Here is a 72,089-nt window from a genome sequence, read left to right as displayed (position 1 = left end):
TTATATTTCATGGGCACGACTGTCAGCTAAGCTTAAGAGCCTTCTTTCAGAAATAGGAAATGTGTGTGTGAATTCCTAAGGGACCAAACTGTTGATGTCATCGCTTCCTAGACCTACCCACTACTTAAACTAACTTCAACTAACTTATGCTAATAACAACACACACACCCACGCCTGAGGGAGGACTCGAACCTCCGGCGGGAGAGGCCGCGCAATCCGTGACACGGCGCCTCAAATCGCGCGGCCACTCCGCGCGGCAGTTGGATATGGCCGGCATGGAAGAAGTCCTCTCCATAAATGAGGGACTGTGGCCATGTTCAGGTAGACTTTCTTTTCTTGCCTAAAATATGGCTATGCTTACCTTGAGAACGAGGCGTCCTTAGTCCAAAATCTCCTTTTTTAAGACAAGAGAGATTTTGAGTCGCTCATTCTTCCTCTCGAGATATGCAAAGAAGAGGCTTGCTCCCCCCCAGCATGGGAAACCTGATGCTGTGTTGGATTGGTTACTAGGCCAACAGAACAGCCAAGAGGGGATATTCAATGAGCAGAGAACAGTTCGACTGGCTTGTAGAAAGTGGGGGCAGTTTCGTTTTTCCTAATTCGGCTCCTGTAGCGAGGCTTGGTGGAAAGTGGTTATGATTCTTTGCTTTCTTCGTCTTCTGGTTCTCCCCTGGTAGAGAACTTTATGTCTTTCCCTAGTGGGTGAGACTTGTGATCTGTATCTTGTGGTGGGGTAAGTGCTAGTGACAGTTTCCAGCTGTACTGACAATGGAAATGCATATAATCTCGGACATATCGTGTGTCACGAGGGTGAACTTATTCGTCCTCAGTTGGTCGTCTGATGTTTGACAATTCCAGTATGCACCGTCATGCCTGAAGTCAAATTAGTTTGGGCAGCCGAGGGGTCTAAGGCGCTGCAGTCATAGACTGTGCGGCTGGTCCCGGGGGAGGTTCGAGTCCTCCCTCGGGCATGGGTGTGTGTGTGTGTTTGTCCTTAGGGTAATTTAGCTTAAGTAGCGTGTAAGCTTAGGGACTGATGACTTTAGCAGTTAAGTCCCATAAGATTTCACACACATACAGTTTGGGCAGACCACCAAACGGGTGTACCTCATACTCAAATCTACCGGAATTTCAGGGCTTTAATAGGGAAGTTTCCCGCGTTCTGACAATCTGAAAGCCGGTCCTAGTAGTTTGCAAATTTTCGTGAAAGCGTCAGAGCATTACAGCATTACAGCTGCCGCAGGGCACCCCGCAGAGCACCGCTCCTCGCCCACAGCGCACCGTTTTCTACTGCCGCCGGAATCAACGGGAAAGAGTAAAATACTGCTACACCGGCTTAAGGTCGTTAAATGATATTCGAGGCTCACTGTTCTCCGGTGCGCCGTAGTCTTTGGTATACGTGGCCGTGGTTCCTTCCTTTTGAACAGATTTGGACCTCACAGTGGATTCACGTAAACAAGCCAGATTGCGTTGTAAAAGGGATTTATTCAGGGGAGAATTTATATAGCTTTCACCCAAATGAATGCTTTGCGAATCAAGCTCCATCCCTTTTCTGATTTGTGTTTGTCATTTTTTGTGTAAGCTCTATCACTTCGTTGTCGTTACAAAAGGATTAATAAAACTTGTCATTTTTTTGTAAACTTAAATACGCCACTGTTCTCATTCGTACTGCCTCAGCTATTCACTGTTTTCATTTTATTGTGGTGGTACATGGGTATATCAGAACTTCAACGTTCAGTCTTATTAAATGAATTAATTTGATTATTAATTTGAGTTCTGAAAGTGGCTGCAGGCATGGGCAACAAAAGTGCCATGAGTAAATTCACTAATTTCATATGTAAAAATTTAGGGTGTAACTCACGGATTTTAAGGTTATTGAGAAAATAATACTTTTCTTTATATAAAGGTAGTAACATTTAGCATCACTCAAACATATATTTATGATTGAAGCAAGCGATTCGTCTAGAGTAAACTAGCCTCTTAATATCTTACAGTTTTTCCCATCAGATGCAGCCTGATCACACAGACTGTTAGAACGGCAGGTAAAGCACACGAGATGATGACCTCAACTGGCCGATGATTAGAGACACATGGCATCAAAATAATAACGAGATGGAACGTCTACGTATGCGAGACAGTCCAGCGAAAGGTGGAACATGTGCCATGGTTACCAAAATCTTATATCCGATTACCAACTAGTCCCTCACATCGCATTCGTATCCCCTCCGCAGCGTGCTCACTGACTTGCCCAGGGCTCGTACATGTGCCGGAGTCGGCCGATCCTTTCATCTTGCCACTACGGTAACCGTTCCATTTAACCTCTACTTTTGTGGAATTTTTAACGCCACTAAAGAAAATAAGTCGTGATGACTTCTGACACCAAGAAAGAATTTAGTCCCACAATCAACAAAGGAGAGCCAACAGACAATTAAAAGTGCAGGTCATTAAACTTTCATAATATGTCCAAAATCAGCATTCTATGATGCCACTACGAGCTGCATACATCGCCACGTCAAATCATGCAGCTGATGACAATCGTGGTCTGTGTAAAGGGCAATCAAGGCAGAAGTGGTGTGTATCCTGTAGAGGAGCCTTATGCATTTCTTGCACCATGTACACAAATATTTTCATATTAAAACTTAAATATACAATGTTAATGTTCCACAGTAGTATTTATTTTATATTTGTTGTCAACCAGCTTTTATCTTTCTAGGCAATCGGCAGACAACTTAACACTGAACAGGCAGTCCACACAACATCAGAGATACTGTCTAGTTGTACAGAGACTGTTATTTCCGTAGATATTTGTCATTAAAGGATCAGGTATTTATGTGAAAATCACAAAATTGGAATGGTTCAATACGACATCGGTGCAAAGGAACAAATTCACTATCTGATCAAAAGTATCCGGACACCTATTAGTGGACTTTAGTATGACGGCTTGAACTACGCTGGGGACACTTTCACTGAGGTATCTGAATGTATGTGAAAGAATGGCAGTCCATTCTTTCTCTTCAGCCGGAAACAGAGAAGGTAGTGATGTTGGACGCTGGGGTCTGAAACGAAGTCTAACTCAACCTAATGGTGTTCAGTTCGCTTCAGGCCGGGATTCAGGGCAGGCCAGATCATTTCAGGAATGTTATTGCCCACAAACCATGTTTCACAGACGCTGCTTTATGACAGGGTGCATTGTCATTATCTCCGAACGGTTCCTCTACCGTTCGCAGTACACAATGTTGCAAAATGTGTACACATCCTTTCACATTTAGCGTTTCTTTAAGCGCAGTGAAGGAGACCATACCCTTGAAACGTCCACATGCACCGCTGAGGTCAGTGCGGCTGGCTGCCAAGCGTAGGACCCTGGTTCGATTCCGGGTGCTGCAAGGGATTCTTCCTTTAACTGCCCTGGGGTGCCCTCAGCCCTTTGGGGCCAATTGGGGAGCCCTTCGATCGATTAGTAGCGGCTCCTAGGACAAGAAACCCGACGTCTGGGAAAGCGGTGTGCTGACCACGTACCCCTTCATACTGCATCCCGTGATGCCATTGGAAGAGGCGGCGGTAGGTCGGGATCGATTGACCCGTCTAACACCAGGATGCGGAACTTTACCTTTTTACTTTACCCTAACCAAGAAAAACTCCAAACTACTCGTTTCCTATCATTCACTAACTAGCGGTGTCGTTCTTTTTACCATCTCAATCGTCGCTTAGCAATGGCTATAGAAATGTGTGGCTTATGAGGAGCTGCTTGACCATTCTACCCCATGCTTCATAACTCCCAATGCACAGCCATTACGGCAGTTGGACTGCTGGTACCACTCTGGAACTCACGAGTGATTCCATCCGCTAAATCACACAACTTTTTACAACCACCTTACGCAACGCTGAAATGTCCTCGTCTGTTACTGCATGAAGTCTAGCTGGTCTGCCGCGCGGGATTAGACGAGCGGTCTTAGGTGCTGCAGTCCTGGACTATGCGGCTGGTCCCGGCGGAGGTTCGAGTCCTACCTCGGGCATTGGTGTGTGTGTTTGTCATTAGGATAATTTAGGTTAAGTAGTGTGTAAGATTAGGCACTGATGACCTTAGCAGTTAAGTCCCATAAGATTTCACACTTATTTGAACATCTTTTTTCCTAGCTGGTCTAGGTTTAGCTGTGGCTGTTTCTCAACATTTCCACTTCTCGGCCAGAGCACCAGCTGTCGATCTGGGCAGCTTTGTAACGGTTGAAAGGTCTTGGTGGATTCGTTTTTCAGTTGGCATCCAATAACTAGTCCCAGTTCGACATCACTGGGCTCCCCTCACAGAGCCTACCCGCAGTTAATGCTTTTCTGCTGGCAATGAGTGCTTGCTACTCTCTCGATCTTCAATCAAAATCGTATAGAGTATTCCTAGAGCAAGTTATTTGCTGTTTCTTTTTGATCAAATTGATCAGCTTAGAAATCGGTAAATGGATTCTATGTCGAGTAGGCGAACAAGCTGCCATATACCATGGACTTCAGTAATTGCCCCGCCCCAATAATGAGAGGAAATAAGTAGTTTAAGTAGGTTATGTTTCACTCTCGCCACCGTGTGTGCAATACTGGACAACTGGGACGATTTTTAAGAATCTTGAATAGCCCAACTGTACAGTCCCTGTGATGTGGCCCAATTACATGGAGACATGGTGCATATCACGTAAGCAATAAACTACATTGATTATCAAACTTAATCTAATAAGCTTTCCCTTGATCTTTTGACTGGAGCAATTATTGGAAAGGGGTTTGTGCGAAATGAGATGGAATTTTCATTAAGCATTTGTCACTGATACTGGTAAATTACACCACTTGTAGAATATGAACTAGCTTTGAATCAGAAGTGAAATTACAGTCCCTTACTAATACAGTGATTGTGTTTGGAACAAAGATTAAAAGACAAACCACCATAATGAATTCAAAGATGGTGAGAAGGATAACAGGAAGCTTCATAAAAGAAGGATAATCCTGCATTGATATTTAAATAAAACTTCATGTAACTTAACAAGTAAAAGAAACAGTTCATTCCACCAACACTGAAACTGCACATGTGATCCAGAAAGGTCACAAAGTAAAAATCAAAGTCATCTTACTACAATGATAAATTCGATAACCGTCACTCCATTCGAAAAAATTACTCGAGTTGTGAGGCATTCTGCACAGAACTACGTTCTATATACAGTGAGGTAGCCTATGGTTTCAAGTGCTACAGAAGAATGCCGAAGATTAGATGGGTAGATCACATAACTAATGAGGAGGTATTGAATAGAATTGGGGAGAAGAGGAGTTTGTGGCACAACTGGACTAGAAGAAGGGATCGGTTGGTAGGACATGTTATGAGGCATCAAGGGATCACCAATTTAGTATTGGACTGCAGCATGGAGTGTAAAAATCGTAGAGGGAGCCCAAGAGATGAATACACTAAGCAGATTCAGAAGGATGTAGGCTGCAGCACGCACTGGGAGATGAAGCGGCTTGCACAGGATAGAGTAGCATGGAGAGCTGTATCAAACCAGTCTCGGGACTGAAGACCACAACAACAACAACAACAACAACAGCCTATGGTTGCAATATCATTAGGTTCTTTGTTCACACGTGGCGGAGAAGCCGCACAAACAGTCGTATTCAAGAAATCGAAAAACAAATGCCAAATTCGGTGATTTGATTTGCCTAGCTACATGACAAGAACACGACAACTGCCACAGGCAATAACTTAGATAAAAATGTGGAAGCTAAATACTATACTCTACATGAGGGTCAGCACATGGAAACCTTTATCTGGTTAGGATACAGGAAATGATTTAATGCAGTATCGTTATTCTTATAAATTTAAAGGTATTCAGTCAAATAGATACTAATGGCCGGTGGTCAACTTCGGTATGAACAATAACAGAGTACAGCTTCAAGCATTATTCACGCAGATTAACTGAAAAACTCAATAAAACAAAACAAAAAGCACTTCTGACCATGCTGTGAGATAAATTAAAATGATTTCTTTATCACTGACAAAAACTTATCCGCTCGAACCGGGACAAATATCAAAGCTGGGGGAAGCTATCGATATCAGTGCTGCATAGCCCAGAGCGTACAAAAATAAAAAAGAACGTCTCTGTATCCCTCACCGGCAGATTTACAGACACCTATCCACTTTGCAGAGATTATCTGGGGAAATGCACAGGACGTGGAGAGTATGCTGGCTGACAGACAAAATAAATATAATCGCCCCTCCGTATTCTCTTTCCAAGGGAGTACAACAAAGAGAAAATTCGTCTGTGCAACCTATACGGGATAATTAAGCGGTATCAAACAGTAAAAATGAAAGTTGGCTTATACAGCCACCTTTCACGATACGGCTGCAACGAAAATAATTTCGCAGGTGCTTTTATCTTTCAACATATAGCGAAAAAGTGACAAGAATTTTGGTTTATTACACACAAGAGGTAGCTCAAACTCTTAATAAAGTTACTAAAAACACGTGAATGCAATTGATAAAGTAACCTTACCTCCACAGGGAGACCAATTCAGAAAATACAGATGAAACTAACTCTTCAATTATTTTTTTTATTAATCATTAACCTACCGAATCTTCCCTAACAAATACAACTCAAACTTAACCTATTCATTTACTATCCACAGTATACAAGCCCGAGGCAATCTGACTGATATACATTGACAACGTGACTTCCAATAATTAACACAAAAGAATGACCCTGAATTGCAAGACATACCAACGATAATACAAATCCAAATAACATGAAATTAAAGAAATATGAAACTATCTTCAACTCTGTTAATTGCCTAAACACATTTCAATCACGAATACCGATAGCGGAAACTCCATTCTTTTTCACAAGTCACTTACCTCACAGAAAATCTTCGTAACACGAAATCCTGCAATTACAATAAGTAGCAACAATAGCCAGCTAAATAAAAGTTCTAACTACTATAGACTCTAACTACTAGGAGGCATACGGTTAGCAAAAGAAAGATTTTGTTGAAGAACAAACAATGTATTTAAAAAAATTTACCTTATTCATGTGACGTTCAGTTCCAAAAATTATATAGTTGTCATTAATTCCACTGCCCAAACATGATCAAACATACATCTATCCTCATACATTTCCTTGCGTATTTCTTATAAACACATCATTTCATCTCACTTTACAATGCATGTCCTGCCCACTAAGAATATCATGTCAATACACTTCTCTATCGACTCCCTAGCTGCTAGTTCGTCCGACCACAGAATCTCTTGTCGAGGGTACAGAGCACTGTCAGCGATATTAACGCAGTTTATAGCGCTGCCAACATACAAACAGGCTACTTACACAGAATATGACACATGCAACATACAAGGCATATTCCAACAACACAATTAAAATTTTCCTTCGAATCAGTGTCCATCCGAATAAGTAACATTAATTAAAGGTACAACTACTATTGAACACGAGTGTCCGTGTATGTATGTCTATAGTAAATTAACTTTGTGTATCCGGAAATAGATCATCAAACAGTTCTGTACACACTAAATCTACACACATTTATAATATATACACAGAACTCTTTAGTGCAGAAATAGCAAGGAAATGGAAGAAAATATTGTGATGATAGCGAGGCAAAGTAGCGTAAAACAATTAAAGAATGACATTCGTCCATGATCACAGTCGAGCAAAAAGTATTTAGTGGACATGTAATAAGATCAGCTTAAAATATGAGGGCTACACATGCACGTAAAAGGAAAGAGGAAAGATGTGGAAGGCCATAAATGTTTACACAGGTGCAGTTAGTACTAGTGACCAAGGCCAAGGACACACCCACACTCAGTAATAAAATTACAAGAATATGGGATACGCAACACACTACAAAGATTTACAAAACAAATATCCTATTGACATTCATAATTTAAAAACGAGACCAGAATGCAAAGAAATATAAAAACAAATACAGGGTAGGTGGGACTAAAAATACGCTGGGGGCAAGAGAACACATCAAGTTTTCAGGTTCGTAAAGCAGAAGTTCACTACTCTCCCAGCAGGCGGCACATACGTAATCATTTACACACTTCTGTTCTGGAATCCCGTGGCAATCGGAGGCTTATAGCTGAAGAAAATGTGGTAAGTAACTTTTGTACGTTTTCGATGTAAGATTTGTATAATTCTGATTGAGTGTTAGGTGGACCTAAATCTATTTAACACGGGTAAACTCGGTACTGGAACTGGCGACTGTAAACTTTCAGTACCCTCCTTGATCTCCATGGCATTACTTATGTATATTATCAGTAGATTTCCGTAGTGGAAATTCTAGAGTACTCCAGCATTTCTGTTCGTATTAATTTACCTTAGTTGTCTTATTATTCGCCTTAGTGAACTTAAATTCATTTTACTTTTCTGTAGTTTTCCTTTCGTTGGGTAGTGGTTGTTTGAAATATACCTACCTCTCACACACTCTCGAATATAATCACGTCTTGCATAGTGGCAATTTTTCTTCAGAAACCGACCGAGAACATCAACTCGACTGCCATTTACAGAGTCTCTATACCATCAATCTCTTGGCCTTATTGAAAATGGGAGCTCAATACGGCAAGTACACAAAGCTGCTTTTCAGAGGCTGTCTTAAGAAAATGTGTTAAAACCGGCAAAGGCACTGAGGACCTCGGCCGATTTATAAAAAGTTTTACACTGGACGGAGAACAAGCAATAATGCAGCGTTGCATTTCCCTCGGTAAACGTTTCTTTGGCCTTCTTCTCAGATTATTACGTTTGCTTTTTGCATTCGCTGTCAAATAAAGAGTTACTAATTTGTTTCTTTATGCATTTATTTGTAATTATCTTTATTTTTTTATTTTTTTCAGGCCCGTGAGCCCCAACACACTCTTGCTCCAGGCCTGCGTACTCTTACCCCACAGCGTTGGGTAAGAGCATGCAAAATTATTTTTAAAAAAATACTTTTATAAGTCCTCTATAAATATTTGGACGACTATGAAACTTTTACACAATATTATCAAGATGTCAGACTAGGTGTTGCATGCATAACTGATACAACTTTGCTACAATTTTTTTAAATTCCTTATTAAAACCAAAAATTTGTATCTTTACTCCCACCTACCCCACAACAAGCAATGGTTCTAGGATGATGATCGTTACTCTCGCTTTAGTCGTTGCTCTGCACTCATACGCTTGACAGTAAAATAGTAGACACTATTGTGGGCCACTGGGGTGAATTTCATTCCTCCTAAAAGCAATTGGATGACGGCGTGGGTGATAGAGGTAAGTCTACCAAACGATACTGGTTTGTAGTCCATCAAAATCATCTCCAAAAAATGGTTCAAATGGCTCTGAGCACTATGGGACTTAACATCTATGGTCATCAGTCCCCTAGAACTTAGGACTACTTAAACTTAACTAACCTAAGGACATCACACAACACCCAGTCATCACGAGGCAGAGAAAATCCCTGACCCAGACGGGAATCGAACCCGGGAACCCGGGCGCGGGAAGCGAGAACGCTACCGCACGACCACGAGCTGCGGACAAATCATCTCCTAACACGTCATAATCAGCTATCCAAACAACTTTCTTTCCTCTGTTAACCATCGCGCTATTAACTAATTTCTCCCAAACCTTCACCTCTCTCTCAACTGAGTTGCAACGTCCAAGACAAACCTCTACAATCAGGCCGTTCCATATAACCAAAACTTTCTGCGTGGTAACCGTGAATACATATTTGGAAGCAGCGTCACCGTAACTGTGTTCAATGGCTCCAAAGAATGTATACAGGGTGTTACTGTGAGAACGTACAAAAATTTTACAGAACATAGAGAATGCTTCACCAAACAATTTAAGGTAGGGAACCTGGGGTCGGAGAAGCCAGATTAAGGGCATATGGAAATAAACTTGTCTCTCGCTTTGTCCAGCATTACCGTTTTCCAGCTTATTTACAACTAACATGCATAAAAAAGTGTACACGTACTCTGCTGTTTACTTATATGTACATTCTTTATTTCCTGCAAGGAAACAGGGAGTACGAGCCATATCTTATACCTGGCCTTCTGAATGGCCACCTGTACCCGAGGTTTGCTCAAAGAACTTTGACTTGTCTGTTCGTGAGAGGATGTGGATACAACATAAGGGTACACCGCCTCACTTTAGAGTGGATGTCAGCAACAATCTCAGTGCTGTATTTCCTGGCCGTTGGAGTGGAAGGGAGGTCCTGATCCATGGCCTGCGAGACACCTGACCTGAATCCTCTTGATTATTTCCTATGGGGTTATCTAAAGTCACTTGTGTATGAGACCCCAGTGGATACGGAGATGGAATTAGTTGCCAGAATTGTAGCTGCCCGTGATGTGATTCGAAACACACCAGGTATATTTGTCAGTCTTGTTCGCAAATGCCATGCTTGCATTGCGGTTGATGGCCGTCAGTTTCAGCACATTTTGTAAGATACATTACAAACGGTATGTTCATTGTGTCAATGATGGTATCTGCAGTTAACTGTAACTAATGCACATAAAAATGTACACATAATGTAATTTTATTCTTATTATCCCCCTAAGTCGGCTTCTCCGACCCCAGGTTCCCTACCTCAGATGGTCTGTGGAGCTTCCTCTATGTCCCGTTAAATTTTTGCATGCTCTTACGGAAACACCCTGTAGAGTACGTTAATGGTTCCTGCCACTTCAAATTTAGATATTGTCCTCTCATTTGCTTAAGCAGAACATCATTACTAAAATGTTTCATAGTGAGATGCCTGTATCATGGTTTAAAAAGTGTCTCTCATTTGATATATAAGTATTTCAAAGAGACGTTAATTTCAGCTCATCCTGAGCACGTGAAAGAAAACTTAAGTGTCTGGAAGCAAGTGCCTTAACAAATCGTCACCAAAGTTACGTCTGAAAAATCCATTGTTCAGAACGGTGTGTTTCATAAACGTCTGTCATCCGCGTGCTGCGCTTTTCGCTAGTTTACCCTAGAGATAGGGAGAACAGCAGTTCCCAGCTTGGGCACGACACAGCAGGTGGTAAGGATCCGGTTCGAAAAAACTCTCAGGTGTTAACGTGTCATTCATTCATGTGTTGTAAGACAGAAGAGGCTCGCTCGTGGGAGTGCCGTTTAGGCTCCGGATATCATTGTCAGCTGGGCCATCGCTGCCATAGTTGCGGCGTGCGATGATGCCACCAGCTGGTCAATATACAACATGTTCATAGCCAAAGACAGGCGGTGAGCTAGGCTGCTCCGAGAAAGTGAAAGGCCTCTCCGTCCCACAGCTTTATTAGTCAACTTTTCGTTCAACTGGACCACTTGGAACAGCAGGGTAGTGGCGTCAGGTGAGCGCCTGGTGGGTCTCCAGTTCTCAAGCGCTTCCCGTCCCTAGACTCGTGGTCTCCCCTCAAGCCACTTGAACAACCAAGTAGTCCGCAGCTCGTGGTCGTGCGGTAGCGTTCTCGATTCCCGCGCACGGGTTCCCGGGTTCGATTCCCGGCGGGGTCAGGGATTTTATCTGCCTCGTGATGACTGGGTGTTGTGTGCTGTCCTTAGGTTAGTTAGGTTTACGTAGTTCCAAGTTCTAGGAGACTGATGACCATAGATGTTAAGTCCCATAATGCTCAGAGCCATTTGAACCATTTTTTGAACAACCAAGTTATAGTCTTATGCACCGTTTACACGACCGACTTTCTATTCTCAAATGACTACTCGAGACAATTGTGGCTCCTGCAGCGTCACTGGCGTTTTATTGCCGCACCGAGTCTCGTCTGTTTAGAGTGGTCATTTTCGTTTTCACGTCAGCGCCAAAATTGGCGGTGTTGTAAAACCTGTTTGCTGTGGAGTTTGGCATCAGAACGGTGAAAGTGAGTTTATGAGGGATTTTCTTTTTACAGAAAAACGGAAATATGGTAACAAAATGTAGGAAAATCAATGACAATCGAGTTTATTAACGACCGGAGCAGAATTCATAATGGAAGTTCTTGTCAAAAGTCGTTGTGGTAAATTCTTCACACCTAAGAAGTGGAAGAATAGGAAGCGTCGTCCAAACATTTCAGAACACATACATTTATTTGCGCGAGAAAATATATGCTTGCAAACACTCTAGAGAGTATGTAGAACGCAGTAAACTGCTCCTTTATCCTTTGTATCTTGTTTTCTTGCTAGGCGCCAAATAACAACGAAACTTATTTTTCTCGTCCAATAATTCTGACTTTTTAACTGTTGAAATAATTTTCATTAAAATACGTTTATGTTCATGTTTACACACAGTGCAGGTTATTTCTCTGTAAAACATAAATACTTTTTGCTTTCAGATATTTCGTCTCTCTTGTAGGAAAACACTAGTAGGAAATAATTCAGTGTGCCAAGAAAACAAAGTAAACAACACAATAAACACTAAATAGATACGAAAGCACAAATTCCATTTCTATAATAGGACTGAACTCGGTCAGAATAGGTTATAATTACCAGTGATAGCAGACGTCGCCGAAGTCCCTTGTCTCTGTGCAGCATATTTGCAAATTTAGAAACCCACACTCGGCACAATCTACAGATCACTGACGTTATAGAAATGGCTCTTAGCACTAGAGGACTTAACAGCTTAGGTCATCAGTCCCCTAGATCTTAGAACTACTTAAACCTAACTAACCTAAGGACATCACACACATCCGTGCCCGAGGCAGGATTCGAACCTGCGACCGTAGCGGTCACGCGGTTCCAGACTGAAGCGCCCAGAACCGCACGGCCACACCGGCCGGCACTGACGTTATAGAAACACTCGCGTCGTGGTTGGTTACTGATTTACACGCAGACACGAAAACCGCATGCACTTCGAGTAGTCTATTTTGACCAACAAGTCGCTCTTGTAAATCAGGCTTCATAAGTGTAATATTTTACACGAAAATGACTTATTCTAATTCGGCTCTCCATGGAGCTTTTACATAATTATGACAGTCGGGCACTAATACAACAACAACAACAATATTGCTACTCAGAACCTCATTTACACACCTAACTCAAGATTATTTTCTTTCCAGTTCCTGACGCAATAACTGAGTTAGGATGGTTCAAATGGCTCTGGTCACTATGGGACGTAACATCTGAGGTCATCAGTCAACTAGAACTTAGAACTACTTAAACCTAACTAACCTAACGACATCACACACATCCATGCCCGAGGCAGAATTCGAACCTGTGACCGTAGTAGCAGCGCGGTTCCGGACTGAAGCGCCTAGAACCGCTCGGCCACACCGGCCGGCTGAGGTAGGATGACCCTAATATATAAGCTGTTAGGAGTATAAGTGTCGATATTTCTAGTGACGAGTGAGGAAAATGTACTGAGCAACACTACAACCCTATTTCCATAATTTGAAGTCTAACAATTATAGTTATTAGGAGCAGTATGTTTTGAGGTTGGTCAGTACCGCAAAATATGGGTGACACAACTAAGCCGTTAATGTTTATTTTTCAGTGGGCAACAGGTCATGCATTGAAATGTGAAGCGTGGACGCAAAAACCATGGACCTAGATAAATTGAATCCACTTATCATTAATTCCAATATTAAATACTGGGTAGTTAACAGTGCGTATCTCATCCGCCTCTTCTAGTGGAATATTTTGAAGTTCCTCCATAAAAGGTATAAAACTAAGCATACGGGTATTGTGACTTTATCACTGTTGAAATAATTTTCATTAAAACACGCTTATCTTTTAACGTTCTTATTTATACACAGTGTAGGGTCTTTCTCTATAAAACGTAAATACTTTTTTGCTTTCAGATATGTCGTCTCTCTTGCAGGAGAACATTAGTAGGAAATAACAGCGGAAATGAAACACGTTTGTCAGTCAAGAGTGAAATGTGTGATGCCTGCTACGATGGTCACTGAACATTTTAAATACGGACAGGCAGGAATCTTGATCAAGAAAAGTACATTTAAGATATAAGTTGTGGCCACTCTTCCCAGTGCAGACAACGAGAGTACATGGAGTACCGAAGGGGAAGAGTGTTGCAGTGTAGGGGCGGGAAAGAATCGAATTTGAATGCCAGTCGTATTTATTATGCTCTAACTGTCCTGGAATTTCTTAGCCAATAGAAGGTATAATCAGTGCGTTAGCCCTTATGGTCACCAAATATTAAAATGCATATACATGGAATCACAAGTGCGGTTGTGGAGAAATAGGTAGGGATATTGAGAAGAAATTAGGACATACGGAGTCACTCAGCGTAAAGGATGAACTGAGGAGAATTTTAAAGGCTCACACCATCGCTGTCTGGTCTCCTTAAACACTTACTCAGCATGAGCAAACAGGCGAAAGGAAAATAAAAAAGGTGGGCTCGGTTACTTTGTAGGTTGACGGTGACCTGGTAACAAGCGGTGAACATAATCCAGTGAATGGAACGAAGTCGCCGAGCGATCTGAACTACTGGAACACAGCGTCCGAACTCACGTAGGTACGTGCACGACATTATTTCCAGCACGCGGCTGCCGCCGGCAAACAACTGAGCACACAGTTCTCGGCACGGGCGCAAGGCTACATCCGCGGCGGTTTTAATCCGCAGGAACGCTGGTCTGCCCCGCTTTCTGACGCTCGCAAGTAAACACTTCCTTCAGCGGCTCTGTCCACATGACGCGACGCGTGCACCGCCCATGGCAGGTTTCTGAACTACTCCGCTGTTCTACCCATGCCAACACATCTGCCTCCGTCAGGACGCCCCATAGCGGGGATTGTAAACCGAACGACAATTTAAATCCAGTCATTCCCAAATATGAATTTTTCTTCAGACCATCGTAGGGAGCAGAACTGCGCCAGTAAAGTTACTGAACAACTGTCGGCTATTTGTTTCCGTTTCTTTCACTTATTTTCAGTTAGAATATACTAATGACTTTTCCAGCAGTTCTTTATACTGAGGTGACAAAAGTCAACGGATCCCTCCGAATAACGTGTGGGACCTCCTTTTGTGCGACGTAGTGCATTAACTCGACGTGGCATGGACTCAACAAGTCGTTGGAAATCCCCTGAAGAAATATTGAGCCAGGCTGTCTCTAAAGCTGTCCATAATTGTGAGTGTTGCCGGTGCACGATGTTGTGCACGAACTGACTTCTCGATTATGTCCCATAAATGTTCTATGGGATTCATATCGGGCCACCTGAGTGGCTAAATCATTCGCTCAAATTGTACAGAATGTTCTTCAAACAGTGACGTAACATCGTTGTTTGAGAACGTGAAGTCCATGAATGACTGCAAACGATCTCCAAGTAGCCGAACATAACCACTTCCAGTCAATGATCGGTGCAGTTGGACCAAAGGACCCTGTCCATCCCATATAAGCACAGCACACAACATTGTGGAGCCATCACCAGCTTCCACAGTGTCTCGTTGACAACTTGCGTCCATGGCTTCGTAGGTTCTGCGCCACACTCGAACCCTACTTCCTGGTTTTACCAACTGAAATCTGGACTCATTTGACCAGGCCAAGGTTTTCCTGTCGTCTATGGTCTAACCGAGAGGGTGACGAGCCCACTGTCATAACGGATACGTTCGTCGTACGACTCACGTTGATTTCTGCGGTTATTTCACGCATTGTTGCTTGTCTGTTAGCACTAACAACTCTCTGCAAACGCAGCTGCTCTCGATTGTTTAGTGAAGGACATCAGGCACTGCGCTGTCAGTGATGAGAGGTATGTGGTATGTGTGGTATCACCGCCAGACACCACACTTCCTAGGTGGTAGCCTTTAAATCGGCCCCGGTCCGTTAGTATACGTCGGACCCGCGTGTCGCCACTATCAGTGATTGCAGACCAAGTGCCGCCACACGGCAGGTCTAGTCTAGAGAGACTCACTAACACTCGCCCCAGTTGTACAGCCGACTTTGCTAGCGATGGTTCACTGTCTACATACGCTCTCATTTGCAGAGACGACAGTTTAGCATAGACTTCAGCTACGTCATTTGCTACGACCTAGCAAGGCGCCATATTCAGTTACTATAATTACTATCTTCAAGAATGTATTCTGAACAGATAATATTGCGAATCATGTACCGTCAAGAGCGATGTTCATCATTAATGGATTAAAGTTAAGTATCAAACTAATTACGTCCGCTTTCTGAATTCTCATATCTTGTCATGTTCCAGACCTTACGTCAGTATAGTTCTTCCCTCCTCACACCAGCCTGCATGAGCTAAAATGCGTGCATTTTGGCCTCCACTCGTAACACGATGTTGGCTCTTCTGCTAACACAAAATTGGCGACGAGGAGTAAAAACAGTGTTCTTAACTATACTGACCTATATCGTTGAGACTGCCCTGATTTTATTGTGTAATGGCTTCGCCACAATCTCCCGATGTACTGTGCGAATTTTATCGCTTACAGAATCAGCAGACGCAGGCATTACTGGATGGCCTTGGACAGCTCATCCAGGGTCAACGTGCAATGCAAAACGATGCGGCAGCCGCCGCTCCACCGCTAACGCAGCCACAACACACAGTTGCACTGACCAGACCTTTGATGCTGCACTGGAAAGCCGTACAGTGTGGTCACGCCAATTTGGATTCCATCTCGCCACCTACAGAATTCAAGGTAACTTTTCTTTTGTCGTCCGTCGGTGTGCAAACCTACTGTGTGATAGTCAAATTATTTCCCCGACGCGACGTAACAGCTCTGTCCTATGAAGGAACTTTGTCTGCATTACATGTATATTTCAAACAATCAGTCAATGTAGTTGTGAAACGGTATACCTTCTTTCGTACAAAACGTGCGGCAGGTCAGACTAATCGGGAGTGGGTTGCAACCTTGCAAGGCCTTACTAGGGATTGTGCTTTTGAGTGGACTCCCATATTCAGATACTATGGTATGTGATGCAATTGCACAGAACGTTTCTGATGTTCGTATAACAGAACAGATTTTGAAACTAGTCAATCCCTCCCTTCAACAAGTGATGGACATATTGGATCGGCAGGACACACTTGACTTTGCTCAGGAATCATTTCAAACTTCGCCAGCCGTGTGTCAGGTTAACCAGCCCGCCGGGCGAGCTGCACGGAGCAGTAAACAGCCCTCGCGCCCGGCTGCGCCGCTGCCGCTAGGCTCTCAGCCACGTGTGCCGCGCCAGCAAGCAAATGCAGTGCTCAAATCATGCCCGCGGTGCGCTACTAAACATTCGCGTAAGAATTGCCCGTCACGCCAAGCTATTTGCCTTTACTGTAATAAAATGGACATGTTCAGAGTGTTTGTCAGAAATAGCTTAGATCGGAAACTCAAAACCATTCTAGGCCCTTTGCTTTGCGCCAGAATCGGAATAGAACCAAGGATACTCAGGCTTGCGAAACTTCGCCCATGGAAATTCATGTCCTTCATTCCACTCCAACCAGCGCCACTCTCTCCAACAGTGACTGTGTTCGTCCCACAAATAGTGTGCATCGACATCGTCGAAACTCCCATCAAGTCGCAAGTGATTTTGTACCAGAGTCAGTTCACTTTGCACGAGACAGTCGCTCTTGTCGTCAGCATGACAATGAAATTTTTGTAGACTTGGACATTAACGGCAAAGTGATACCATTCCAGCTCAATACCAGAGCTGCAGTTTCACTGATCAATCAAGACACTTACAAACTGCTGGGCACACCTCCGTTGCGTGCCGCAAATGTTAACTAGCTATTCAGGTCAAGAGATCCCTGTGTTAGGGCAGTGCAGCCTTCTTGCAACATACAAAGGACAAACAAAACTTGTGTCATTTTACATCCTTCATTCTTCTTCTGCAGTGAACTTATTTGGTTTCGATTCATTTCAGTTGTTTAACTTGTCTATAGTAAATCAGGTCCTATCAGTGAACCAGACTTTGCCTTCAGACAGTGTTTCTCGTCTATGTGAAGAATTTGCAGACATTTTTGCACCGGACCTCGGTTGCGCTAAGAACTATAAAGCAGATTTGGAACTGAAAGTAAACGCGCAACCGAAAATTATCAGAGTGCGCAATGTTGTTGTTGTTGTTGGGTAGTTTTGTGGGAAGAGACCAAACTGCGAGATCATTAGTCTCGTTGGATCAGGGAAGGACGGGGAAGGAAGTCGGCCATGCCCTTTCAAAGGAACCATCCCGCTATTTGACTGGAGCGATTTAGGGAAATCACGGAAAACCTAAATCAGGATGGCGGGACGCGGGATTGAACCGTCGTCCTCCCGAATGTGAGTCAAATGTCCTAACCACCGCGCAATGTTCCCCACGCATTGCGTGATGAGGTCACAAAAACATTACACGATTTGGAATCACAAGGTGTAATTGAACGTGTACAGGCTTCTCTCTGGGCATCACCCTTAGTAATTTTGCCAAAACCTTCGGAAAAATTGAGACTTTGTGTGTTTTGTGGCGGTGTTCGTAGCGACAAGCAATTCGCTGTAGAACGGCTTACGAAGTCACCGCCACACTTTTAATAGCGGGCCGACCGGTCCGCCGGAACAGTGAACAGAAAGATGAAAGCCCAAACACTCATATTAAATAAAAGTCGGTACTTATCTTTATTAATGAAGACACAGTAACACAGTAGTGAACTCGGTGTCTACAGAAATCTGTCTAGTTCGAGTCGGAGCGGCTAGGTCAGCGTCGGCTGACGACAAACAACAACTCTGCTGCGATGAACACACAACTGACTAGCAATTCGGTGGCGAGTATACAACTGAGCGGCGAATACAGAACTGTCCTAGCGCTCGTGACTCCAGCGCTTAAGAAGCCAGAAGCCAGCGGTGGCGCGCGCAGACTTGCGGCGATTTGCTGTCTCGTTGGCGCTGCTTATGCGGACGGCGTCCGGACTTTGATGCTGCCAACCTTTTGGCAACGAGCTCGGGTGGCATTACTGGCTAGGATATAACACTCCTCCCCCCAAATCGCCGCACCGTCGTTGAATAATGACGTGGCGAGCGTCGACGGCGGGGGAGGGGTCTGGCCACAGGCGTAGCAGAAGAGACCGGGGCGCAGACTGTTGTCGGTGGCAGTCCCCGGTCCGCACCCCAGCATTGGCTGCGGGGGGCCTCGGGAAACACCGACTGAAAACCGAGGTCAGGGTGCACGCCTGTGATCACAGGCGCAGCTTCTGGTACTGGACGCGACGGGGCGTCGGGACCCACGAAGAGAGGCAGCGTCTCCTGACGCTGCGTCGACGGCTGCCGAGTGGGCGCCGGACAAGGCGCTGCGGTGTCAGACTCCTTGGGGGTGCCCAGGACAGGCTGCACAGCCACCGCTTGGGAAGGCGGCCCGGCTGAGGGGTCGACGTCCATCAGCTCCGAAGGCGGTGGCGACTGAATAGGGACCGCAGGCACCGGAGCGACCACCTGGGGCGCTCCCGGAGGAAGCTGCGCGGGAGGCATCAACGGGACGGGCTGTCGGCGTGGTAGCGGCGACGACTGCTGCTGCTGCTGCCCTGGGGGCGGCAGCGAAGTCGGAAGGCGCGGCTGGAATCCGCCGCGGACCAAATCTGTGGACAAAGAACGAGCGGCAGAATCCGGGCGGCCAGCGCGGCGCAACTGGTTCTGATGCCTCCTGTGCACCCCAGTAGCACCTTGAACAGTATAAAAACCGCGACCCTGGACACTTATCACGGTACCACGTTCCCAACGACGGCGACCGTGATAAACTCTGAAAAAAACGGCGTCGTTGCGCTGAAAACGCGTGCGATGCTCAGAAGCGGCGGGTCGATCCGGGGGGTGCAACAACCGTAGGAGGGTGCGATGACGACGGCCGTGGAGAAGCTCCGCAGGCGAAGGGCCGTCGCGTGGCGTGGTCCGGTACGACGACAGGAACGTGATGAGGGCCTGCTGACGAGAGTGCGTAGCACGAAGGCGGTCCATATGATCCTTGAATGTGCGTACAAAACGTTCCGCTGCACCATTTGATTGAGGGTGGAACGGCGGAGTAAGAACATGGCGAATGCCATTGGCAGAACAAAAACTTTCAAATTCAGCAGAGGTAAATTGTGGACCATTGTCAGACACTAAAACTTCTGGAAGACCCTCAATACAAAAAATTGAAGTCAACGCCTGTATAGTTTGTGCAGACGTTGTAGACTGCATGGGCACAACAAACGGAAAATTACTAAATGCATCTATCACGATGAGCCAACGAGAATTCCAATATGGACCAGCGAAATCAATATGTACTCGCTGACAGGGACCGGCAGGGCGTGCCCACTCAAAATAGCGTTGAGGCGGAGCAGATTGGTGTTCGGCACACGTCGAACAATCTGTAGACATCTGCGTAATCTGCTTATCAATGCCGATCCATGTACAATGACGACGGGCAAGCTGCTTGGTGCGGACCACTCCCCAATGACCTTGATGCAACAAGTCGAGGACCTTGGATTGGAGCATTTGGGGAACCACTACACGAAGCTGGTCATTCTCGGTGCGTAACAGCAAAACTCCGTGCGAAACAGACAACAGATGACGTTGCGGATAATAGCGACGAACCACAGGATCCGATATGTCCTTTGCCTTGGACGGCCAACCGCGTTGAACAAAACGTAATAATAAACTCAGATGAGGATCCGTAGCTGTCTCACGTGCCACTTGACGATAATCAATCGTAAAATCCCGGAGGGATTGATGTTCATCGGCGTCAATCTGATGGCAAGAGTCGTCAGAGGAATCGAGGACATCATCCGCAGCAATCGGCAATCTAGAAAGCGCGTCAGCGTTTGCATGCTGAGCTGTAGGGCGATACAGTATCTCATACCGGTATTGTGATAACAAAAGAGCCCAACGTTGTAGTCTCTGAGCTGTCCGCTGAGGAACTGGTTGAGACGGATGAAACAGTGACGTCAGGGGCTTGTGATCTGTTACTAAATAGAATGGTCTACCATAGAGGTAGTGATGGAATTTTGTGACACCGAACACAATAGCCAACGCTTCCTTGTCCAATTGGCTATAATTACACTGAGCTTTGTTTAGCAATTTAGATGCGAACGCAATAGGACGTTCGGTGTTACCGACGCGGTGAGACAACACAGCACCGAGGCCGTAAGAAGAGGCATCACAAGCTAATACCAGAGGCTTGTTAGGGTCGTAATGGACCAGACAACGATCATTCAATAAAGCCTCTTTAAGCTGCTGAAAGGCTGATTGGCAATCAGCTGACCACACAAACGGAACATTCTTACGGCGGAGACGATGCAACGGTGCAGCAATCTGTGATGCATTAGGTATAAACCTAATATAATACGTCAATTTGCCAAGAACTGCTTGCAATTCATGCAGATTGCGAGGGGCGGGCAAATCACGAATAGCTGCTAAATGTGACTGGGAGGGATGAATGCCTTGAGCATTAATAACATGTCCCAGATACTCCATCTCCGTAAGGAAAAATGAACATTTATCGATGTTGCAACGTAGGCCTGCCTGAGACAACACTTTAAACAAACACTCCAAATTACGGAAATGTTCAGCAGGCGTCAGACCGGACACAACAATATCGTCTAAATAGTTGCAACACGATGGCACATTAGCCAGAAGTTGTGACAAAAAACGCTGAAAAACAGCTGGAGCTGACGCACAACCAAAAGGCAAACGCAGAAAACGGAACAACCCCAACGACGTGTTTATGACAAAATACTGTTGTGATTGCTCGTCGAGGGGCAATTGCAAATATGCTTCACGGAGATCAATTTTGGAAAAGAAACGAGCTTCCCCTAACTTATCCATCAGCTCGTCCGGTCTAGGCAAAGGAAAAGAATCAATGACAGTCTGAGGATTAACTGTCGACTTAAAATCAGCACACAAACGTAACTTACCAGACGGTTTCTTTATAATAACTAAGGGAGAAGCCCACTGGCTCGCTGAAACGGGTTGAATAACACCGTTGTTTTGCCAACGACGAAGTTCATCTTCTACAGGTGCCCGGAGGGCGTGAGGCACTGGACGAGCACGACAAAATCGAGGCTGAGCATTATCTTTTAACGTAATATGAGCAGCAAAGTTCGCAGCACAACCTAGTTCGTCTTTAAATATGTCACTGTATCGTTTACACAAGTCGGTTATGCTGTCTTGAGGAACAACAACAGAATTAATTTGCAACACATTGTCGTGGATAGACAGGCCAAACAAGTCAAAACAGTCTAATCCGAAAATGTTTACACTGTCTGTAGCGCGGAGCACTGTGAATGAAACTGTTTTTGTATTGCCACGGAATGTGGCTGGCACGCTACATACACCTAACACAGGAATGTGTTCTCCACTATAAGTAGCCAAAGAATGTTTTGCCGCTGAAAGTTTAGGGCGGCCGATAGCCGCATACGTAGCACTATTTATGAGAGTCACAGACGCACCAGTGTCTAATTGAAAATTGAAGGTCTTATCCTGGATGCGTAGCTTCACAAAGAGTTTATTACACTGTCTCTGGATCGGTGCAGTGGAGGCGGAAGACACAAAATCAGCGCGTTTAGCGCGTGTTCGCTGCTTACGACAACTCGTGGGTTGGGCGGGTGGAACAACAACTCCCGCTTCACTTGCAGTCTGTACATTACTTTTTACAGCGTTTGAATTACGCTTGGGTCGCATAGCAGAGGGCTGGGTGGGTGGCTTATTGCGAACAAGTTTATTACCCACACGAACCGTGGAAGAGTCTTTAAACGCGACCTTCTGGGCGGGCTGGCTTTGAAGAACATGAATATCCATGGGCTGGGCAGCACTAGAATTGTTCTTGCGTTTACGCAAACAAACAGTCTGGATGTGTCCTTTCCTTTGACAAAAGTGACAAACCGCGTTTCTTAACGGGCAACGTTCACGAGGATGAGCAAGAACACACTTAGGGCAAGACTTAACTCTATCATTTTGCACACGCGGCTGACGAATGTGTTTAACATGACGCGGCCGGCTAGTGTTTACAGTCTGACTCTGCCGGTGGGGCCGCGGGCGTGATATAACTTGCTTAGCACAGGCAATTTGAGAAATACATGGCTGATCTAACTCACACTCAGCATAGTCAAAAGTATCTTGGGCTTCAATGATGTTCATCACAGTCTCTAAGAACGGGTCAGGCAACTTTAAGATAGCAGCACGAATACGAGAATCTGCAATGTTTTGCGTAATAGCGTCTCGTAACATGACATCACTGTAGGAAGCTCCACACACACAATTAAATCGGCACTGACGGGTGAGGCCCCGTAAATCTGTTAACCACTGTTTATTAGATTGATGTGGCAGTTTCTTTAATCTGAAGAACTTGAATCTGGCTGCTGCCACATGAACTCGCGACTCGAAATACTCAGCAAGCTTGTTAACAACAACGTCATAGTCTAAAGCTTCTGGCTGGGATTCCGGGAACAACTTACAAAGTAGTCGATAGATTTCCACGCCTGCAGTGGAAATTAAATAAAGCTGCCGCTCAGTACCTGTGATTTTGTAGACTGTCATGTGCGCCTGCAACTGTGCGAAATATTCTCGCCATTCTTCTCTTGATGCATCAAAAGCACGGAACTGTGGTGCTGCCAGTGCTTGTTCCTTTTGTGTTGGAGGATTAGCCGCTTGTTTGGCGATTGCTTCCACCAGACTTTGTATTTGCTGACTCTGTAACAAGATCAACTGTTGTAATTCGGCAGACATAGTGAACACAAATTAAACCAGCCCCCACAATTTTTATCTCTATAATTAGTATAACAAGAACAAGTTGAACCAGCCCTGCACACGAGTTCGGAAGTCCTCGTCGCCAGTTTTGTGGCGGTGTTCGTAGCGACAAGCAATTCGCTGTAGAACGGCTTACGAAGTCACCGCCACACTTTTAATAGCGGGCCGACCGGTCCGCTGGAACAGTGAACAGAAAGATGAAAGCCCAAACACTCATATTAAATAAAAGTCGGTACTTATCTTTATTAATGAAGATACAGTAACACAGTAGTGAACTCGGTGTCTACAGAAATCTGTCTAGTTCGAGTCGGAGCGGCTAGGTCAGCGTCGGCTGACGACAAACAACAACTCTGCTGCGATGAACACACAACTGACTAGCAATTCGGTGGCGAGTATACAACTGAGCGGCGAATACAGAACTGTCCTAGCGCTCGTGACTCCAGCGCTTAAGAAGCCAGAAACCAGCGGTGGCGCGCGCAGACTTGCGGCGATTTGCTGTCTCGCTGGCGCTGCTTATGCGGACGGCGTCCGGACTTTGATGCTGCCAACCTTTTGGCAGCGAGCTCGGGTGGCAATACTAGCTAGGATATAACAGTGTGGACTTCAAGGCAACAGTGAATCCACAACTAGTGTATGCAACTTTTCCTTTACCCTGCCCGGAAGATCTTTTTGACAAACTGTGCCCAGGCACATATATTTCGAAGTTGGACCCAACAGATGAGTACTTGCAAATACCGGTAGACGAAGAATCCCAGCGCGTTTTGGTGGTTAACACGCATCTTGGTTTGTATCAATTCAAACGACTGCCGTTCGGGTGTGCATCCGCCCCTACATTGTTTCAGCAATATCTACAAACTGTTTGTGTCCCGGTCCCTACTGCAGCAAACTATCTGGACGTTATTGTGATCTCCGGAAAGACGGAAGAAGAACATTTAGCCAATCTCAGAACATTATTTCAGGTCTTGCGACAAAATGGTCTTCGCTTACGGAAGGACAAATGTGTGTTTTTTGCTAGTGATTTGCCATACTTGGGACATGTACTCAATGCCCAAGGCATACATCCCAGTCCCACGCACCTCCGTGCCATACAAGACTTGCCTTCGCCGCAGAATTTGAAGCAGCTACATAGTGTACTGGGAAAACTCAACTATTATCACAGATATGTGCCGCATGCCTCTTCCATTTCAGCTCCGTTTCATCGCTTACGCCGTAAACGTGTTCCGTTCGTCTGGACGACGGAATGCGAACGCGCCTTCCGCCGGTTGAAATCGGCGTTGCTTTCCAATACTTGCCTTACGCCATTCGATCTCCAGAAGCCCCTTTTGTTGATGGTGGATGCATCGGATTTCGGGATCGGTGCTGTGCTTGCGCACAAAGATGGCTCGCACGTTCGCCCTATTGCCTTTGCGTCCAAATTCCTCTCGTCTGCGGAAAGAAGTTATTCACAGATCTAGAAAGAAGCATTGGCTCTCGTATTTGGTGTTACATGGTTTCATGACTTCTTGTATGGTCGTCACTTTACCATCATCACAGACCACAAACCTTTGACGTCGCTTTTTCATCCGAACAAGCCTGTACCTCCACCTACAGCGCAGAAATTCATTCGCTGGCCTATTTTCCTCTCGCAGTACCGCTACATCTTGTATTGGTCCACTGCTAAGCACGGAAACGCCGATGCGCTGTCCCGTTTGCCTGTTGCTGGGGATAGGGCATTCGATTCCTTCGAACTTGCTTGCATGTTCATTGATTCGGAAACCAATGACGTGGTCGAATCGTTTGCGATTGATTTTCGTCGTGTAGCTACGGCCACATCTGCCGACCCTGTCCTTGCTACCGTTCTGCGTTTTGTTGCTACGCAATGGCCCTTGTCAAAGTCACGGATCGGGGAGCCGTTGGTTCGCCGATTTTTTGCTCACGAGGAGAGACTTTTTGTTCAGCATGGTGTTTTGCTGTTGCGTTCTGACAATGACCAGTCCAGGGTCGTGGTCCCACGTTCGTTACAGTCCTCTGTCTTAAAGCTTCTCCACCAATGACATTGGGGTATAGTAAGAACGAAACAACTTGCTCGTCAGCACTGTACTTGGTTCGGAATCGATGCCGCGATTACGAATATGTGCTCTTCTTGCATGGTGTATGTCGAACAACAATCAACACTGCCGCGGGAATTCTTTCCATGGCCAAAAGCCACTTTCCCTTGGTAACGCTTACACATCGATTTTGCTGGTCCATTCTGGAATGCTCCATGGCTGGTTGTGATAGATTCATTCAGTAATTTTTCTTTTGTTGTCCGGCTGTCTTCCACGACATCATCTGCCACCATCCAAGCGTTATCTGCTATCATTTGCATTGAAGGTCTTTCAAAGACACTTGTTTCTGACAATGGCTCACAATTCATGTCCGCAGAATTTCAGTGATTCTGCAAGGCCAATGGTATTCAACATCTGACGTCCGCGCCGTTTTCGCCACAGTCAAACGGTGCCGCTGAACAATAGGTCAGGATTTTCAAGTCACAGATGTTGAAGTTGAAAGAGTCGAATTCTCGGGAGGACGCGTTATTGCTTTGTTCGTCTCGAGATGGTCGCTCGCCGGCTGAGTTGCTCCACGGTCGCCATCATCGAACCGTGTTGTCCTTGCTCCATCCGCCTCATCCGGTTCCTGTGCAGCGGCAGACACCTTCTTTTGCCCCAGGCGACCTTGTCTACTACCTCCACTATCGCGGTTCACGGCGTTGGATCGAAGGGCGCATTCTTCGCTGCCTCGGACGCACTATGTATTGGTTGTGGGGGCCTCTGGTGAGGTGCACCGGCATCTCAATCAGCTGCGCCTCTGTCTTCGCACGGGATCTGCCGCTCGCCGTCTGCTTTCAGCGACGGTGCCGTCCGGTCAGCGCCCCGGGGACCCATCTACTGACTCGCCTCAGCCCCAGGTGTTACCGACGCTGCCTTCAATTTTGCCCCATGGCGACGCGCCGCCGCCGCCTGTTCTCCCGCCGGCGACGCCCGCAGTGGACGCGTCGTTACAGCCGCCGGGCGCCCCCCTGTGTCACGCGCCGCCGATCGCTCCCCGTGACCAGTTGTCCTCCGACATGGAATTCTGCCGTCTTCGCCCGTCGGGTGCCCCGGCCCGATGGAGGTCGACCCTTCGGCCCCTCCTGTCTTTCTACGGGCGCGTACACCGCATGTTGGCGTGCACCCTGGAGTAGGTTTTCAGGCGTTCCCTAGCTCGCATACGTCGACATGGGGTCCTCCCCACGCAGGGCGGAGGCCTTATACCACGACCGTTCGCCGATTTGCGGGGGAGGAATGTGGTGTCACCGCCAGACACCACACTTACTAGGTGGTAGCCTTTAAATCGGCCGCGGTCCGTTAGTATACGTCGGACCCGCGTGTCGCCACTATCAGTGATTGCAGACCGAGCGCCGCCACAAGGCAGGTCTAGTCTAGAGACACTCACTAGCACTCGACCCAGTTGTACAGCCGACTTTGCTAGCGATGGTTCACTGTCTACATACGCTCTCATTTGCAGAGACGACAGTTTAGCATAGCCTTCAGCTACGTCATTTGCTACGACCTAGCAAGGCGCCATACTCAGTTACTATAATTACTATATTGCGAATCATGTACCGTCAAGAGCGACGTTCGTCATTAACGGATTGAAGTTAAGTATCAAACTAATTACGTCCGCCTTCTGAATTCTCATTCCTTGTCATGTTCCAGACCTCACGTCAGAATGTCCCCTGTGTCAAGCTCCAACTACCATTCCGCATCCAGTCTCTTAATTCCTGTAATGCGGCCATAATCACGTCGGAAACCTATCTACATGAATCATCTGAGTGCAAATGACGACTCCGTCAATGCACTGCCCTCTTATAACTTGTGTACGCGATAGTACCGGTATTGCATACTGCAATTCAATGACTTTTGTCACCTCAGAGTAGATTACTTACACATTCAGTGTACATACAGTGAATAGCGAATGTGTATTGTGGTTCTGGATACACAACATTTTGTCTACGGCGTTTGTAGGAGTACGATTTCAATAATGTAGAATTGTGTATTTTGATACTGGAAAGCTCTTGGAAATGATAGGTTCGTTGTGTTATCTCTATAACTGTTCCTCATATATTCCTCCATCATATCTAGTTATCTTGCCAAAAAAAAAAAAAAAAGAAAAGTGTCAGCATAATGTTGGATGATAATTTAAACTGGGAGGAACAAACTATAAAGGTATACAAGAAATCTCTCTTTCGATTACGTGCAATAGAAAAATTTAAAATGCAGTCCAATCCTGTGTTTAGTACGGCCGAATCTTTCCTACAGTGAGCTAGTTAAGCATGGCATAAATAATGAAAATTACACATAACTCTGGCTAGCCCTGAATGCTTGCGCAAGATATGTTTATAATATTCGGCTGTTTAGGCAAATCAGTCCACAGCATTTGCACAGTTAGTGTGGAACGACCGGATAGGCGACGAGATTTTCACAAGGCCTGTTTTCTTTATCGGTTTGCTGGTGTGTGTTAGTGTAACGTAATGTGCAGCCGACCTGCTTGCGAGATAGGTAGGTAAAGTGAGACTCGTACCGAATCCGTGTGGCGGCGGCTTGTGCACTGGCCAGACTGAGAGTGATTTTTATGCAGTTTTCCACTCTCGTTCAGGCAAATTCTTGGCTTATCCCCAATCACCGCCTCAGAAAATATGATACGTTCTCACGTACAGAACAATATTTCTCAACTTACACACCGGTGACGCATACGCCTTTCCTCCCTTAGACTACTAACGATTGCGGCGATATGAACAGCATTCGGTCGCAAAATTAAGTAAATAAATTTACTAAATCTCGAATATAGCAGAGCCCGTACTAGAGAGGATTAACGCTAAGAAGTGACTGGCGTTATTTTTCTAATCTTCATTCCGAAGTCGGCTTGAGGCAGTCCACCATGCTACTCTATTCTGTGCAAGTGTTTTCATCTCCGAATAACTACTACAACATACATCCTTCGGAATCTGCTTACTATATTCTTCTCTTGGTCTCCCTCTACGATTTTTACACTCCACTCTTCCTCTGCAACAATAAACTGGTGACTCCTTGATGTCTCAGAATATGTCCTATCAACCGATCCCTTCTTTTAGTCAAGCTGTGCCACAAATTTGTTTTTTCCTGAATTCACTTTAGTAGTTCCTCATTAGTGACATGATCCACCCCTCTGATCTTCAGTATTCTTCTGTAGCACCACATTTCAAAATCTTATGTTCCCTTCTTGCCTAAACTGGTTATCGTTCATGTTTCACTTCCATTCATGGCTACACTCCATACAAATACTTTCAGAAAAGACTTCCTAACACTTCAGTCTATATTCGATGTCAACAAATTTACTTTCTTCGGAAACGCTTTTCTTACCATTGCCAGTCTACATTTTATATCCTCTCTACTTCGGCTATCATCAGCTGTTTTTCTGCCCAAACGGTAAAACGCACCTACTACTTTAAGTGTCTCGTTTCCTGATCTAATTTCCTCAGTATAACCTCATTTAATTCGACTACATTCCAGTATCCTTGTCATGGTTTTGTTGATATTCATCTTATATCCTCCTTTCGAGACTCTGTCCATCCCGTGCAACTGCTCTTCCAACTCCTTTGCTGTCTCCGACAGAATTACAATGTCACTGGTAAACCTCGAAGTTTTTATTTGTTTTCACTGAAGTTTAATTCCTACTCTAAATTTTTCTTTGGTTTCCGTTACTGCTTGCTCAGTGTACGGATTAAACAACATCGGTCTCACTCCCTTTTCAACCACAACTTCTCTTTCATCCTTGCATTTTACCCTTGCTACCTCCAGAGTTTCCAAGAGAACACTCCATCAATGTTGTCAAAAGCTTTCTCCAAGTCTACAAATGTAATAAACGTAGGTTTGCCTTTCCTTAACCTGTCTTCTAAGATACGTTGCTCGGTCAGTATTGCCCCGTGTGTCCAACATTTCACCGGAACCAAAACCGATCTTCCCCAAGGTCGGCTTCTACCAGATTTTCCATTCTTATGTACGTAAATCGTGCTAGCATTTTGCAACAATGACTTATTAAACTAATATTTTGATAATTTTCGCACCTGTCAGCAAGTACTCAAGAAGTGATTAGTGTTTTCGATGCCGGTACCTTGAATAATATGTTAAATATCTGTCATCATTCCGTAATTGCAAGCTATCATTTGAGATGTCCAGCATCTTTGCTCCCCCTCCTTCTCTCTGATAGCCATACGACTCCGGGATAAGCTTACGAGTGTAGTTAGGGGAAACTGGGAAGGACATTCTTGCTGCAGACCTCGTTCAGTTAATACAATCTCATTCTACGCTTGGTCCGGAGCGGCCTCCGCACTTGCCCTGCGTTCGGAGTTTTACGATTTAGCCGAATTTCACAGATGAGTCGTGGAGAAATGGTATAAATTAGCCCTACTGCCACAAACATTATGCAAGTGTTGGTAAGGTTGCAACGCGACGGTATGAATACCCGGAAAAGGTTCTGATAGTTTGACTTCGGAGTCAGAAATCGCTGGGGAAGACGAGAGTGTTGGTAATACAATAGGTGTGAATGCTCAAGTGAGCCAACCAATCACAAGGGTCGCACCAATGGTAGGGAAAGAATAGGAGCCTGACGTGGTTAGGGAACTACTATTAGGAGTCATAAAGAAAGACGACGAAAGGGAGGAGGGGCTATATGAACTATTCACGAAACGGAATAGAAAAGATGAGAAAAGGAATAAGAAAAGGGAGAAGAGGCTAGATGAACTTACAGAACCCCTTTGGTGGTTACATTCCCAACCCCTAAAACTAATTGTGGGCCGACCACCTTTTTAAGATCTACCCTTTAAATTTAAATTTTGCGCAATGTTAAGTGGATAATGCGATATTACGGCCGTCGGCATAGACCTTAAAGTGAAAAATTTGTACAAATCTGAATGTGACTGACGCTGCCTAGCTGCAACAATATTTGCATTTGAATTCGTTCAAATGGCTCAGAGCACTATGGGACTTAACATCTGAGGTCATCAGTACCCTAGACTTAGACCTACTTAAACCTAACTAACCTAAGGACATCACACACATCCGTGCCCGAGGCAGGATTCGAACCTGCGACCATAGCGGTCGCGCGGCACCAGAGTGAAGCGTTTAGAACCGCTCGGCCACAGCAGCCGGCGCATTTGAATTACCGTCATTGAAAGTATCTCCATGAACGCTTGTTGACTGCTTCTAACCTAATACAGTCAAGGTACTAAACGCAAACACTAGTTATTTAAATATTCAAATTTATTCACAAACACGTTTGTTAAACAACATGTCTACGCTTTCCTGTCTGATTCTCTCCCGCATGTCTTTAATTTCTTTCCCCGTCTCTTTATTTTCTTTCCTCGTGTCAAAATTTTCTTGTCTGATCTTCTCCCCCATATCTTTTATTTTTTCCTCACTAGTATTAGAGAGTCAGTTATGTTGAACACATTATCTCCTGACTCACTTCATTCATCTGGCGACGCTGCTCTAGAATGTACTGGGTCGATCTCTCCTGCGTCCTTGTTCTGTCCTCGTCTCTCCTCCGAATTACGGATGATTACCACTGTCTCGACGAGTAATGGTCTGACCTCCGCCATTTCCTCCCGAATACTGCCGCTTGATGAACTGATATCATTCACAAACTGTTATTCGTTGCGTTACCGCCATGTTCGTCAAGTATCGAGCTTGATTGCTCCGCGGGATAAATTGCCTGTTCCTCTTTTGACTGATGAGAACCCACTGTCTCACATAGTTGCACAATACTGTCAATTTCAACACAGTTCCGATCTAAGTCGCAACATGCCGTATTTCGTGCTAAAATTTAGCTTTTAACTCATTCAGCCTCTGGTACATAATTTAACATATCTGTCTCACTAGTTTTAAGGAAAAAGAAATCTCCTTATCAAAACTGTCCTCAGTGGAATACTTCCCCTCAAAATACATAAAAACACAAGACTGAAAAAAATATGCACCGCACTAATCCAAGGACGCACAACACCCACCACAAACACAATAGCAATGCCAGTGTTATACTACAAGGACAGAAGACCAAAACTTAACAGACAAGCTGGCACACACTCACATACAAAAAAAAAAAAACTGACACGCAGACTTGGTAACATCCTTATGACACGAGGAACAAAACGAGCTTACCAAACCAATAACTCAACACTGAAATGTTTAAAAAGAGGAGGGTAACACTGATGTATATTTACAACGTTGGTTTTTTCGTCAGATTACGAACAGAACCCACAAAACCTTAAATTTGAATCTATAAGAAAGAATTCACAAAATACTAAATTGTGCCAGCTGTTACTGCAACTACCGCGATACGATCTGTTGTCTCTTATTTTATTCACCAACACGTATACTGCTAATACCCAAACTGAAATTACTGGTACTCCAAATTACGCTTACTACAAGATTAATGTCACTGACTATTTCCCTGAGAACCGAAGCTCGATCCTGGCCCAGGGTTGCCAAAATATGCAGAAACCCTTGCCTTGTAGTGGTTGTATTCCCAACTCCTCAAAACTAAATGTGGGAAGGTCACTTCTTTAATATCCACTCTTTAAGTTTAAATTGCGCGCAAAATTAATTGGATAACGCGAAATTACGACCCTCAGCATAGACCATATATAGGTAATTTTTATAAAATTGAGTGTGACTGATGCTGCCCGACTCGATCAGTATTTATTTGCATATGACTTACTGTGATTGTAAGCATATCTCTGAACACTAATTGACTGCATCTAACTTAGTATACGAGGTGTGGCTAGAAAAAAACCGGACTAGTACTGGTGAAACAATAAAACGAATGCAATAAGGCTGAAAGTCGCGTGGCCTGTCACGTGACTCTCGCTCCGCCTACTGCTCGAGTTTCATCTGCCTCCTGCACTCAGTCTGCCCGTGGCGTCTGTTTTAAGTAGTTGACGTTTTGTCTGTGCGTCGGAAAATGTTGAGTGTACAGAAAGAACAGCGTGTTAACATCAAATTTTGTTTCAAACTAGGAAAATCTGCAAGTGAAATGTTTGTAATGTTACAACAAGTGTACGGCGATGATTGTTTATCGCGAACACAAGTGTTTGAGTGGTTTAAACGATTTAAAGAGGGTCGCGAAGACCCCAGTGATGACACTCGCACTGGCAGACCATTGTCAGCAAAAACTGATGCAAACATTGAAAAAATCGGTAAACTTGTTCGACAAGATCGCCGTTTAACAATCAGAGCAGTGTCTGAGTTAACAGGAGTTGACAAGGAAAGTGTTAGGCAGATTCTTCATGAAAGTTTCAACATGAACAAAGTGTGTTCAAAAATGGTTCCAAAGTGTCTCACAATTGAACAGAAGGAACGCCGAAGAATGATTTGTTCTGACATCCTAGAAAACATTAAAAGTGATCCCACCTTTTTACAAAATGTTATTACTTGCGATGAATCGTGGTTTTTTACTTACGATCCCGAAACTAAACGCCAATCGATGCATTGGAAAACTCCTGGCTCTCCACGACAAAAAAAAGCACGAATGTCAAAATCAAAATTCAAGGCAATGATGATTGTTTTTTTTTTGACATCAAAGGGATTGTGCACATTGATTGGGTACCAGAGCGACAAACAGTGAATCAGCATTACTACATTAGCGTCCTGGCTACCCTACGTGAGAGAGTACGGAGAAAACGGAACGATTTGTGGAGAAAAAAGTCATGGATCCTTCACCAAGACAATGCCCCAGCTCACAGTGCGTTGTCAGTGAAGACGTTTTTGCGAAAACACAACATTCCCATCTTAGATAATCCACCCTACTCACCTGATTTGGCCCCCTGTGACTTTTTTCTTTTCCCTAAAGTCAAGTCAGCTTTGAAAGGAACTAGATTTGAGACTGTTGAAGCAGTAAAAGGAAAAGCGACGGAAGTAATGTATGGACTTACCGAAAATGATCTGCAGCATTGCTATGAACAGAGGAAAATTCGTATGGAGCGGTGTAGAGACCGAGGAGGAGAGTACATTGAAGGAGATAACATGAAATTGTAAATAATTGTAAATACACTCCTGGAAATGGAAAAAAGAACACATTGACACCGGTGTGTCAGACCCACCATACTTGCTCCGGACACTGCGAGAGGACTGTACAAGCAATGATCACACGCACGGCACAGCGGACACACCAGGAACCGCGGTGTTGGCCGTCGAATGGCGCTAGCTGCGCAGCATTTATGCACCGCCGCCGTCAGTGTCAGCCAGTTTGCCGTGGCATACGGAGCTCCATCGCAGTCTTTAACACTGGTAGCATGCCGCGACAGCGTGGACGTGAACCGTATGTGCAGTTGACGGACTTTGAGCTAGGGCGTATAGTGGGCATGCGGGAGGCCGGGTGGACGTACCGGCGAATTGCTCAACACGTGGGGCGTGAGGTCTCCACAGTACATCGATGTTTTATCGCCAGTGGTCGGCGGAAGGTGCACGTGCCCGTCGACCTGGGACCGGACCGCAGCGACGCACGGATGCACGCCAAGACCGTAGGATCCTACGCAGTGCCGTAGGGGACCGCACCGCCACTTCCCAGCAAATTAGGGACACTGTTGCTCCTGGGGTATCGGCGAGGACCATTCGCAACCGTCTCCATGAAGCTGGGCTACGGTCCCGCACACCGTTAGGCCGTCTTCCGCTCACGCCCCAACATCGTGCAGCCCGCCTCCAGTGGTGTCGCGACAGGCGTGAATGGAGGGACGAATGGAGACGTGTCGTCTTCAGCGATGAGAGTCGCTTCTGCCTTGGTGCCAATGATGGTCGTATGCGTGTTTGACGCCGTGCAGGTGAGCGCCACAATCAGGACTGCATACGACCGAGGCACACAGGGCCAACACCCGGCATCATGGTGTGGGGAGCGATCTCCTACACTGGCCGTACACCACTGGTGATCGTCGAGGGGACACTGAATAGTGCACGGTACATCCAAACCGTCATCGAACCCATCGTTCTACCATTCCTAGACCGGCAAGGGAACTTGCTGTTCCAACAGGACAATGCACGTCCGCATGTATCCCGTGCCACCCAACGTGCTCTAGAAAGTGTAAGTCAACTACCCTGGCCAGCAAGATCTCCGGATCTGTCCCCCATTGAGCATGTTTGGGACTGGATGAAGCGTCGTCTCACGCGGTCTGCACGTCCAGCACGAACGCTGGTCCAACTGAGGCGCCAGGTGGAAATGGCATGGCAAGCCGTTCCACAAGACTACATCCAGCATCTCTACGATCGTCTCCATGGGAGAATAGCAGCCTGCATTGCTGCGAAAGGTGAATATACACTGTACTAGTGCCGACATTGTGCATGCTCTGTTGCCTGTGTCTATGTGCCTGTGGTTCTGTCAGTGTGATCATGTGATGTATCTGACCCCAGGAATGTGTCAATAAAGTTTCCCCTTCCCGGGACAATGAATTCACGGTGTTCTTATTTCAATTTCCAGGAGTGTAAATGTTTTTTCCAGCATCAGTCCGGTTTTTTTCTAGCCGCACCTCATAGTGAAGATGCCAAACAGAAACTCCTATTAGCTAATACTCAATTTTATTCACAAACACGTCTGTTGAACAAAATGTAAGTTTCAATATGAAAACCGTACAATTTTATTTCCAAACTCAGGTGTAAGTCTAAGTGGATAGCAGTGTTACTTACTCATCTATGAATTTACTACTCGCCCACTTGAAAATTTACACTTCGATAAGGTACAACGATAACGGCAATCTATGTAATGGTGAAAATTCCTAACCGAATCAATACTGGAAGTTGGTGACCATCCCGAGACGTTCAAACATTCAGTTCAAGTTTGATGGTTCAAATGGCTCTGAGCACTATGGCACTTAAATTCTGAGGTCATCAGTCCCCTAGAACGTAGAACTACTTAAACCTAACTAACCTAAGGACATCACACACATCCATGCCCGAGGCAGGATTCGAACCTGCGACCGTAGCGGGCTCGTGGTTCCAGACTGTAGCGCCTAGAACCGCTCGGCCACCCCGACCGGCCAAGTGTAATGAACTTGAGACGAGCGATCGGCCTCGATTCCACGAATGTGAAATCGAACTGAACTACTCCACCAGAACGGCGAATTATGCTCACCGTAAATATCACCGTTTGCGCCAAACTGTACACTGCAGATGTGCTGACCCTCTCGTGAAAACGTTGTTTTCAGCACCCTGACGCAACTTGATGTTGTGGGCTTAACTGCGATGCAACGTCAAGTTGATCCGACCTCTACTGCTCCGATGCGGACAACTTCTTGACCAAACCGCAAGTTGATGTGGATACCTCCATCACCAAACCCGAAGTGCCTCTCTTGTGACATTCACTTACGGCGTCCTGATTCCTTCCCGCCAAAAAGTGCTAGTTACCAACTGCAAAATTAACAAACACTGCATCCCAATCGGGAGGATTGCCTGCAAGTGAAGAATCCCCCCGAAACAGCGTGTCTGCTTCAGATGCCAATCACAACATGGATATTTCTCCTACTACCAAAAAACTTTGACTTCAGCGCGGCGCTCTTGAGATCACACACTATTACGTCAACCGCGCTTTCTCCCGCCTATGCCATTAGATCTGCAAATGATGTATGCTGTTGTCGGTCTCTGAATTACAAAATCACACTAATCTCGATGAAAACAGCATGCAGAATTGCCTGTCACATTTCGAAATATTGACGAAACAGAATAAAAAAGATGATGAAAGGGAGACGAAGCTAGAGGAACGATTGGCGAAACAGGTTAAGGAAATAGATATAAGGTAGAAGAATTCCGAGGAAAGACTAGAGAAACCCAGCAAGAGATTGAATGACGGGTGGTGCCCGGTTTGAATCCATAATTGTGGAAAACCAAGGCGCAATTAAATCAGTGCACCCCAAATATGTGGACGCGAAATCTGGATCTCATATGGTACTCGACTGGAGAGAAAAGAGTGCAGGCAAAGAAGGAGAAACTAATGGGAACATCAACAAGGGAATGCTCCTGGCTGGCCGGGTTGGCCGAGCGGTTCTAGGCACTACAGTCTGGAACCGCGCGACCGCTACGGTCGCAGGTTCGAATCCTGCCTCGGGCACGGATGTGTGTGATGTACTTAGGTACTTAGGTTAGTTAGGTTTAAGTAGTTCTAAGTTCTAGGGGACTGATGACCACAGATGTTAAGTCCCATAGTGCTCAGAGCCCTTTTTTGAATGCTCATGTATGTTTGTGAGGATGAACAGTTTGAAAAATATTATAGATCATTTGTCGATCCAGAACAGGAAGCTGTTTGGGAACATGTTCAATCGCAAGAGGTTGTAGCAGAAGATGCGCCTGTTGCTACAACAGCACACCTGATTAGTAAGGCTGAACGGACTTCAGATGCCGAAGCACCAACCAGTGGTTTTGATTCGAAGGAGGTAACAGCTGTTGAGGAGCAGATAGTGAAACAAATTTCAATGCGGAGTGAGCTCATAACTGCGAAGGATCCGTATGCTGAGAATGCGTGTTGTTCTACGTTTGCTGTGTTACTAAGAATTAAAGGCTCAGAAGATGGCAGGCCTTTTCCGAAAATGAAAATGGGTTAGTTCCTGATTCTGTTTGTAATGAAGGTATTGGACGAAGTGGAGCTGTTTAGGAATTATCGAATTTAGTGTGGAACGTCTTCGACAGACGCTGCGCCACATTGTGATTCGGTAGCACTACAGTCAAGAGATTTGGGGAGGAGTTGGAGGAAAGTGAAATGCAAGTGTTGGGTTCCTACTGAGTCCAATACTGGATTCGATATCAGAAAATGAGCAGGGAACATGCTTTCTGAGGGTCATGTGTTTTGTATAAAATGTTTAGGGTTCCCGCTTACGTATTTGTTTCACTGGCTAGCTGGCCAGCGTCAGTATGTCTTCTGTGTTAAGCAGGTTGTGTGACTGTATTTTTGAAGTCATATGATTTTGTATTAATGAGCTGCATTTTCAGGTGTTCAAAAATGTTCAAATGTGTGTGAATTCCTAAGGGGCCAAACTGCTGAGGTCATCGGTCACTAGACTTACTCACTAATTAAACTAACTTATGCTACGAACAACACACACACCCATGCCCGAGGGAGGACTCGAACCTCCGGCGGAAGAGACCGCGCAACATGGCGTCTCAAACTGCACGGCCACTCCACACGGCTTTCAGGTGTTCAAATGATATATGCTTAGACATGGGTGAAGAGGTAGCTAGTACGAGCACAACGTCTCTTAAATAAACGGAAGACGCTGTGCGAAAGGTTATTGTCACTTCATGTCGGACCATTGAGGTTCAGGAAAATTGTGCACCGAAGTGCGGTGGAATAAGTCAATCCAGATCGGGAAAACTTAAGGTAGGCATGATGTGGCGGACCTAGAGTAACAATATAGGCGATTTTTAGGATAAAAAGTGGTGGATATGTCGACAATACAATAGATTTTTGATGTAACCCTTGTGGGAAATTATTAAGGTTACTGTGCGGAAATTACTACTTACTAATGCATTAGAGATAAACTCGCACAATGCACTGTAGAGCTGATGAATGGTGTTAATAATTACGGAATCATGGATACAGTACGTGCCTCGTCCTGAGTAAGAGATCTGGGCTCGATGGCCGGAGTCGCAATCGCTGCAATATAGTGTGAAGGAACTTGTACAGATAGTCTATAGGCCATTATTGCGTTTGGAAATTTTGAATGTTCGCATCGACGAACGCGTTGACCATGTAGGGCATTTATTGTTCGCATGAAAAATATGTGTTGACCACTGTCCGCTTGTAGTTACGCGTTGACCTTTATACACTACTGGACATTAAAACTGCTACACCACGAAGATGATCTGCTACAGGCGCGAAATTTAACCGACAGGACGAAAATGCTGTGATATGCAAATGATTAGCTTTTCAGACCATTCACACAAGGTTAGCGCCGGTGGCGACACCTACAACGTTCTGACATGAGGAAAGTTTCCAACCGATTTCTCATACACAAACAGCAGTTGACCGGCGTTGCCTCGTTAAACGTTGTTGTGATGCCTCGTGTAACGAGGAGAAATGCGTACCATCACGTTTCCGACTTTGATAAAGGTCGGATTATAGCCTATCGCGATTGCGGTTTATCGTATCGCGACATTGCTGCTCGCATTGGTCGAGGTCCAATGACTGTTGGCAGAATATGGAATCGATGGGTTCAGGAGGGTAATACGGAACGCCGTGCTCGATACCAACGGCCTCGTATCACTAGCAGTCGAGATGACAGGCATCTTATCCGCATGGCTGTAACGGATCGTGCAGCCACGTCTTGATCCCTGAGTGAACAGATGGTGACGTTTGCAAGACAACGAACATCTGCACGAACAGTTCGACGACGTCTGCAGCAGCATGGACTATCAGCTCGGAGACCATGGCTGTGGTTACCCTTGACGCTCCATCACACACAGGAGCGCCTGCGATGGTGTACTCAACGACGAACCTGGGTGAGAATGTCATTTTTTCGGATGAATCCAGGTTCTGTTTACAGCATCATGATGGTCTCATCCGTGTTTGGCGACATCGCGGTGAACGCACATTGTAAGCGTGTATTCGTCATTGCCATATTGGCGTATCACCCGGCGTGATGGTATGGGGTGCCATTAGTTACACGTCTCGGTCACCTCTTGTTCGCATTGACGGCGCTTTGAACAGTGGACGTTGTATTTCAGATGTTTTACGACCCGTGGCTCTACCCTTCATTCGATCCCTGCGAAACCCTATATTTCAGCAGGATAATACACGACCACATGTTGCAGGTCCTGTACGGGCCTTTCTGGATACAGAAAATGTTCGACTGCTGCCCTGGTCAGCACATTCTCCAGATCTCTCACCAATTGAAAACGTCTGGTCAATCGTGGCCGAGCAACTGGCTCGTCACAATACGCCAGTCACTACTCTTGATGAACTGTGGTATCGTGTTGAAGCTGCATGAGCAACTGCACCTGTACGCGCCATCCAAGCTCTGTTTCACTCAATGCCCAGGCGTATCAAGGCCGTTATTACGGCCAGAAGTGGTTGTTCTGGATACAGATTTCTGAAGATCTATGCACCCAAATTGCGTGTAAATGTAATCACATGTCAGATCTAGTATAATATATTTGTCCAATGAATGCCCATTTATCATCTGAATTTCTTCTTGGTGTAGCAATTTTAATGGCCAGTAGTGTATTTGTGCCGTCCACCCCAGAGAGCGATGTGACTGCCCAAACACAGCAGAATGCTAAGGACGCATTTCGGGATACTTGAATTTGTAAGCAGTTCCCTCATCCTGCCGAGCCGATAAAGATGATGAGACTTCTGTCAATAGACATTCCCTGACAAAAGTCTATTCATAGAGTAGCGAATGTATCCAAACGCTCCTTTTCGAAAGCAAAGCCATGTTTTTTCTATATTTTTGTGCTTTGCAAGTTACTAGTCTGTTGCAGCTATGGAAACAAAAGAAGAAAATAAAAGAGGAGAGACTACGCCAACTCACCATGAGCAACAAAGTTTATGGAACCAGTAAACTAAATCAGGAGAACAAAATAATATACAGAATGGTTGTCGCATTTTAATTAAGCAGGAGAAGGGAAACTCAGGTATCTGGCACCTAGAAAGACAGGTAACCCAGGCAAACTTATAACCATATTTAAACCAATGTTTGGAGAGCAATAAACTCTACGAATTAATGTCGGCCACGATTCTAATTGCAGCTTGAATTTAGTAATGAAAACGGGAGTTATTTTCTATATGTTACAGGAATGTCGAGAAGTTCAAAAATGGTGTAAATGGCTCTGAACACTATGGGACTTAACGTTTGAGGTCATCAGTCCCCTAGAACTTAGAACTACTTAAACCTAAGGGCATCACACACATCAATGACCAAAGCAGGATTCGAACCTGCGACCGTAGTAGTCGAGCGGTTCCGGACTGAAGTGCCTAGAACCGCTCGGCCACTGCGGCCGGCCCCGTCGAGAAGTGAAGAAACTCTGTCTTGATGCCGATCATGATCCAAAGCACCGTCATTTAGTGCGAGAGAAGAAAAGATAAAAGGGACGGCGAAAAAAAAAATCTGGGTGCTTCATGAGGCTAACGTCTATGACGTCCGCGAGAATAAAAGGCGCAACAGAAGAACGACCGAGAGAGTATATGGTGTCACGCAGTGTACATCTTATGTACATTTCATGGCAACAGTGCAACATCCAATCAAATATATTGCATTTATGGTTTCATTTTTGTTGTTTTAATCTATAGTTAGTGTTCCATGTTGGATGTTGACGAATGATGGTTTAACAAGTAGCATGGGAAGCTAATCATTAACAAAGTAACGTGATGTAAATGGCTGTGTGCTGTCAATTGTTAGGTTAAGAGCATCATGTTTAATTTCATAATGAGGTTTGATATTCAACATTTGTAAAAGCTAATGTTTCTAGATTTACGTAAAATGTCTTATGAATTTTTTTCATTATTGGTAAGTGGCGATTCTATTGTAAATTGAATGCCTTCCGACACTGAAACCTTGAACATAAGTCTAAATTCACCTGCCATTAGGAATTTAAGAATAAACTAAGCAATAATTAAATTTTGTAGCATGTTATTGAGGGATTTTCAGAGGTGAAGTTGTTCTTTGTATATTTGTAATGTTTTTATTAGAATAGTGAGTGATGATCATTGCTTTAAATGTGCAAACGAACGGCACGAACGGTCTCGCGAAAACGGTGTACCTCCCGCGAGGTGGCGAAGCATCGCGGGTGGCCAGGTGGTGCTTCCGCCGGCAGATCCGGCGTGACCGACCGGTTTTCTGAGGGCTTAAGACCAGGCACGTGGCTGACAGCCGAGGTGTTCGCGACGGCTACTGCGAGCAGGCCACTCGGCCTTGGAGACACGTGCCGGCGCTGGTAATCCGGAGGAACACAACCAGAGCGACTGCAATTGTGCACTGGGCGTGATCAACCTTCCTGCCCACGAGCAGTGTTGCCAACTCAGCCGATTTTAAGGTCATTCTAGCAGATTTTTTTCCCCTTCAAGCCGGAAAACATTCTTCTAAACCGACAGGCGAAAATCTGAGAAATTTCTCGTACTGCTGCATCTTAATAAATGAAACATAATCACATAATTTAATTAATTTTAATGTAATTAATTCACGTTTTTAAGATATTAACGTTCAAACGAGAAATTATATTGACTTATTACTGGAATTAATATTTCGGATGGACTTTTAAACTACACTACTGGCTATTAAAATTGCTACACCACGAAGATGACGTGCTACAGACGCGAAGTTTACATGATATGCAAATGATCAGCTTTTCAGAGCATTCACACAATGTTGGCGCCGGTGACGACACCTACAACGTGCTGACATGAGGAAAGTTTCCAACCGATTTCTCATACACAAACAGCAGTTGACCGAAGTTGCCTGGTGAAACGTTCAAAATGGTTCAAATGGCTCTGAGCACTATGGGACTTAACTTCTGAGGTCACAGTCCCCTAGAACATAGAACTACTTAAACCTAACTAACCTAAGGACATCACACACATCCGTGCCTGAAGCAGGATTCAAACCTGAGACCGTAGCGGTCGCGCGATTCCAGACTGAAGCGCCTAGAACCGCTCGGCCACTCCGGCCGGCAGCACGAATGGTCACAGGTTGTTTAACTCTCGGAAGATTGTCTCTGCCATGGTCGCAGGTTCGAATCCTGTCTCGGGCATAGATGTATGTGATGTCTTTAGATTTAAGTAGTTCTAAGTTCTAGGGGACTGATGACCTCAGATGTTAAGTCCCATAGTGCTCAGAGCCATTTGAACCATTTTGAACCATTCGTGCTGCCCTTCTTTGTATATGTTCAATATCCCTTGTTAGCCCTATTTGGTAAGGGTTCCACACACTTGAGTAATATTTCAGACTGGGTCGCATAAGTGATCTGTAAGTAGTCTCCTTTGTAGACTGATTGCATTTCCCCAGTATTCTATCAATGAACTGAAGTTTACCACCTGGTCCACTCGCATCTGAGCCTATGTGATCATTCCATTTCATATTTCTACAAAATGTTACATCCAGGTGTTTGTAGGAGTTGGTTGATACCAACTGTGACTCATTAAGATTATAGTCATAGGATACTACTTTTTTTTTCGTTTCGGAAGGAGCACAGTTTTACATTTCTGAACATTGAAAGCAAGTTGCCAATATTTGCACCAAATCTTATCAAGGTCCGACAGAATATTTGTGCATCTTCTTTCAAACATTACTTCATTATTGATTGCAGCATCATCTGTGAAAAGTCTGAGGTTACTATTAACATCGTCCGCTAGGTCATTAATATACAACACTAACAGCAAAGGTCCCAACACACTTCGCTGGGGCACACACGAAGTTACTTCTACATCAATGAGTCTGTATCCAAAATGACATATTGCGTCCTCCCTACCAAAAGACCCTCAGTTCAGTCATAAATTTCGTTTGATACCCAATATAATCGTACTTTTTACAATGAGCGCAGAAATGATACTGAGTCAACGTTTTTCGAAAAAATCAAGAAGTAGTGCATCCACCTGACTGTCTTTATCAAAAACTTTCAATATGTCATGTGAGAAAATTGCGAGTTGGATTCCACATAATCGATGTTTTCGGAATCCATGCTGGTTGGTATGGAGGAGGCCGTTCTGTTCGAGATAACCCATTATGTCTGAGCTCAGAGCATGTTCTAAGCTGCTGCAACAAATCGATGCCAAGGATATTGGATGGTAGCTTCGTGGATCATTTCTGCTATCCTTCTTGTAGACAGGTGAGACCTGTGCTTTCTTCAAGCTACTGGACAGGGTTCTATGATCGAGTGTTATACGAAACATTATAATTAGAACAGGGGCTAACTCAGCAGCAAATTCAGTATAGAAGGTGATAGGGATGCCTTCGGGCCCTGGAGCTTTGTTCGGTTTCAACAATTTTAGCTGTTTGTCAACACCACTGTCGCTACTCTTAATTCACTCATTTTTTCATTGGTACAAGAATTAAATTGGGGCAAATCCCCTGGGTTTCTCTTTGAAAATGAACTTTTCAAAACGGGGTTAAGTATTCCAGCTTTTGCTTTACTACTCTCATTTTCAGTTCCTGTCTCATTCTCCAGTGACTGGACACTAACTTTGGTGCCACTAACAGCATTTACATACCACCAGAATTTCTTTCGGTTTTGTATAAACATTATTGATAACATGCCGCTACGATAGTTATTGCAGGCTTCACGCATTGCTCTCATGACTGCCAAACGCGTTTCAGTCAGCATCTCTCTATCTATAGCCCTATGCTTTGTTTTATACCTATTGCGCAGTAGTCTCTATTTATTTAGAAGTTTCATTACAGCGACTGTATAACACGAACGATCCCTTCCATTATGAAGTATTCCACTGGGTACATACCGATCCAGTGCATGATCAACTATTCTTTCAGATTTGAGCCATGGTTCGTCAACATGCTCCTGTCCTGTGAAGAAAGTTTGAAGTTCCTCACTAAGATATGACAGTACTGCTTTTTTATCTAGCTCTCTGCACATATATATCTTTCTACTCGTTTTAGTTGTCCTTTGCAATTTGGTAATCATTGTTGCCACAGCAGCGTTATGGTCACTATACTAGTTTCGGTGTCGACATTCTCAAAGAGGTCAGATTTCTTTGTTGCCATTACATCTAATATATTTCCATCATGAGTGGGGTTCCGAACTATCTGTTCTTGGTAGTTTTCGGAGAAGGCATTTGTTAATGTTTGACAGGATGTCATATCACAACCACCACTAGCGACATTGTAATTTTCCCAGTTGATTGCTGGATGATTAAAGTCTCCACCCACGATTACAGTATGATTGGGGAACTTAACGTACAAGTTAACTGAGGTTTTCTCTAAAGATTTCGCTTATGTCAGGAGCTAAGTCTGGTGGGTGGAAGAAAGATCTATTTCCCATTTTATACCCACCCATGATACTGAGTCTTGTCCAACATCACATGCAGCTTCAATTTCTATCTTGGTGGATTTGAGTTTCGTATGTACTGCAACGAATACATCAATTCCATTTCCCTCCAGCCTATCCGTTTGGTATAGACTTAAATTTCCGCCAGGAACCTCACTGTTACCAATTTCAGGTTTCAACCAGCCTTCTGTACCTAGTATTCTGTGAGCTTCACTGCTTTTCAGGAGCAGTTTGAACTCTGGCATTTCGTTGCGAATGCTTCGGCAGTTAACCACTAGGATTTTAATACTCTCACCTGTGGGACGAATTTATTTTGATGTTTCACTGATACTTCCGGGTTTTCTACAGCTGTTGTTATCTGGACTGGATGGAGAGTTGCCTAATTTAAAAAGCCCTAGTGTGCACCGTACTCACGGTCAGCTACCTGGGTAGCAATCTCTAGCGCGTAGTACACACCTGTCCACCCCCGGTAGCTGAATGGTCAGCGTGACGGGTTGTAAATCCTCTGGGACCGGATTCGATTCTTGGCTGGGTTGCGGAATTTTCTCCGTCCAGGGACTGCGTGTTGTGCTGTCCTCATCGTCATCCTATCATCCTCATCGACTGTAGGTCGCTGAAGTGGCGTCAAATTGAAAGACAGGCACCCGGCGAACGGTCTGCCTGACGGTGAGCCCTAGCCATACGATTAAATTTTAAAAAAAGTACACACCTAACCCATTTATGGGGACCTTATAGTTCTCAACTCTGTGGCATAAGTCCAGAAAGTCGCAGCCTACCTTGTCACAGAACTTTCGAAATCTCTGGTTCAGTTCTCCCACTTGACTCAGAACAAGGAGGCCATGATCAGTTCTGGGGACAACACTGCAAATTTTGAGCTTCGTTGAAACTACGTGCGCAAGGCTGGTGTTCTCAACCTTCTCTGCCAGTCGCTGGAGTAACCCAAGTATGACCTCGGAGCCCAGACGATAGCCACCGTTTGTTTCCACATGCACCACAATCTGCTGTTGTTGCACCCTGTTCCCTCACTGAAATGGCTGCCGGGTTAGCCTCTCCAGTATTCTGAATGAGCCACCCCAGGCATATCCAATGTGTACACCTGGTGTTCCTTCCTGGCCCTTGCTGCCATTTCCCTAAGGCGTACCATTATTCGTCGTACCTTTGAACTGCTAACGATTAATAGACTCCTATACTTTTTGCGTTTCGCTCCCCTTGACACGGGACAAAGCAGGTTTCCCAAAACACTTGAAGTGCGTCACACTGCCTCAGTCTCAGTTTCAGTGAAAAACAGCACCTCGAACTTCTTCGTTAGGGGTATCGTACGACACCCTGAGTCCTCCCTGGTCCCCGTCTACATCGTACAAGATGCCTAGGTCTACCATTGGCGCAACACTCGCAGTCATGTAGACGAGTAATCACTTATCCCGTGCTTCCCACAGAGGAGACAGGAGTCATAAGAGAAGATAGTACCTGAGGTACCTTTGTTACCATAGGTTCATCACTCTTAGGAGCTTTTCCAGCTCATCCATTCGCAGCAGCTGCCAATCATTTGACAGTAGTCATGCCAGTTTCAAACCTACTTACGAACGTCAGATAACTCATACCGTGCAGCATTCACAGTAGGGCTGCATTGTGGCTGGTGCAATTTTTATAGGACAGTTAACAAACTAAACTAAGCTCGCTTGCAACTTTTAATCTGTTGAGCTAAAAAAACTATTAATTCCATGTAAAAATTGAAGGAAAAACACAAGACGAGATTTCTACACTGAAGCGCCAAAGGAACTGGTATAGGCATGCGTATTCAAATACAGAGAGATGTAAACAGGCAGAATACGGCACTGCGGTCAGCAACGCCTATATAAGACAGCAAGTGTCTGGCGCAGTTGTAAGATCGGTTACTGCTGCTACAACGGCATGTTATCAAGTTTTAAGTGAGTTTGAACGTGGTGTTATAGTCGACGCGCGAGCGATGGGACACAGCATCTGCAGAGGTACCGATGAAGTAGGGATTTTCCCGTACGACCATTTCATGAGTGCACCGCGAATATCAGGAGTCCGGTAAAACATCAGATCTCCAACATCGCTGCGGCTAGAAAAAGATACTGCAAGAACGGAACCAACGACGACTGAAGAGAATCGTTCAACCTGACAGAAGTACAACCAGTCCGCAAATTGCTGCAGATTCAGTGCCTGGCCATCTACAAGTGTCAGCGTGCGAACCATTCAACGAAACATCATCGATATGGGCTTTCAGAGCCGAAGGCCCAGTCGTGTACCCTTGATGACTGCACGACACAAAGCTTTACTCCTCGCCTGGGCCCGTGAACACCGACGTTGGACTGTTGATGACTGGAAATGTGTTGCTTGGTCGGACGAGTCTCGTTTCAAATTATATCGAGCGAATGGCCGTGTACTGGTATGGAGACAACCTCACGAATCCATGGACCCTGCATGGCACCAGAGAATTGTTCAAGCTGGTGGAGGCTCTAATGGTGTGGAGCGTGTGCAGTTGGAGTGATATGGGATACGTCCAGATACGACTCTGACAGGTGACACGTACGTAAGCATCCTATCTGATCACCAGCATCCACTCATGTTCATTGTGCATTCCGACGCACTTGGAAAATTCCAGCAGGACAATGCGACACCTCACACGTCCAGAATTGCTACAGAGTGGTTCCAGGAATACTCTTCTGAGTTTAACCATTTCCGCTGGCCACCAAACTCCCCAGACATGAACATTAGCATATCTGTGATGCCTTGCAACGTGCTGTTCAGAGGAGATCCTCACCCCCTCGTACTCTTGCGCATTGATGGACAGCCCTGCAGGATTCTTGGTGTCATTTGCCTCCAGGACTACTTCAGACATTAGTCGAGTCCATGCCGCGTCGTATTGCGGCACTTCTGCGAGCTCGCAGGTATCCTACACGATATTAGGCAGGTGTACCAGTTTCTTTGGCTCTTCCGTGGATAAAGGCAACAATAAAATCTGTGGTAAAAGTTACTATTTTCCTAAAACCCTTTGAGGTTAACGAACTCGAAATCTGAGTTAATGTACTACAAATGTAGAAAATATACAATTTTCTTGAAAAGAAAATCTAAATGTAACAAAATGTGTTAGTTAAAATACTGATGAAGTAACTAAATCACAAACGCCGATTCAATACTACAAATCAGCTTATGCACAGGAAAATGATTAATTCTGAAAATTCTCAAAATTATACGTTTATTTGCGTTGATACACACAGAAATACGGGTTGATCTATTCTTTGGTAGTAATTGCGAATCACAAACGCTGACCTGCTGCGAAATAAGTTATCCACAACTCTCGCACCTTACAGAAATCACGATGGTAAAAATATAGGTTTTAAAGCGTCCAAAAATTCTAAAAAATAACGTATTTGTCACGCAATTATGCAATGAAATTAGAGAATGAATTTTAGAACGATTAAAGGCCTACTGTTCTGAAATTTCTGATACAGCACAAATCTGTTTAAGCCTACAGTTGACGAGTTCAGAACGGTACTGGCAAATGTAGGAAATTTCACAATATATCACAGCACAAACGAATATTGATGAAATCATTGAAAGGTTATGCATTTGCGACGTGAACTGTAAAACAGGCAAATCTGGAATATCAGATCGGTACACGACTTTGGCACAAGGGGTCTCACACAAAGGAAAATTCCGAAATCGGCTTTTACATAACAATAAACGTGCTTTGTACCGGTATTTTACTTAACTGATTTTTGACAACTTACGCACTGGCGTGCGAAGATGAACACTGCAGTGTCATTTTAAAGAGTGGCGATTATTGAACTATATAAAAATAACATAAATTAGTTAAGAACTACAGCGTGCACACACTTTATTCAACATGTAACCCTCACTATAGATATTTGGATTTAGGTTATAACTTGTTTGATATGCCTGCCATCATTAGCGATGATGTTGCGCAGACGAATAGTGGAATTCTGCGTGACCCGCTAAAGAGTCGGAAAATCGATGCTGTCGTTGTCCTCCTGAACGGCTGTTTTTAGCTCAGCAATCGCTTTGGGGTTATTGCTGTACATCTTATCTTAAATGTAGTCCTACAAAATGGAGTCGCATGTGAATAGATTCGAAGAATATGGCGGCCAATCGAGGCCTATGACAATGACCTCTGGGTACCTCAGAGCCAGAATGCGGTCCCCACTTCCAAGACAACAAACACTCTCCTGCTTCGATGTCGTCGAGCTTCGTCTTGCATGAAACATATCTTGTCGAAATCGGGTTCACTTTGGATATTGGGGATGAAGTCATCTTCCGAAACCTTCACGCACCGTTCGGTGGTCACCGCGCCATCAAGGAATATCGCACTATATTCCGTGACTGGACATTGCACATCACACAGTCACCCGTGGAGGGTGATGTCCCCCAAATGCGCCAATCTCGCTTACTGAGGAACCCACTCAAATGAAAGTGGGCTTCGTCGCGCATGCGCATACTAATTCCCATCATACCCAGCGGCCGACCACGCAGTTTGAACGTTCTAAAGCGAGCCGTTCAGAAGTTACGATGATTTTATTTCTTATAGTTCAATAATTGTCACCTTCTTAAAGTGAAGAACAAACCGCCTTTAGCCACAAGTTGCGTTTATTTACTGGACTATGCATATCGAGCCCTGGAGGCTCATCTTCAGGTGCTTTTTAGTGATTTGCATCAGGCGATGTGCGAAAAAGTGTGTGACTATGTATATATCCCAGTATGTACTGCAAAATTAAATATGTATATTGTGTATACCAACTGCACAACAGAAGAAGACATCATACAATGTTGAACTGCAAACAACTAAAAAACCTGATGTAAATCACTAAAAAGCACCTGAAGATGAGCCTGCAGGGCTCGAAATGCGTAGTGCAGTAAATAAACGCAACTTGTGACTGAAGGCGGTTTGTTCTTCATTTTACGAAAGTGAAACAGTCGCGGACGAAACACTGAAAAACAGTGGATAAAATTAAGGAATTGTCACCTTGCATGTCAGTCAAATTGCGAAAACGTGCAGCACCAAAACAGCACTTTTTTTGAGTGGAGCAGGTAACAATGTATGCTACAATACAGTCTGCAGTGTTATTACCGCCATTCTTGTTATCAACCGTATACTGCCAGCAGTCTCTGATCGTTTTCAATGCATTTATTCAACTCTTTTCAGTTTGATTAAACAATCAGCTTTCTTTGACAAAAATGACTAAGATAATACTATATACACAACAATTTAGAGAAGAATGTGTAATATTCCTTGCTGCGGCCGCCAGTATTTTATCTTGCTAGAAGTTCGCCTTGATGCAACTTGACACACGTGAAGTTGCATATGGTACAAAAGTAGAGTGAGGTACAAGCAGCAGATGGTGCAGTGTGTACCATTCCCGTGGGAGAGTCTGCCAATTGTACTGAACTTGCTTCTGATGGGTCGGCACATTCGGGTGTTAGGCGCCGAAACGCCTAACTTCTCTTACATATTATTTATATACTTTTCACTGTATTTAACCCAGTTTTCAGTATGACAATCTCTCATGGTTACCCTACTAGTCTAACGTTTTCGTTTATTGAATTTCATTAGTTTTGAGAAACATGAGAGTAATGATATTACAACCAAAGTGCTTTGGACACCTTCGGATCGCTTTGGCGCGCCTGGGAGACGAAGTACTTCGGTTGCGCTAGTCAGACTGTTTCGGGCGTTCTTCAGAGCCGGACGTGTATCTCTGTTTCGGGGACAGACATGTCGTATTCAATTTCGGAAGTTGTCAGAAAAGTTACCGTACTATTAAGAAATCTATGTCAAGTGTTGTAGAAGACAGTGTAAAAAGTGATTATTTGAAATATAAACGAACAGGATACGTTAATGAGAGGTGTCGCCTACCATCATTGTCAGTACTACAGATCTTGCTCTCTGTAGATACAAAGACTATCCTGGGCAAATGACATCCCATAAAAAGCACAATCACAGGTTCAAGTTCGGGATGACAGCATAACGGCCTCCGCTGAAGAAGATCCCACGACGGACGAGCTGTCTTCTGCGCTGGGACACAACTTTAGAAGATGACAGGTCTCTACAGATCTCTCCAACTTCCGTATCTGACTTCCAACACGACAATTTATAATGTATACATGGCATCCCTTGCGGGGAACGTGTATTTAAGGAAGAGGCTTCCATCCATTAACGAGAACTGTGAACCGGGTGAGATGTGAAAATCATAGTGAGAACAGTGAACTGTAATGATTATCAAAACACGCCAGAATCAACAGTGTATGAACAGTGAAAAAGATAAAAAGCGACACTGTTAGAGCTGTGAAATTATATCCTCTTTGAACTGTTGTTTCTTTGAACTGTTCGGCAGGAAAATCAACAAATGCCGCTGATTAATCCGCGTCGCGTAGCTGAAAAAGAAAAAGCGAAAACGCAAATCAAAGTGTAAAGTTATAATTGAGTGCGCGGTCCAAACGGATTACGATTTATTTCACTGCTACAAGAAACAACGCTACAGGGAGCAGTTAGCGCAGCAGCGTACGGTAGGCGTGGCGAATGACCTGGAAGCAACACCTGTCGCCTCCACCGGCTGCAGTCCAGCGTCAGAGAGCAGCAAACGGCAAGGGATACGCTTCTGTGGCAACCAAAGACACCCAGAACGACAAAGACAATGTGGCGAATAGCAGCATTGCGCCGGAGAAGAAGGTAGCGTGTACGCTAATCACTTTACAGCTAGCGAGAGGAAGCTAGTATTAACAACCATAGAGATAAATATTGGTAAATTGTTTCGTAATAATTTCCTTAATAACAAAATGTCGGGGGAAAGCGAAACGCGGTACAATCTTAGAAGCAGAGAGGCAGTGCAGCCTCAGGGTGATGAAATTGAAGAGGCAAGCCAATCACAGGGCATGCAGGAGGAAATTAGTAATATAAGTAAAGAAAAAAGTGTACAAAATCAAATGGATGATAGCTATTTACCAGACTCATCTGATGTAGAAACTGGAGTTTTCCAAGAAAACGTAATTTAAAATAGTACCAATAGTAAATTTGGAGAGGTGGATTCTGATGTAGATGACGTGAATGTTCATGATAAGTTAAATAAGGTGAATGGTGATGTCAGAGGTGATGACCCTGACACCGCCATTGCTAACGAATCAACGAATAGAACAAGTAAATTGTCATGGAACAGCATCAGCTGATACATTGCCTATAGAAGATAATAATAAAACTATGGTTGAAATATTAATGGATTTAGTATCTGGGCAAAAAGAATTAAAAGTAAAGCTAGAAGAAAAGATAGAACGGGGCAAAATGAATTAAAGAAAGGGTAAAAGTTATTTGAAGACAAAATAGGAGCAATAAACGAGGAGATGGCAAAAATTAATCGTAAGTTTAAACATTTAGAGACCAGGGTTGATTCTCATGAAACTAGAATACGGGCTTGTGAGGAAATAACTGAAAATGAGAGTAAAGAATGAGGCCAAAAATTAGATAAGTGCTTGCAAGAAATTAATCATAAGATTGATGATGAAGTAGAAAAAATAAATGATCTTTTGCAAGCTCAAGATACTTTTGTATTGTCAGTTAGGGATGAAGTCATTAAATTAACTAATGATCGGTGTAAAATAAACAAAACTTGCAAAGATACCCATGAAAGGCAGAACAAACAGGTCTTAGACTTAAAGGACGAAAATGGAGTCTTTAGCCTTAAAGTACCATGAATAGAATCTGTTTGTAATGGTAATACAAATACGATTCAGGGTCGCTTGAAAGAAATAGAACAGAAGATAGAAAACATATCTCAACTAAGTGAGGTGAGTAAAAATATAGATAATATGGAAGTTGTGTTAAAACAGAAACTCGACACATGGGTTGAACAGGTAAAACGTAAGGGTATTGTTCATATTAATGAAGTAGTCCTGTAATACCAATGTCTACAAATTTCATAACTTTTCTAGCAAAGGTAATACACATCCTGTTGCTTTCATTCGTCAGTTTGAAGGCATCATGAAACTTTCTGGCAGATTATGCCGGACCGAGACTCGAACTCGGGGCATTTGCCTTTCGCGGGCAAGTGCTCTACCAAGTTCCCGAGTTCGAGTCTCGGTCCGGCACACAGTTTTAATCTGCCAGGAAGTTTCATGTCAGCGCACACTCCGCTGCAGAGTGAAAATCTCATTCTGAAGGCATCATACCTGACAACATGACAGAACAGCAAAAAAATCAATTTTGTAGCCAGTCGTTTAGAAGGGGACGCAATACCGTGGGGAACAGGAGCCAGTCACACATGTAGCATACCAAGAATTTGTTAGAGTATTCCTAAACCAATACTGGCCCACAAGTACACAACACAGTATAAAAACAGAAATATTTGAAGCTAGGAGTTTTGAAAACAGCGGCTGCGATATTTATAAGGAGTTATTTCAGCACTATTTGGACAAGAATCAGTATTTAACTGATCCTTTACATGAATCTGACTTAGTAGATTTCCAGTGTCTGTACCGGAGAAACTAATTCATGTCTACAAGAGTGTCGTTAACAACCTCCTGTGTATATTAGAACAGCTGGACGCACTTTCAGGCAACAGACAAGTGCGGGAAGATTGGTGTAAAAACAGGTTTCGTGCAGAGCGCTGCATCCCCCATGACTCATACAGGAATAGCATGTAGAGAAACCTCAGGTGGCAATAGCACTCTTTGCATTGCTAGGTAGCTGACACCTACCAGATACCTGAGCTAACAGTTTACTTCCTTTCTTTTCACGCTGTTAGCTCTTCCCTCTTCATCATTCTGAACTAAAATCTGTCATCTATTCTTCTTCTCTATTCAAGATAAAAAAAAGAGACAGTAGGGATCAATGGAAACAAAACACGTACTAATTGAATAGTTAAGCAACCAATCATAGACTACACTTACGTATCACAAAAGATAACATGCAGCATAAAGTTTGCAAAACAAATACAGACCCCAGGCTATAAGACCTAAAATCATCATCCATACAGGCAGCAGAAAGCCTTATAAACTACGTACAGAAACATTTTATACATGTTATGAAACACAAAGAATTACATATGCATATATAGAGAGAAAACAATCTTCTATATTTCTTTATTTAGCAAGCCTGCAGCTGACACACAGGAAGAGGACGGCGCCAAACCACCTTAGTGGAGACAGTTACAACAAACAGTACACAATGGTCTTTTGACGATTAGATTAAACTTTATTAGCAACAGATGCTAGGTGGTCTGCGAGTGATTACAAGCAGTGATGAGGTTTCCGCTGCAATACATATATATTTAGGCTAGGGTGAGTCCAGCCACAGTTAAAATGATGATAAAAGAGTTTTGGATCGACCAGATAAGTCGATCACTCGTATATAAATGATAATGAAAGAGTTTTGGATCGACAACAGAAGTCGACCACTGGTATATGATGATAGGGAATAGGAATGTAATAGGCAACTTGAGAGTAGGTCACACATTTGGGGATTAGTAGGCGAGGTATTTCTGCCGAAGCATTATTATTCATTGTATCACGATGCAGAAATGCTACCCACACAGCTAATGAACACAAAATATGAATCTCGCGTAGGACACAGACAATAAATACAAATGCACAAAGCACATGAGAAATGTTTGTTATATTCATAGTGTTTACATGCTTGAACAGCAAAGTCCACAATAAGCTACAAGGGAATTAAAGCAACAGGATTTGTTTCGCTATTTTTCTCTGTTATCACGATCTAGAGTATCTTCAGTTCTCTCAAAAGATCTGTGACGCTTGTTTGAATGCCTCGTCAAGTTATCGAATGAAATGAAAATAAAATCTGAAGTATAAAATGAGAGTTGTTCTCATATCGTTTCCATTTTCAATAAGTAGGCGTAAGATAGCGGTGCGTCGAATGGCGTTATTAACTTGAATGAAAGTAAGCGCTCACCGGGATGAGCCACGCCTGATGTGTGATGGCAAAACATCAACAAGTGGTGCGAGAGTCAAGGTTAGGAACACTAGCCGCACGAGGAGACAATTCAAATGAAAGCCTCGTAGTCACCATAGCTGTAACATAGACTTTGTAAATTGCTGTATTATGTTCATTGCAACATTGTGTATTTTGTAAAAGTATGTAACATCTATATATGAATTTTATGTAAGGACACTTGTATGCTGATATAATTTAGAGTATTTATGAATTATCTGACAGTAAACAATATATATTGATGGCCTAACGCTGGCATAAAAAATGTTAGTGTTATTAGGTAAAAGTGGACGGCACTGCGCTGAAGTTAGGTGAAAAAAATGTAAGTGTTATTAGGTAAAAGTGGACGGCACTGCGCTGATATTAGATGAAAAACGTGTGTTGTGTAAAGATGTTTAGTTCCTGTCATATATAAACATCAATAAGTGTTGTAAGTGTTTATGAGGAGATTTAATGGCCCAGGTGCCGATGTTTACTGTTGAATAACAAGACTACTGAAAATTTAAATTAAACTATGTGCTGAAAATCATAAATGATATTTTGTAGTAAGAAGAAGTTGATGATATAATGTATGTTTAGTTAACGCGATTGATAGAATTAAGATGAGAAAGTATATGTTTAGCATTATTAAGTTAATTGTTTTGGTTAATTGGAATGATATTTTAGGAACAACAATTTTCTAGTTTTTTTTTTTTCAAAGAATTTCCACGAATGGGAGAGTAGGTGAGCTACTGACAGATTGGAAACTTCGATTTTTTTTTAATATGGGAAAAACTTTCTCATTTCCAAACTTGTTACTTGTCTTCGAGAACAGGCCAATTTTTAAATCAAAGAAGGAAGGGGATGTGTGATACTCCTTGCTGCGACCGCCAGTATTTTATCTTGCTAGATAACACGTCTGTTATGCTCACCAAAGACAACAGAATTTATGCTCTACATAAGCTAGAAATTCTATACCTAGTTCTCATAACATGTTCTTCTCACTGCACCCAGCTGGCTGTTTCTCGTCTGTAAAGAAGAATTACCAGCCCATTTGAAATGTATTTTCTTAGAAACACACAACTGATTTCACCGCTATTCCATAATGCAAAAGGCCTACCATGACCTGTATAATACACTTCATAACGAGGATCCCTTGAAGATACCACAAATCGTCAGAACACGACAGATCTCAATTGAGCACGTCTGCGAACGCGTACTTAATGAGTGGAAGGCTCTACGGAGTACTACAGGGAAGCCTCAGTGAATGAAAAATGCTATACGCTCAGACACTGGATGTAATGTATAAAGACAATAATAACAAATTGTTTTTCACATATCAACGAACAGTTCTGAGAGAGTGCAACGTACTTAATAAGGCGTTACAGTCTGTATCTACCGGCCACACCAAGCTGCTGTTCACTATTTTAACCAGAACACTTGTACAAATGGTAATCGCGAAAGGGTGTCAAGAGGATCTTCTTTTTCTAGATGTTAAAAATTTCCTTCATCCCAAGCCACATTTGGGTTCCGCTTTTGAAAAGCAAATAGGAATTATGCGTACCAGCAGCAGAACGACTTAGAATACTGAAATGAGAATTCGAAAAATTTGCCTTAACTTTATCGCACGCCTTACCAGAGAGCTCCAGTTCTGTCTTTCGAAGAATATATTTGTGGAAAGGGAGAATGTGACAGACAAGGTTGGATTTTTGTCTGAAGTATCAAAATATGAGGACCCGAGAAAGAAAAAGTTCAAAAAAGTCCAAGGCTTCATCCACCAAAGAGATAGAGAAGCTCAGCTTTAGTATCACGTCGACGCCGATGTCAATAGTAGTTAAAGAATAGCTCTGATTTGATTAGAATAGGGAAGAATATCGGTCTGGTCAACTGAATTATCCGAACACTTGAATCAATAGATTTAGGAAAACAACAAGGGACTAAATTCTCGATAGACAGACCGGAATTTAAATCTACTCATTCCCAAATATGACTTTTCCCTTTAATCATCGCAGTGAGCAGAAGTGCATCAGTAAAGTTGCTGAATAAGTCTCAGCTACTTTTTTTCAGTTTCTTTTACTAATGACTTTACAGTATTTCTTTAGGATACTTAAGCATCGGTACATGTGTACCGAATAGAAAGTGTGTATGTTGGTTCTGGATACATATAAACTTTGCCTCCGATTTTTCTAGGAGTACATTGTCAGTAATGTAGAATTATATATTTTGAAACTCGAAAGATCTTGGAATTGATAGGTTCTTTGTGTTAACTCTGTAGCTGTTCCTCCTACACTCCTCGAACATATACAATGATCCTGCCAAAAAAAAAGAAGATGTCAGCATAATCTTAGATGAGCATTTGAAGTGGGAAGAAGAAACTATGAAGGTATACAAGAAATCTCTCTCTTGCTTACATGCAATCCAAAAATTTAAAATGCAATCTAATACTATATTTAGTCCTGCCGAATCTTTACTACTGTGATGTTGTTAAACACGGCAGAAGTAGTGAAAATGACAGACGATTCTGGCTAGCTAAGAATCATTGGGCGAGATATGTTCGTAAGATTTGGCGGTTAGGTGAAATCGGTCCTTTCCTTTTCCACACTTAGGGTGGATGCGACCGAGTGGGTGGCGAATTTTTCATACGCACTGTTTTCTTTATCACACACGTCTTACCTCAGTTAGACAATTGACGACTGCGACAGTATAAGGACCATCCGGTTGTAAAGTTAAATAAAAAAATTTACTAAACCTCGAGTACAGTGGAGTCCGTACCAGACAAGATTAACACTAAAAAGTGACTGGTGCTCACGATACCCATAGTAATCTGCGTCTACAGGGATTCTCAGCCAGTCACACTTAAGTGTCTGGCACAGAGTTCATCCAACCACCTTCACAATAATTCTCTATTATTAGAGTCTCGAACAGCGCGCGGGAAAAATGGACTTCTATATCTTTCCGTACGAGCTCTGATTTCCCTTATTTTATTATGATCATCGTTTCTCGCTATATAGGTCGACGTCAACAAAATATTTTCGCATTCGGAGGAGAAAGCTTGTGATTGAAATTTCGTGAGAAGATTCCTCTGCAACGAAAAACGCCTTTGTTTTAATGTTGTCCACCCCAAATCCTGTATCATGTCCGAGCCGCTCTCTCCCCTGTTTCAGGGTAGTACAAAACGTGCTGCTCTTCTTTGAACTTTCTCGATGTACTCCATTAATCCTATCTGCTAGGTATCCCAGACTGCGCAGCAGTACTCCAAATGAGGACGGACAAGCGTATTCTCTTTAGTAGATCAGTTACAGTTTGTAAGCGTTCTGCCAATAAAACACAGTGTTTGGTTTGCCTTCCGCACGTATATTTTCTATGTGTTATTACCAATTTAAATTGTTCGTAGTTGCAATTTATTTGAATTTAAGGCCTTTAGATTTGACTCATATATCGTGTAACCAAAGTTTAATGGATTCCTTTTAGCATTTATGTGGATTACTGCACACTTTTCATTATATAGAGTCAAATTGTCAATTTACATACCATTCACATATCTTTTCTGAGCCATTTCGCAACTTGTTTTGATCTTCTGATGAGTTTACTAGTCGATAAACAACAGCATCATCTGCAAACAGCCTAAGACGGCTGTTCAGATTGTGTCGTAAATCGTTTATATAGATAAGGAACAGCAGAGGGCCTATAACACTACCTTGGGGAACCGCGAAAATCACTTCTGTTTTACTATATGACTTTCTGTCAATTACTACGAACTGTGACATCTCTGACAGAAAATCACGAATCGAGTCACATGACTGAGATGATATTCCATAAGTACGCAATTTCACTATAAGTCACTTGTGTGATACAGTATCAAAAGCCTTTTGTTAATCTAGAAAAAGGGAATCAATTTGAAACCCCTTGTCAATAGCACTCAACACTTAGTGTATGTAAAGAGCTAGTTGTGTTTCACAAGAGCCATATTTTCTACATCCATGTTGACTTTATATCTGTAGAACGTTCTCTTCGAGGTAATTCATAATGTTCGAACACAATATATGTTCCAAAATCCTGCTACATATCGACGTTAATGATGTGGACCTATTATTTAAAGGATTACTTCTACTACCTTACTTGAATATTGGTGTGACCTGTGCTGTTTCCCGATCTTTGGGTACGGGTCTTTCGTCGAGCGAGTGATTGCACATGATTGTTGAGTATGGAGCTATTGCATACGTTAAAGAATTCCTATAATAATAAGTTAAATACCTATCATCATTCCGTAACTGCAAGATATGAGCTGAGACGTCCAGCATCATGGGTTCCTCTCCTTCTTGCTTATAGCCGTACGTCTCCCAAATAAACTACTGAGCTGCTTGTTATCCAGAATTAATCTGCATTAAAATTAGATTAAAGCTTTACCTATTACCATTGACATAGCTTTCCTAATGATATATTCTAGCTGATTTACTTCTGTACAACCACGATCCAGTATCTCTGCCATAGTGTCGACACTGTCCATGCTGTTCTCACCCATATCTAATTCCGCCTTCCTTCTTCCATTTCATCTGTTAAGCTTACCGTATTACTACTCACAATGTCAGTCTTCCCTGGACCAATGAACATCCTCTCAATATTATATTCTTTCTGGACTGCTGCCATACATTTCTGTTGGATGTGATTATTGACTTTTGACAAGAACGTCATAAAACAAAAATGTTTCACAATATTAATAAGACTGGGATTTCTGAATTAATATATTTTCGTTACTACATTGATTATTAATATCATTATTATTATTGTTGCTATTATACACTGCTTTTGCACTACCTATGTTGTAATATTAATGCACTGTGTATGCCTGATCTCTGATCAGATGTGTCACAGGATCTGCAGTACGAAAGAAATGCATTAATAAAAATAACGACAGAAAAAAATAATATTTAACCGATCTTCTGGCTAGCTTGTCATTTTTTCGTAAAAGTTGTCCTGATATTTACTCCATTTGTTACGACGAATTCAACGGAGCGGTTACAAAGTTCAGAAGATATCTTCAGACACCGATTTAATAGCAATTGTGGCTTTGTATAAATATGAATTTTTAGGTTGCATGAAAGGAGTAGCTATGAATAGGTTGTCAACATATTTAAGCATGTAATCAGTAGGTGAGTGATAATACCGACTGTCTCTAAATGCTTGAAACCGTAAACATAGCAAGTATATGCAATTTCTGTGACACCATAGCTTCTGCGTTTGCTATATAGAATGAAGTCATCGTTGTGGTTCGGTCGAGGGGCCAGTACAATCGCCATGTGGCATTTGCCCGTATAAAGAAGGAGAAAGCATCGTGATAAACGCTGAAATTTTTTGAGATTCTTCCACAGAAAAATTTGCCATTATCGAATACTCGTTATCGACAAGAAATTAACGTGACGAATTAATTGAATACGTAAACAAGTATTTTTAATTACCCCTCGTAGCTGTAGAACAGTGGTAAATTGCTTTTGAGAATTTTTTCTAGTTGATGTGAATTAAAAATTGACAAATAGTGATTAGAGTTTTAAAACTGACAATAGTACAATATGTGTAATCGGAGTCTTTCGCGGCGGCATGTCTCGAAAAATCTACTAGGTTTTCAAGCCGCATCATTTCGAAAAAGATGACGCGGCTAGAAAACCGAGGAGATTCTATTCAATAGCACAATAATTCCACGTTCTGACAACATTTCTTCACATTTAATTTCGTTACAATAATCACTTTTTCTGATTCTAAAGTATTTAAGTACCATAAAACATCAGTCCTAAGAAAGACACTCTGTCCTCACAGAGAGCACCAATTCCACATCGCAGAGCTGCAGAAGTTTCAATGAATGTTATGATTCAGACTCCAGAATCCCAAAAAATGCCACGTGGCTGACGTTCAGGTAGCTCCAATAGACGAAACGATCCATATTACTGAAGAAAATATCGCGAACTAGAAAATTTCACTATAGCCAATAACATTTCTTTCTATTGACGGTATGTTGATGATACCGTCATTATATTAAAAGTAGATGAGAAGGCCGTCAAATCACTTAGTGAGTCACTGAAATTTCTCCATCCTAAAATTTAATTTGCATATGAAATACACAATCAATATAATGAACTGAGTTTTCTGGACCTGAAACTATATTTAAGAGATGGTAAAACTAACTTCGATATTTACAGGAAACCCACCACAAGAGATAACATTATTCTTGCCTTTAAGCACTAACCGGCATTCTTTCACAATATGATCTGTCGTTTTATTGAGGAGTCCATAACACCTTCTGCAATTGCTATATAACCTAACCAGTTAAGGTATATGACGGTCAAAAACGGGAATATCAAGAAAACTTTGTACAAAACCTTTATAATAATAAAACAAACAAGAATATAAATTCCTCTACACTCAATAAAAATGACGATACTGTTAAGAAATACACTACAATCCCATTTCTAGGTAACATTTCATACAGTATAGCTAATTTATTTAAAAAATACGACAACACTGTCTCTTTTACCCCGATAATGGCACCAAGCTGCTCTCTATACACAGCGAGAAACCTCCAACTGACAAATTTCTCAAATCTGCAGTGCAAAAGATACAATGTAATATATGTCCGAGTTTGTATATAGAACAGATAGAGAGGGCATTGAAGACCCGTTTTTTTGAGGTCTTGCTCAACAAAGACAGCGAGAATTCGTGTAAGTTCATTCTTCCAGAACATCTCAAAATAGAGAAACGCGCACTTATCCCTCCATCTTTGCTTAATATGGAAATTTTTAACAAGGGTTTTACAATGAACCTTGTAGAAGAGTTTGAAATTTATAAACATTCCTATCTAAAAGTCAAAATATTTGTTGACTATAGGAAACAGACATTATTTTGATTGCGTATCATCTCTTACAAAATGTGAAAATTAGGCCAATCCTTTTAATATTAGAACTATGTGTCATGGTTTTTCTCACGTGTATTACATACAAATTCTTTATATATTTTGGTTATATTTCTATATATACTTTTATATATGTTCCTTACTGCAAGCACATCAGTTAAGCAGATGTTCTTCAGTTACTATAAGATGTCATTCTGTGTTCAATAACCACATACAATATGAACTTAATTTGTCGAACCCGGTATAGCATAATAAAAATATATTTGCAAATGACGACTGAATTTTTTTTAATTTTTTTTAATTTCCTTTTATTTAGGTATGTCTTTTACTCATATAAAGTGCCACAGGCGAACATTTGGTATATTTTAGGAATAAAAATGCAAGGTTTATATTTTTCTCTTCATTCATGTACAAGGAGAAAGGCCACAGGCACGACCAACTGATTCGTCTCATATTTGGTAGGTCGCTTGTGTACAAATTAAAATGAAAAACTAATATATTTTGGGTCAACACCCCTCCAGTTTTGGGAAACCACCCATAAAGTTCATGTCAAGCCATTGGCAGTTTATTGAAATTTGTGCCTTTTTCCACAAATGCATATTTAGTCATAAACTATTACGACTGGCTCTTATATACCCATAATGCAAACGCTGTTCAATGAAAGCATGTGGCTGGAGCGGAGAACTTGTTTTCGATTCCCAAACGCATTTTACACTTTTTGGAATTCATCTTCTTTTCTTATCGAAATTGGTAGACATAACGGGGGTTAATGAAGCAATTAATAAGGAATAATAACGAGGTAAGCAATTAAATCTTTCAAATGACTTGGATTAGTAAGGAATTAAAATTTTAAGCCTTGTTATATGAAAACAACTCCGAGTAATACAGCGGCGAATTCACAAGGGACAACAGACAGCCGAACGCGTGATGCAGTATAGAACATTATTTTGAGGAGGGAGCTGGCACCACATCTGCACACACAAGTCATCTAATTTCCGTAACTTCCGGGGAGGGGGTCGCTGAGCCCTGAAGCCACATTCCATCACACCCCAGATGTGTTCGATCAGATTTAGATCTGACGAGTTGGGGGGCCAGTATATAAATTGAAACGTGGCACTGTGTTCCTCGAACCACTCCATCTCACTCCTGGCCTTGTAACATGGCTCATTATCTTGTTGAAAAATGCCACTGCCGTCGGGAAATACGATCGGCATGTAGGGGTGTACGTGGCCTTCAACCAGTGTACGATACTCCTTGCCCGTCATGGTATCTTTCACGAGCTCTACTGGACCCATGGATGCTTACGTGAATGTTGCCCAGAGCATAATGGAGCGACCGCCATGTTGTCTCCGTCCCGCAGTACAGGTGTCAAGGAGCTGTTCCGCTGGAAGACGACGGAATTGCGCCCTCCCATCGGCATGATGAAGAACGAGTCATCGACTGCGGAGACCCATCGTCAGTAGTGTTCGGTGCTCTGTCTGTTCAGAATCACCTGCGTTCTGCCCAACATTATAGACTGATATTAGTTCCGACACAGTTCGACACCTGTCCTTTTTTACCACTCTGCCCAGCCTACGACGTCTGACACCTGTAATCAGAGGCGTTCGCCCAATCCCACGACGTCTGGATGTGGTTTCACCTCGGTTTCGCCACCTGTTGAAGAAACTCACCACAGCACTCATCGAACACCCGATATATCGTGCAGGCTCAACATGCTCGGGCCGAGCCTGCGGGCCATCACAATCTGCTGTCGGTCAAACTCGCCTTCGTCATTCTTCATCCAGACAGCAGGCTCAATGATACAACACTACTTGCCATTAAAATTGCTACATCACGAAGATGACGTGCTACAGACGCGAAATTTAACCGAAAGGAAGAAGATGCTGTGATATGCAAATGATTAGCTTTTCACAGCATTCACACAAGTTTGGCGCCGATGGCTACACCTACAACGTGCTGATATGTGGAAAGTTTCCAACCGATTTCTCGTACACAAACAGCAGTTGACCGGCGTTGCCTGGTAAAACGTTGTTGTGATGCCTCGTGTAAGGAAAAAAAAATGTGTACCATCACGTTTCCGACTTTGATACAGGTCGCATTGTAGCCAATCGCGATTGCGGTTTACCGTATCGCGACATTGTTACTCGCGTTGGTCGAGATCCAATGACTGTTAAGAGTATGGAATCGGTGGGTTCAGGAGGGTAATACGGAACGCCGTGCTGGATCACAACGGCCTCGTATCACTGGTAGTCGAGATAACAGGCATCTTATCCGCATGGCTGTAACGGATCGTGCAGCCACGTCTCGATCCCTGAGTCAACAGATGGGGACGCTTGCAAGACAACAACCATTTGCACGATCAGTTCGACGACGTTTGCAGCAGCATGGACTATCAGCTCGGAGACCATGGCTGCGATTACCCTTGACGCCGCATCACAGACAGGAGCGGCTACGATAGTGTACTCAACGACGAAGCTGGGTGCACGAATGGCAAAATGTCATTTTTTTCGGATGAATCCAGGTTCTGTTTACAGCATCATGATGGTTGCATCCGTGTTTGGCGACATCGCGGTGAACGCACATTGGAAGCCTGTATTTGTTGCATGATACTTGCTTTCCGCACCCTCGGCAGGCATCCTCAATTTTATAAATGGGACATGTACTATAGAAGACGCTGGCGGCCATTTGCAGCAACAAGCATAAATACTCAAACTAAGGTTTTATTCGGTGGTTTTGATCAAGTTAGAATTAGAATATTATTATAATGAAGTTTTAGTACCACCTTACAGAGTTTATTAAATGAAATATGCCCATGAGTGGGACATAGACAGGTGATCAACTGAAATATGCATACCACATATTCTGTGAAATGATAAGGGAATATGGTGTGGCTGGGAGGAGTCACTGTAACATATTTATATAATAACACAATCACATTTATTCAATAAACATTACCATCTCAAATATTCCCTCTCACTTATCACGGAATGCTGGCGTGATACAAATAGTATCTAAGTAAACTTAGTTAAACATCCGGCTAACATGTGCCGTGAATCGACAGTGACTACCGCCTGCACATTTCTATCATCATTTAGCCACACACACACACACACACACACACTAACATTCACTCTATTCATTTTATCTAACAGATAAAAGAGGAAGGTTCCCATACACCAAGTGGGACAACATTGGGAGAGAGCACAGGGTTCCATCTGTAACTTTAATTCGGGCAAGTCCCGTCTTCACGTTTAACTAACTCCGCGAGTTTTACTGGATATTATGAAGGAACAATTAAATCACACGCGTGAATTTACGTAGAAGATCCAGCTCGATCACGAAATGTGATTACGTCGAGCTGAAGCTTCTCACCAAGAAATGCACGGGGTCTGTGGACCACGTGTTACCAATCTCTCCACAATCAGTACTCAATAAACACATTTAAATAAAATACACTTTGCATATATACTTCACACTCACACTGAAATGCAGATTGAGCAATTCTGAGTATTACTCGGCAATGAGCGCCTGTTCACTCCCAAGTGCAGTGAACACAAGTTCCCATGAAATTACTTGGCAAAAGAGATCATCTCCCTATCTCTCCTACCCGAGATGATTCTAGGAAATACCATAGTGGCTTTCCTCAGCAGGGAAGCTGCTTCCAAGTTCAAAGTGAACATGGAATTCTAAATATTCGCCAACTATCGGAGCGATAGAGCAGAGCGTGATTACTCACCCAGGTCTTCCCAGCAACAACCCCGATACGGTCTCCCTCGTCCGGGTCCACACATCGTGGCCGCAAGGACTCAGAGATACCGCACACGGTTATTTGCCAACCTAACGAGCGCTAATGACGCGCGTGGAGCTTATGCCTCTCTGGTCCAGTGCAGTCGCGCTCTACTAGATTCGAGGTTGGCTGCACTTCCACTATGCCTATAGCACACCCACAGCCGACATCTCATGCATACCTCATCATACGTTCGCATTCACACTTTGCAGACAATTACCATATCTAATATTAAAATGATCGTCTATATTTAAATAACCCTATCTTACTAATTAACATCAGGCTCTTCCCTGAGTGTCGGAAGGGCACTCAGGTGTCTTTAGTTGTGGGGTCGAGCCATGTAGCGGCTTACATGGAGCCGTTACACTGTCATCGCCATACTGGCGTATCACCCGGCGTGATGGTATAGGGTGCCATTGGTTGCACGTCTCGATCACCTCTTGTTCGCGTTGACGGTGCTTTGAACAGTGGACGCTACATTTCAGATGTGTTACGACCCGTGGCTCTACCCTTCATTCGATCCCTGCGAAACTCTACATTTCAGCAGGATAATGCACGACCACATGTTGCAGGTCCTGTACGGGCCTTTCTGGATACAGAAAATGCTCGACTGCTGCCCTGGCCAGCACATTCTCCAGATCTCTCACCAATTAAAAACGTCTGGACATTGGTGGCCGAGCAACTGGCTCGTCACAATACGCCGGTCACTACTCTTGATGAACTGTGGTATCGTGTTGAAGCTGCATGTGCAGCTGTACCTGTACACGCCATCCAAGCTCTGTTTGACTCAATGCCCAGGCGTATGAAGGCCGTTATTACGGCCAGAGGTGGTTGTTCTGGGTACGGATTTCTCAGGATCTATGCACCCAAATTGCCTGAAAATGGAATCACATTTCAGTTCTAGTATAATATACTTGTCCAATGAATACCCGTTTATCATCTGCATTTTTTCTTGGTGTAGCAATTTTAATGGCCAGTAGTGTACATGCACCGTGCGTGTATCTGACTAACAGTCATTTCTCGCCAGGTGACGCTGCTATCACCTGGAGGGTTTATATCGATAGTAGGTCGGTGGTCATAATGTTCTGCTTAATCAGTGTACGTTGAATAGGGTTTATCTTATGGGTACATAAGCGGCAGGTCAAAAAAGTTCTTTCCAGTTAAAAGTCTTTAAAAAAAAGTTCTTTCCTCGATTTGTAGGAAAATATGTGTTTTTGAAGTCCACATATTATGATGATGATAAATGCTCAGTTTTCAAATAATTGTATTCTACTTCTATTAATTTCGAGTCATGAGTTTCCCAAAAATGGTGTGTGGGAATGATGTTGAACCAAAATATCTTAGAGTCTTTCATTTTGGACTGTACACAAGTTATCTGCCAAATATGAGCCGAATCGGTTGGCCGTGTCTCAGGCCTTCGTGTTATAGTCAGCGACAAAGTTAATGGCTTCTGGCCGCGCAGATCACTAAGAATGCTGCGGTGTCATCTCGGCTGAAAGTGCACAGACAGCAACTACGTTACGGTCCAGCAGCTTGGCAGCGTCACAGACCAGATCGCACGAATCTGCCTCACATTTAAAGAAAGAGTACACTTTAAAAAATTAGGTCCCTAATCTGTTTGTGAAACACTTGGCGCCTTGCGGAGTGGTCGCGCGGTTTGAGGCGTCATGTCACGGACTGCGCGGCCCCTCCCACTGGAGCTTCGGGTCCTCCCTCGCACATGGGTGTGTGTGTTGTTCTTAGTATAAGTTAGTTTAAGTTCGTTTAAGTAGTGTGTAGGTCTAGGGACCGATGACCGAAGCAGTTTGGTCCCTTAGGAATTCACACACATTTGAACATTTTTTGAAACACTTGGCGCCTTTTACGTTTTTCATCCATTATGAGATAACTCATAGAACACACAGAATATCACAGAAATCAATCAATGGTAGTTTCGCGCACGTAAAACGCGATAGAACGCTAATATGACGGAAGTATCGACAATACGGAACGCAGGAACTGACTGAGCGCTGACTGGGTAGCTGCACAGCTGTCTACTGTGCCTGCCTGGCCGAGAGGCCATAAACACTGCTGCAGACTATAGTCATTAAAGAGTCAAAGACATGACGAGGATACACGGATGATACTTTAACTCAGTTCATTGTTCTCAATACTGTGTGTGTAAACCATCTTCTTGTCACCGCGTCGTTACTGCCTCCTCCTGGATGGAATATGTGTACCCCACATGTATGCGTGTGGTGTTACTCGTGTCAAAGTGGGTGAAAGTTTTCTACATGTCTGCGAACCGTGTAACTAGAGTGGGACTTGGGTACAGCCTGGTATTTACTTAGCGCGATGTGGGAAACTGCACAAAAGCTACATCCAAGTTGGGCGTCACGCCAGCCCTCATTGTTAATCCGCTGTGCGGCTTCGACAAGGGGCCGGCGCATCTACCCGTCCCGGAAGCGGTGCTTTAACAACCTGCTATCTGGGTGGGGAAAGTAGCGGGAAGAGTGCCGTGTGCGAATCCTCGTTTGTTCAGTGAGTGGATGTGCGTCTGCGTTTTCCGATGAACACGTAACTCTTTTCACGTAATACAGCCATTAAAAGTTTTTCCGGCGCCAAGATGGGCATCGTCTGATACGCTTTCACGTATATGGATCAGAATGGTCAACACTGTTCTCTTTTGCGTTGTTCCACATAAACTGTGCCTTTTGACGTGCCGATCCGGCTTACGATACGCGGAATTGCCTAGTCAATCGTCTCGCTTCCGCTCAGCTATAAAATCCCAGAAACGAACTCTCCTTCCTTCTCCATTTCCACACTAAACCTGGCGTTTAAATTTTTTCTATCTACGTCATTGATTAAATGCTGCAATGTCTCTCTCCTGTGTGGCAAAATGATAAACGTGTCATACATAGAACGAAAAAATGGGAACAATGAAGCGTAGCGGTGTTTAACGCAAGTTTTTCTAAATTCTGCGTGAAAGAACTGACCATGAACGTATACGGGAGTTAACCCATAGACATCTCATCAATAATTTCATAATACACTACTAGCCATTAAAACTGCTACACCACGAAGAAATGCAGATGATAAACGGGTATTCATTGGACAAATATATTATACTAGAACTGACATGTGATTACATTTTCACGCAATTTGGGTGCATAGATTCTGAGAAATCTGTACCCAGAACAACCACCCCTGGCCGTAATAACGACCTAGATACGCCTGAGCATTGAGTGAAGCAGAGCTTGGATTGCGTGTACAGGTACAGCTGCCCAAGCAGCTTCAACACGATACCACAGTTCATCAAGAGTAGTGACTGGTGTATTGTGACGAGCCAGTTGTTCGACCACCATTGACCAGACGTTTTCAATTGGCGAGAGATCTGAGAATGTGCTGGCCAGGGCAGCAGTCGAACATTTTCTGTATCCAGAAAGGCCCGTACGGGACCTGCAACACGCGGTCGTGCATTATCCTGCTGAAATGTAGGGTTTCACAGGGATGGAATGAAGGGTAGAGCCACGGGGCGCAACACATCTGAAATGTAACGTCCACTGTTCAAAGTGCCGTCAATGCGAACAAGAGGTGACCGAGACATGTAACCAATGGCACCCCATACTATCACGCCGAGTGATACGCCAGTATGGCGATGACAAATACACGCATCCAATGTGCGTTCACCGCGATGTCACCAAACACAGATGCGACAATCATGATGCTGTAAACAGAACCTGGATTCATCTGAAAAAATGACGTTTTACCATTCGTGCATCCAGGTTCGTCGTTGAGTACGCCATCGCAGGCGCGCCAGTCTGTGATGCAGCGTCAAGGGTAATCGCAGCCATGGTCTCCGAGCTGATAGTGTTGTGGACTGGCAAGACAGCCAATCCACAGTGACGGGTAGCCGAAAGGCACGCGTTTAAGCTCACGCAGGCTGGCGTGAGGTCTGGAACAGTTAAAGGAGTTATACTAGCAAGAAAAGTACGTAGCTGCTGGAATACTTAACTTTAATCCATAATTGGTGAACATCGGTCTGACGGTGCATGCATCACAAGATAAATAGCAAATGATAATGGCGCCTTGCTAGGTCGTAGCAAATGACGTAGCTGAAGGCTATGCTAACTATCGTCTCGGCAAATGAGAGCGTAAGTTGTCAGTGAGCCATCGCTAGCAAAGTCGGCTGTACAACTGGGGCGAGTGCTAGGAAGTCTCTCTAGACCTGCCGTGTGGCGGCGCTCGGTCTGCAATCACTGACAGTGGCGACACGCGGGTCCGACGTATACTACCGGACTGCGGCCGATTTAAAGGCTACCACCTAGCAAGTGTGGTGTCTGGCGGTGACACCACAGATAGTCCATGCTGCTGCAAACGTCGTCGAACTGTTCGTGCAGATGGTTGTTGTCTTGCAAACGTCCCCATCTGTTGACTCAGGGATCGAGACGTGGCTGCACGATCCGTTACAGCCGAGCGGATAAGATGCCTGCCATCTCGACTGCTAGTGATACGAGGCCGTTTTGACCAAGCACGGCGTTCCGTATTACCCTCTTGAACCTACCGATTCCATATTCTGCTAACAGTCATTGGATCTTCACCAACACGAGCAGCAATGTCGCAATACGATCAACCGCAATCGCGATAGGCTACAAAGTCGGAAACGTGATGGTACGCATTTCTCCTCCTTACACGAGGCGTCACAATAACGTTTCACCTGGCAACGCTGGTGAACTGCTGTTTGTTTACGAGAAATCGGTTGGAAACATTCTTCATGTCATCACGTTGTAGGTGTCGCCACCGGCGCCAACCTTGTGTGAATGCTCTGAAAAGCTAATAATTTACATATCACAGCATCTTCTTCCTGTCGGTTAAATTTCGCGTCTGTAGCAGGTCATCCTCGTGGTGTAGCAATTTTAATGGCCAGTAGTGTATTTGCCACTAGTCAAAGCTGTCCTCAACTCGAATGTTGTGGGGGTTGTGTGATGTCCTTAGGTTAGTTAGGTTTAAGTAGTTCTAAGTTCTAGGGGACTGATGACCATAGATGTTAAGTCCCATAGTGTTCAGAACCATTTGAACCATTTTTTCGAATGTTGTGGTTTATTGGCATGGTGCTATAGGTACTTTACCCTTGCCTTCTTCGATATTTAAAATGACTCACCTAGCCAGATGTAAGAGGGACAGTCATTTTAATGTGGACTTCTAAGCGATCTGCAATTTGCTGTTTTCCACGTATACCAGTCCTTACCAAAGATGAAAGAAACGACGGGGATATGCACTACCGAGGATTGAACCCCGAGCCTTTGAAACCTTTGTTGGGCCATTCTCTGTTTAAATACATAGACTAGACTTTTTGGGTTTTAAAGATGGCTTGGGTGGGTCTTCATTTTTTTTCCAATACCAGTGTAAGTGGAAATGAAGGCGTACAATCGACAAATTCTCAGACAAATTGTTCCGCCGTTGACAAACCAAGAAAATACCTCAGGGCTATTCGTTCCATTTTGAAAGAGCTGGCATTAAGACTCTCTGAGGCCATCACATTTCTCATCTTCAGTGCTGACTGGTGTCTTCCCTTTCTGGAATTGAGTCACCCATTCGAAAAAACTGATGATATTTCGAACGTAGAGTGGTAGTTACAGTAATCAAATTGCAGGATTTTACAAACAACACCTGTCGCATGTGGGAAGTTACGTCTCAAATGCTTTATCTGCTTTAGTTGTTCCTTCCGACTAATTGCACAAATCATTAGACATTACTTTGTATGTGGGTTAAGGTTTTTCTCTCAAATAACACTATTCTCACTACGAATGACGCACGTCTAATTTTTTTTTTGTAAAACTGACAATATTAGTAAACTATTGGTGATAGGTTCTGTCGAAAAGCAACTCAGTAATTAAATTGGAACTAGTCTGTGTAGTATGCATTACTTTATTAGCATTAACTGTTTTCTTAAACAATTTAATTTTGTTAGTAACTGACGTTTGCCCGCATCTCGTGGTCGTGCGGTAGCGTTCTCGCTTCCCACGCCCGGGTTTCCGGGTTCGATTCCCGGCGGGGTCAGGGATTTTCTCTGCCTCGTGATGGCTGGGTGTTGTGTGCTGTCCTTAGGTTTGTTAGGTTTAAGTAGTTCTAAGTTCTAGGGGACTGATGACCATAGATGTTAAGTCCCATAGTGCTCAGAGCCATTTGAACCATTTGAACTGACGTTTTCCGCTTCGACGTTATCGTTGTATATGGCATGATGGCTAAGGCTCGTGGAACTAACGGCAAACGTAACGACTTTTCGTAAGAAACATTGGACATTTATTAGGTAGTAATGTGTGTCCTACTTTCTTGATTTGGGTTTGCACATTTTCTCGATGTAACTTCCCTCCTTCTTGTCATTTTGTCTAACTGAGCACGTTTCCGTTTCTAATGACGTCTTTGTCAACTACAAGACAATTTAACTGTCCTACCCATTGAAAAACACAATTAATAACGTAAGAAAGTGAAACTTATTCCAGATGTGGAATGATTTGTGACCCTGACACCAATGTCAGGACAACACTGTTATTGGGAATTACCAGGATCAGGAAAATGACATGGAACGACTAGGCCCATTTAAGGGGGGGGGGGGGGGTGTAGGACGTCAAACTGGCTGACTTGGAGCAGGAGGGCCACCATAGGATATTTTAATTTCCACTGTCTATACTTTTACAAATAAATTCATAAAACTTCGTCAGCATGACCAGGAAGGATTCAGAATTCATACCCCTAGCAGTGGAAGATCAAAAACATAGCAAAATATTTTATTTTTTTTTACATGTTAAATTTCCTCATTTTTTACACTTACTACTGGCTGCATTTGTTGCTGTAGGTACACTTTTC

This window comes from Schistocerca piceifrons, chromosome X (assembly GCF_021461385.2).
Source record: "Schistocerca piceifrons isolate TAMUIC-IGC-003096 chromosome X, iqSchPice1.1, whole genome shotgun sequence".
Taxonomy (NCBI): Eukaryota; Metazoa; Arthropoda; class Insecta; order Orthoptera; family Acrididae; genus Schistocerca; species Schistocerca piceifrons.
The sequence above is the reverse complement of the archived record's forward strand: the minus strand, read 5'-3'. Positions refer to the sequence as shown.